Source organism: Manacus vitellinus, unplaced genomic scaffold, assembly GCF_001715985.3.
Source record: "Manacus vitellinus isolate BGI_N305 unplaced genomic scaffold, ASM171598v3 scaffold_6_pilon, whole genome shotgun sequence".
Taxonomy (NCBI): Eukaryota; Metazoa; Chordata; class Aves; order Passeriformes; family Pipridae; genus Manacus; species Manacus vitellinus.
The window spans coordinates 39,838,867-39,910,955 of NW_021940750.1; the positions used below are offsets into that span (position 1 = coordinate 39,838,867).

General features: G+C 44.3%; 1 protein-coding gene across 1 annotated transcript; it reads right to left on the reverse strand.

The window, feature by feature from the left end:
- Nucleotides 1–17,038: 17,038 nt before the first annotated feature.
- PELI2 (pellino E3 ubiquitin protein ligase family member 2) lies at nucleotides 17,039–59,160 on the reverse strand. The gene is made up of 6 exons (XM_018082174.3): nucleotides 59,141–59,160; nucleotides 58,546–58,675; nucleotides 27,991–28,092; nucleotides 22,620–22,817; nucleotides 22,136–22,324; nucleotides 17,039–19,535 (listed from the first exon to the last, which is right to left on the reverse strand). The coding sequence occupies exons 1-6, from the start codon at nucleotides 59,158–59,160 to the stop codon at nucleotides 18,969–18,971; spliced, it is 1,206 nt and encodes a 401-aa protein (XP_017937663.2). The 3' UTR covers nucleotides 17,039–18,968.
- Nucleotides 59,161–72,089: the final 12,929 nt, after the last annotated feature.

The window sequence follows — 72,089 nt, forward strand, 5'->3', positions numbered from 1 at the left end:
TTAATCCTGGGAGAGAACAGCCTCTGTCGAGCTCAGGATACGATCACCCTTTCTTCCCACCTGCAAAACCCCAGCTGGGCTCAAAAATGGGCTGCTGCTTTGGCTTAGGGTGATGGACCACAGCACCCAGAGCACTGCTGATGCCATTGAAGAGCCTGGGATGGCAAGAGGGAAATGCAGGCGCCCTCTGCTCCTGTCCTGCACCTTCTTCCAGCCTTACTCAGGGTTGGGATTCAGCTCTTGATTGCTGTGCATCAAATCCCACCCCCAAAACCCAGTTCATCTCTCACCTCCTTCCCTGTACAGCTGCCTGGCATTGGAAAATTGTGCTTTTCCCCTGGACATGCCCTCCCTGGTTCCCAGGACAGGATGGGCTGTCCAGCCATCCCTCATGGCATTCCCTGCACTCCCACATCAGCCCTGAAAGCCTTAGGTCCTGCAGGTTAAACTGCTTGATCTGGGAATATCCCCAGCTGGCTCGTGCCGTACATTTGTACTCCCTTTCCGATAAATCCAGAAATCCTTCACTGCTCAGAGCCCTGCCTGAATATTAACTGGCAGCAGTTGGAGTGCTATAAATTCCCACATCCCGCTCCGGCAGAGCCGTTCAGTGCTGTCAGAGCTCCATGTAAACCCTTCCCCCGTGATTTAGATGGATGTTGGGGGAGGATTAAACACAAATTGAGGGGCCCTGTGATGGAATCTTTCTCAACAGCTGCCCAAAAACTGCGGGGTCCAGGCGAGCCTCTGATCAGCATCAGTCAGGATGGGATATCAAGGACGTGCTGTGCCGAGCCACAGCACAGGGATGAAGCCCTGGAAAACCATACCTGAAGGGGGAAGGAGCAGATCAGAGCCCTGCCAGAGCCTGGCACTGAGCAGGTTTTATTGCCCTGCACAAGTAGATTGTCCTGTCCTCTGCAGCCACGGGAGTCCTTAGTATTCATCCGGTGTCCGAGCCCATGGTTCTCTCCCAGGCAGCCAAAGATCACAGCCAGGGCTTCCCGAGATGGTCACTGTGCCTTTTTTTCACAAGGAGAGTGCTGACAAAACCTACAGGCTTTTTGCAAAAGGTTTAAAAGGATTTTCCAGCCCTGGAGTGAAGATATGGATTGCTATTCCTGGTCATCCTGGAGCACAAACTGCAACCGGTGGCTCCCATCAGGCCACCAAACTCTTGGATTTCCCAAAATTTCCCTGCCTTGGCAACTGGTTTGAACAAAGAGGAGGCATTTGGCTGTGTCCTGCCCCAGTCTCTGGGACTTGGGCATCTCATACAAATCCCTACAGTGTGTTTGCTAAGGAAGCATTTCCCAGAATCACAGAATCATTGAGGTTGGAAAAGAACTCCAAGATCATCGAGTCCAGCCTTTGGCCAAACACATTTGGTGGGTGCATGGAGGTCCTGTCCCCTCAGTGCCAGGCAGATGGGTACACCTTCCCCACCCAGTTATCCCAGCCTGGTTCCTTGCATTCCCACCCCTGCCCAAATTTTAATTAAATGGGAGCACTGAGTACCTTGCATTGACCACAAAAATCCTCATTATGTTGGGTTTGGGTCTCTGCTGGAGAGGGACTTTGGACAAGGGCCTGGAAGGACAGGACAAGGAGGAATGGCTTCCCACTGCCAGAGGGTAGGGTTAGGTGGGATATTGGGAAGGAATTCTTGGTTGTGAGGGTGGTGAGGTCCTGGCACAGGTTGCCCAGAGAAGCTGTGCCTGCCCCATCCCTGGAAGTGTTCCAGGCCAGGGCTTGGAGTAACCTGGTGTGGTGGAAGGCGTCCCTGCCCATGGCAGGGGGTTGGAATGAGGTGGTATTTAAGGTCCCTTCCAACCCAAAGCACTCTATGACTCTGAGCTTGTGTGACTCTGTGACTGAGTTTGGAGAGGTGCAATCAGTGCAAGCACTTTTATTACCCCCTCCCACCTTTCCTCTGGCTGGCTGGAATCCAGGCCCACAGGCAAACGGATGGATCAACACCTGGGAAAAGAGATTACAGGCACAGGCTCCATCCCAGCCTCACACTTGTTTTACTGCCCTCGTGGCTATCATAACCCAAACATGCTAAAGGGTCAGCCTGGCCCTCCTTTTCCATCCTCCCCCGCCCATTTCCCTCAACATCATATTTTCCCTCCATCCCTTCCAGCTCTCTCCCCTTCTGCCACAAAACCAGGAGTGTTTCCAAAGTGATCAGCCCAGGAATTTGCCCTCAGTGGGTTTGATGTATCTCATTTCAACACATCCAACCCCTGCAAGTGCAAATCCACCCATGTCCAGGGCTCAGGGCACCCACCCCAATGTGACACAGGAGCAGTTATTGCCAGGACCCAAAGCCCACAGCCCTGGCAGGGTTAAATGTACCTGTGCCAACCCTCCCTGTCCTGTTGGTGCTGGGGGGGGTCTCTGAGTTACAAGATAACACAGACAGACCCACTTGGGTTTATGCTTCACTAAAGCATCTCTGAATACACCACTGAACAAGGGAATCACTCCCCAAAACCCAAAACAGGTGTGTACCAGCCCCAAATCTGGGTGTGGTTTGGAGCACTTTGAAAAATAAAACCATTTTCTGCCCATTTCCAGAGGACTGTTTTCAACCCAGCTTTGCAAGCTATCCAGGCTTTCCTCAGTGGATTGCAGCTGAGGGATGTAAATCTCAAAACTGCTCCCCCCTTAATTTTCTATAAGACGAGGGTTGAGCATAACTTTTAATTTCTCAGGGATCAAGTTACGTGTTGGAGTCATTTTGCTGCTTCAAGCGTTGCGTTTTGGAGGGTCCACACTCAAATCCCTGGCAGGGAAGGGAAAATTAAACGAATCCCCTGAAATTTTGACCACGAGCGCTCCAGGGCTCAGATTTTTCACCTCATCTGAGAGCCAGCCCCTGTCCAAACACATCAGGTTTTCCTGGGAAAGCTGCATCTTTCCACACACCGGCGAGCCAACGGCCCCTGGTCCATCACAGCAATCCCAAATCCCTGCAGAAAACAGAGATTTTTTGTCTGCCAGGTAGAATAAAGAGGGAAATTACACAATTAACAACTCTCCTGGTGAGAAGGAGCTGTGCTTATTTCAGGAACCAAACAGCACCCCTGGCTCCAGCTTGGGCGTGGGACACTGCTCGCCTGTGGCCAAAATCCCTGCCCTGATAAAGAGCATCCCCTTGCTCCACCACATCCCTTTTCCCCCCCAGCATCTCCCTCTCTGCCAAGTCCCATCTGCACAGAAGGTCACTCAGTCCATGTTTTTTGTTCTTTATTCCCTTATTCTATTTTCCTGTCCCCAAATCCCTCGGCGTTTTTAAGCCAAATCAAAGCCCTGTTTTAGGTCGGGTTATTTTTTTTTAATTACTCATAATTAAGTGATTCTTGGCAGGGAAGATCTTGGAAACAACGTTATCCCACAGACAGGAATCCAGCTAGGAATTTCCTCTTAGCCTCCTAGCCCTAAATACATCTGGAAAAACGTATAATCTCTTTATTTATTACAGCAAGTATTTCCTTGAGAATAGAGCTCTCACATAGCACCCCGGGACCTTTGTCACAAAACCTCCAGCAAGACCTTGAGCTGGGCCTTCAGCCTGTTATTTGTTGAGCTTCACTTTTCCTCCTGCCAAAGTCATGAGGGAAAAACCTTCAGATTTGTTTTTGGAGTGGGGTCTGAGCAATCTAGTCTGGTGGAAGGTGTCCCTGCCCATGGCAGTGGGTTGGAACGAGATGAGCTTTAAGGTCCCTTCCAACCCAAACTATTCTGTGATTCCATGATATTTTTCAGTGTGTTGGCCGGTGCCAGACAGCAAGAGCATCACCTGTGCCCACCCAGTGCTAAATATTGCAGGAGCTGAACATCTGAAAGCTCAGTGGGTTTGGCCACTGTCTCCATCGTGCTGATGCTCTCCCGTGAGTTACAGCAGGGCCGTGGCAAAGCCCTCCCTGTAAAAGCAAAGTGGCTTTGGAGAGGGGAGGAAAACACTGAATCCCTGATGGAAATAACTGGTGAGTCTCTCTGTGCCTGGGCTGGTGGGATCTGCAGAGTTGGGGATGCCCAAATGCTGGGGCTGAGTGTTGCTCACAGGTAGGGTGATGCCAAGCCACGGTGCTCTGATGGTCTGGCAGCACCTCATCCCATCCCCAGCCAGCTCTGGGATTCCCACCAGCAGCTTAAAGGTGATGGAGTTCACATGGCAAACATCATACCCATGGGTGACACCCACCACTCTATCCCACACCAGCCCCGGGACACGTGCCAGACCCTAAAGCTGGAGATAAACAAGGAGACAGGGAAATCCAGGTGGTTCATCAGCAGTCTCCCTCAGTCCTCCTTTTTTATTAAGACCTGCCTCCAGTTTTAGATTTTCAAAACACCAAACCCTTTGGAAGCAGCAGCAGCAGCATCCTTCTCCCCCTCAGGAGCTCTGAGGAACCTGGTCTAGTGGAAGGTGACCCTGCCCATGGCAGGGGGTTGGAATTAGTCTTTAAGGTCCCTTGTAACTCAAACCATTCAGGGATTCTCCCATGCTCTGAAAGGAAAATGAATCCCTAAATTACTCTTTCCTTACTTCTCACAGCATATTAGGAATACCATATGGGTTTCCTGGGGCAGATAGGGACGCAGGAGGTAAAACCACGCCCAACATTCCCTTTCCAAGCTCAGGAGCATCATCCAAAATGCTCAAAGGAGCAGGTTTCATAAAGTGGGTCCTTCCCAAAAGCCCAGTGCATCTGGTGGTGAGGCCCTGGCAAAGGCTGTGACTGCTCCATCCCTGGCAGTGTTCAAGGCCAGGCTGGACAGGTCTTGGAGCAACCTGGGACAGTGGAAGGTGCCCCTGCCCACGGCAGGGAGTTGGAATGAGATGATCTTTAAGGTTCCCTCTGACCCAAACCATTCCATGATTCTAAGGTTCTAACATCACCCTCCTGCTAAACCCCCAAAACTAAAGAAACTTCACTCACACAACTCTGACATGCTGAGTTGCTTTGAGCTCATCACACACTGGAGTTTAGCACCACTTTCCCAAATCAGCTCAAGGAAAAGCCTGTATCCAGGACTGTCAGCTCTAAATATTCATAAGTCATGAGACTGGCTTCAAAGTCAGCAGATTTTGTAAAAAATCTCACTCACACTTTGTTATTATTCAAAATTGTCTTAATTTTTTTTTTAATGTTCTATGTTTGGCTTTCTTTTGATGTGTCTTCTCTTTGGGTTTGTGTTTCCCCCTGCAACCATGTGGGCTTTAAGAAACAAAAAATAAAAGATAGCTGCATTCACACAGCTCTAGATATTAATCCTTAAAACAAAGCAGATAGTGGAGGGGAAAAAAAAAAACCAGGATGGTGCCTCAATAGCTGATGGGAAGCTCCAGGAATCTGTCTATGCATCTGAAATCCTGCCTGGAGCCCGGGTTGCTTTGGAGGTCCACGTCCTGTGCTCGGGAGCAGTGACAGGGACTGAAGTGGGGTGTGTGAGGTACCTCATTGTTCTGCTGGATCTGGATTTCCTGGAAAAGCAGGAGATGGCCATAAACCTGCAGGGAAAATCCTATTAAAACGTCCTTTGAGGTGACAGGGATGTCTGTGGAATGAGTCAGTGCCCAGTATCCCAGGAGCTGGATAAGGGGACAGGGCGAGTCCCCGTTTCCCACAGCTGCATCCCGCACCCAGGACGAGGCAGGGGGAAAACCACTCCACTTCCTGCTCCTGCTGAAGGAATTAAAGGAAAACCCCTGACGAGCATCCCCAGGGATCACACCAGTGCCTCCCCCCCCCGCCGCCAGCATCCAGCCCTGCCCACGGGCTTCTCCATCCCCAAATCCGAGCGCCGCCGCCGCCGGAGCTAATCCCAGCCGCCGTGCCAGGTGTCTGCCTCCTCCTGCCGCTGCACGGCACAAAACGCTTTGCATAATCCGATTAAATCAAATGGATGTGTTCCCTGGCACGGAGCGGGGCCGGTGGGAGCCCCCCAGCTAATCACCAGGGAATAAAAGCCACGGGGACTTTGATCGCTGCTGCCGGAATCCTCCGAGGAGCAGCTTTTACCTTGTAAATCCTGGAGTAGGGTTTGATGTTATCGCTGGGGGAAACAACCAAAAAAAAAATTAAAAAAAAAAAAAAAAAAGGAGAAGGGAAAAATAAGGAAGTGAAAAGCAAATGCCTGGGTGTGCAGAGTGAGAAACCTCCCAGAGCCAAGGGACAGCCAACACATTGCTGGTGTCTAATTAATCGTGGATAGCAAGGAAATGCCGGAAAAATGGAAAGATTGTTTAGTGTGGATCCAGGATCAAACAAGGCAAAGGGAGGTAAGCCAGGCTGCTTCCCACCAGATGTCTGTCCCAGGTGGAAAACCCCATGTATTTGTGCAGGATTCAGCTCAAAGAATAAAGAAATGCAAAAACAACTGTTTCCACTGGGTGTTTGTGCAGGAAACAAGCATCAAACACGGGTGTTCTCATTCCTAACGAGCTGATGCTCAGGTTTGCCAACAGCCCAGCACACTGCAGGGAATGCAGAGAGAATTCCAGGAGGATTTTGAGCAGGAAAACCCTGACTTCATAAAGCAGGACCAGAAAACTGGTTGAGCTCGATGACCTTAGAGGTCTTTTCCAGCCCTAATGATTCTATGAGGGAATGGGGCTGATGGCAGCAGGGGGGCTTTGGGATGTGGGATGAGCTTCCAGCCCCACACAGGGGGGCTGCAGCCAGGGGAGTCCCAATCCCACCCCATTCAGCTCAGGAAAACCAGCAATTCCCATGATTTACCAGCTGCCTGGAGCCTTGTGGGCATGAACAGGGCAGTTGCAAGGATAGGATGTGATCTCACATGCCAGTATCCCACTGAGGATCTCAGCAGGAAAGCCACATGCACAGGTCTAGTAAGGGGACCTGAAAAGGCACTGGAAAAGCACAAAAAGGGTCTTAAAGGCAGAAAGGACCATGAAGATCTCATCCTGCTTAAGCTCATAGGAAAGAAGATTGAGAGTGGCCCAACTATGTCCGTGCACCTGAATGGGAAGGAAAAGCTGGGAATTGAAGGGCTCGTGGCCTGTTTTGGAAGAGGATGGTTGAAAAGCCAGGACAGACTTAACCATTCACAGGGAGGGGGAGAAACAGCAGAATGGTCCCCTAGGGAGGTCAGGGATATTCTTCTCCAAATGGCTCAAAAATGAAGATGAGACACGATCTCAGCAGGGTTAGATGGAATATTGGGAAGGAATTCTTGGCTGTGAGGGTGGTGAGGCCCTGGCACAGGTTGCCCCGAGAAGCTGTGGCTGCCCCATCCCTGGAAGTGTTCCAGGCCAGGTTGGATGGGCCTTGGAGCAACTTGGGATAGTGGAAGGTGTCCCTACCCATGGCAGGGGGTTGGAATGAGATGGCCTTTAAGGTCCCTTTCAACTCAAACCATGCCCTGAACTTCTGATCCCTCATTTTCCTTCACCCTTCAGCACTAATTAATGCACTCAGTTACCCAGAGCAGCTTAATAAGACACACCAGCAAGACTCTGTCTATGTCCTCAGTCTCACAAGCCTCTAAAAACCCCCAGCAAAAGCCTGATGACAGTGGTTTATCCCACCTGAGTTCCCATCCATGTGTCCACCTCCCCTCATCCCCCTCTGCCTGCAGCATCCCACTGTGCCTGGCCACCCTCACTGGGACAGCCCCTCAACACAGCCCACAGGCTGGGGGTTTTTTTTGGGAAACCAGTAGATCACCAGAAACATGTACAGCAATTGTTTGAGGGTGTTTGGGGTTTTTGCCACGGGGAGGCTCAGGACAGCTCATGAAGAAGCAGAAGGCAACTCAACTTCAGTGGCACTTTTAAGTGCCAACAGGAGCAAAACCACAGTAGAAACTGCTGATTCTAGTAAAAAATAAATAAATAAAATCGAGAGACACAAGCTGCCCCTGTTACAGTCTGATAGAGCTTCACAAGCAGGTGAAGATGTGAGAGCTCAACCCTCATCCCTTCCCTCTTGAAAGAAGAATTTAAACAAGCCCCGGGGCTAGAAGCTGTTAGTTAGTGCTGCTGGATGCTCTGCAGCTCAGGGTCCAAAAGGAAACCTGTGCTTAGGGCAGGGCTCCAAAGTGAACCCTGGCCTACAGCATCATCAGATGCTTTGCCTTTCCCATTGTGAATTTATTTGCTTCAAGGCCAGGATGTTTGTTCTTTTCAAAGAAATCCATCAGGGTGAGTCTGTTGTCAGGTCAGACGGGCAGGACCTGCTGCTTTGATCCTTCCTTGCAGAGCACAGGAGCTCCTCGTAGTGACAGTGATGGTGCTTTGTCCTCCCAGGCTAAACACAGCCCTGCTGCACAGAACTGCCAAACCCCCCAGATCTGTTCCCAGAACCTTCCCTTAAAAAAAAAAAAAACACAAAAGGCAGAGCCAGGGCAGTGTAGGGTAGCAGCTCCATCCTCCCCTGCAGCAGGGGATGGGCTCACTGTGCTGAGGTGAAGGGCCAGGGCTTTCTCTCCTCCCAGGCTCCGTGTTTATTAATTGCACACCTCAAACATAAAATATGCCAAATCCTCCAAATCTGCAGAGTGTCTGGATTCTCCTCCCAGCCAGTCTGGCACCGTGAGTCACTTGAAAAGACTTTCGAGGAAATTCCTGGTGTGTTTGCTGGCACAACAAACGATGGCTCCAGCAATCAGAAGCACTGTGGAGTCACTGCCTGGAACCCCTGAATCTCTCTGGGAATGTCACCTTAAGGATGTTTTGGGTATTTTAATTGATTTCATTGCTGGAGATAAAGTTGAAAATGCCACAGGTTGCTGCAGAACAAACCCCTCCCAACACTTGTGTTTGGAAGCTGATGGAGGAGGGATGATGCTCATCATGGGGTTTACTTACACCAAACAGGTGGAAGTTTTCTGAGTGGGGAAAACTTGATCCAGATCAGTTTTTCTGTTTAGAGCAATCTGCAGCAGTGGAGCTTTGTGTTTGTAAGCAAAGACCAACAAAAAAATCACCTTCCCTGGAAGCTGGATGGGTTAATTCTCGGGATGAAGACAAGCAACTTGCTCCCGTGCCTTAAATACAACACTGTGGCACTGAGGCTACAGATCCTGCCCCTTGACTGGAGGGCCATGAATTATTTAAATTTAAATAGAACCATCCTCTTCCTCTGCCTGAAAACTCCATCCAAGTGAAGAAAACAAATCAAAAAAAAGGGGGTTGGATATTTGTGTGCTTCCATATGCTGGAAATCCCAGGCCTGCAGTGAGTCCACCCTTAGGTGGGACACACCAGACCGGAGCTGCCGAGCAGAGCCCACATGGAAGGAGCAAACCTGGAGTTCCTCAGGTTCAGGTCCCTGCTGCTCCACACATATCCAAGTCCTTTCTGCATTTGCTGGGCACACAACTATCCCTGCCTGAGGGATGTCACCGTGGGAAGGAGAGCAGGAGCCCACCTTTCCTGCTCGCTGCTCACGCAGCTCCGGGGTTTGTGGATCACCCCAGCAACGGTGAGGATGAACATCCGGCCCACACGTGTGCTGGGCAGGGAATATTTCCCCTTGCACACCAGGGAACACCTGGAAAACTCGCTGTTCTCTCCACTGGAGGCTCCTGGCTGTCTAGACACACTCAGTAACATGGAATCAAATCCCCAGTCGCTCCTGATCCAGCTCGGAGTGACCCTCTGGCTCTGCTCCCAAGGAGGGGCCGACTCTCCCCGCCAGCACAGCTCTCCCAGCCAAGGGAAAGGCAGGAGGATCTTGATATGGAGGGCCCAGCCAGAGGACTCCGGGGTTGGGGTGGTGTATCCTAATGGGAAGGGAGGGGAGGGAGAAAACAGACCTCACCAAAGCGACAACACTCCAGGGAGCCCACGGAGGGTGAAGGAAGAATAAACACCTCAGGGAAGACACTGGTTTCTGAAGGGAATGTTCTTATTGAAAAAAAAGGGAAATGTTTATTATCAGCTTGCAGGGAGGGGATAAAACCTTTAGTCAAAAGCCAGATTTCTTTCAGAAAAACCTCAAATTGCTGTTTCAGCCCTCCAAGCAGGGCTGGGTAGCCCTGGAGTTCCTACTCTTTAGATAGGAAAGGGAAAAGGAAAAACAAGACAACCCAAGGGCAGAGCAGGGAAAAGCCAGAAGCCAACCCTATCCTCCTCGTTGGCTTGTGCCTTCCCTTGGGAATTGTTTTTTTGGCTTTAAGTGCCCATGCAGCCCCCATGGTATGGGGTGGCTGAGGCAGCACTTAGTGCCTTCCTGCCACTGAGAGCTGGAGAGGGACTTTGGAGAAGGGTCTGGAGGCACAGGACAAGGGGGAATGGCTTCCCACTGCCAGAGGGCAGCATTAGATGGGATAATGGGAAGAAATTCTTCCTTGTGAGTGTGGTGAGGCCCTGGCACAGGTTGTCCAGAGAAGCTGTGGCTGCCCCATCCCTGGAAGTGTCCAAGGTCAGGTTGGACGGGGCTTGTGGAAACCTGGGATAGTGGAAGGTGTCCCTGCCCATGGCAGGGGGGTGGAATGAGGTGATATTTAATGTCCCTTCCAACCCAAACCATTCCATGATTCCTCCTGGCCCACACACAGGTAAGGTTTGCTGAATCACATCTAATGCCAGAGGAGACTCCACCTTGTACAGACACTGCTTGGACCAAGCTCAGCTTAATCCTCATCTGGACTCTCATGAGGGGAATTACTCTGGCCCATTCTCCCTTCCTCCACCCCTTCCCTGGCTCCTCACCTCCATTTAATCAGAGAGGAATAAAGATGGGAGGCTCCACAGCCCTGAGATTTGCCAGATGTTCCTCCCTGCTCTCCCCGGAGCTGAGCTGGATTTGCGGCCTTTGCTCAACAGGCACCTTGGCCCAAATCCTAAATCACCCTTGGGGCTGAGGCCAAGCCCTGACCCCTCTCCTTCCCAGCACACCTGGCTGTGCAGCTGCTCCGTGGAGCCACAGCTGGATTCCAGCAGCCTGGGAGCTGCCCCTGGCACACCTCCCTCCTGGAAGGGACACAGAGAAACCACCCCTGAGGAGACCCACAGCATCCCATTTCTGGTCCCCTTTCTGTCCTCGCAGAGGACAATTCCTACCAGGATTAGCTCAGCTCAAAGGCCAGGCCCCTGCAGTCTGATTCAGCTGGAGCTTTAAGAACGCAGCATTTAAGGCAACTTCTCCCCAAAATGTATTTCTTTACATATATAATTATTTACAGGCACGTCTATAATTTTAAGCACTGATGTAATTGAGGTTCTACTGAATTCCTTTCTGCTGTGAAGTATTTTCTCATCTCCAGCCTGTCTTCAGACACGAGTTTTCAGTGAGTTGAAAAGAACAGAACTATCAGGCTCAGACTCCTCTGTCAAACTTCTGTCTGCCTTAGTTTTACATGAAAGAGATTTCTTAAGTTCCTCCTAAAAATATGCATCCATACAGCCATACCTTGAAAGGGAAAGAAAAGCAGGAGTCACAAATGCTCTGGAAACCCCTCACAAAGATGATTTCCCAGCAGCACATGCTGCAGTAACTAAGGAGTGAAATTTTACAGCCAGGTAACAGAGAGGCAGGAGTGAAAAAAAGGCCACAGCATCTTTAATCAGGGAGCTGGAAGGATGAGGAGAAAAGCAGCAAGGGAATGGGATCATTAGGATGATGTGTGGTCCTGCTGTCTTGCATCAAATGAATGAAAAATAGGCTGAAAGCCGAAGGTTTAAATTAAAAAACAAATTTGTAACAGAATTGATACAAAAGCCACACAATTTGCATAACAAACTCACAGAAGGTTAATCCTGAGGGGTGCCCAGGGTTCTTTTAGGATACCAGTTGTGACAGTGCTGCTGCCCTCTGCTCCGGAGCCAGGCTGGGAGAGCTGGGGGTGTTCAGCCTGGAGAAGAGAAGGCTCCAGGGAGACCTCAGAGCCTCTTCCAGTGCCTAAAGGGGCTCCAGGGGAGCTGGAAGGGACTGTGGACACAGACATGGAATGACAGGACAAGGAGGAACTGCTTTAAGCTGCAAGGATGTCAATTTAAAAATCAGATATTGGAAGAAATTCTTGGCTGTGAGGGTGGGGAGGCCCTGGCACAGGTTGCCCAGAGAAGCTGGGGCTGCCCCATCCCTGGAAGTGTCCAAGGCCAGGTTGGACGGGGCTTGGAGCAACCTGGGATAGTGGAAGGTGCCCCTGCCCATGGTAGGGGGTTGGAATGACATGGTCTTTAAAGTGCCTTCCAACCCAAACCAGTCTGTGATTCCATGACTGCTCTCCCCAGGCTGTTGGGGTACAGCACCAACCTCAGCTCTGGATTCTCCTTCTTCCTCCCTCTCTGTCCTTACTCCTGCCTTGAGGTTCTCACCTCCTCTAAGGATTAGCAGAAACCTCTCCACCACCAGTGTTCCCAGCAGAACTACTACTCCAAGGCTGCCTTAGAATCCTAGAATGGTTTGGGTAGGAAAGGACCTCAAAGATCATCTCATTCCAACTCCAACCCCAACCAACAGCCTTCAACTATTTTTTTAAACCAGCCAGGTCCCTTCCTGTCTTTGCTCCAGTACAAACCTGTGCCCTGCATTTCTCCAACCACAGAATTCCTGTTCAGGAATCCACCAAGCAGAGCCTGCTCTGACCACATCCACATCACCCTGAGTGTCCCAAAGGAATCTGGTCCCTACAGAGGCAGTAATCCCAGAGGAAAGAGGGTTTACTCTCCTGTTGGGAGGTGGACACAGTTACACACAAACAACCCATTCGCCTGGGAGCATCTTCCCTGGAAAGAATTTAGCTCTCCTCAATTACATGGAAGCCTTGGAGCCAGCTGGCAGATGACCACACCTAGAAAACACTGCAGATATCCTTATTTCCCTTCCCTGTGCTCAAGCCAACATTTTTCTTTCCCTAAGTACCAAAAAAAGGCTGACAATTCATTTCAGCTCCTTTTAAAAAACGAAGCTCGTGTGCTCACAGGGGCCGCCCACAGAAAGGGATACAGAACACACAGGTGGAAACAAAACACTGGATTCCCACTACGGAAATTAATTTCTAAGAGTCACAAAGCATTATTATTCCTGGAAATTGCTTTTCTTTGGCAATTATGTTAACACCCCAAGAAGGCAGTTTGGCAGTGAAAACAAACAGTTCAACTGAAAAACCAGGGACGTGAATTAACTGGAATTTCAGGGCACTCACACCTGAAATACGCTCTACTACCTCAAATATTTAATAATCCTCAATCAAAGGCTTCTGGTTCTGTTTGCTGAGTAGAAACTGGATAAAAGAGTAAAGAACACTGTTTATTTTGGAAGCTATTTGTATGGAGTTTTTTTTGTTAAAACCTGACAACCAACCAGCAGGGAAAATAAACCGAAGGAGTCAGTGACAATACTGAGATAACATTTTAATTTTTTTTTGTTATAATTTTTTTTTTCCTGTAAAATGGCTTGTACTTCCACAGGTACAACAGCAAAGAAATTATTTCAGTCCATTTCACACGGTGTATAAAAAGACCGATTTTACAAATATACCCAGAAGTTTAATAGCTGCTAACACTGTTTGAAGGTAAACATTCCTCCTCCACCGCACAGGGCTCGCTGTGGGAGGGACTTTTCCAATAAGGAGCCTTCCAGGGGCTCTCCATCACATATCCAATCCAAGAGGACAGTGATACCCATCCCTAACACCAGCACAAGGGACTTCCAGGTGACTCAAAGGCTGGTTTGTCCACCAGGAAAGTGGAAATATGCCCCAACCAAGGGAATCTCGACAGACACTGGTTCCACCTGGAGTTTGGGTGTCCGAGCAATTCCTATTTTTGTTCTGCTGCCAATAAACTCTGATCAGCACAGAAAGCAAAGCTCCACCTCCACTGCCCTTCCAAGATCCAAGTGCCTGCTGCAGTCAGTGGGACGCAGTTTGCACGGGGCCCACAGAACCACTGCACCACCACATCCTAGAAACAGCCCCCTCTCCACCCCCCACCCCCCAAAAAACCAGCCTTACCTTCTAAGTTTGTCCTTTAAACTCACAACACCAAGTGTGCAGACCTGTGATAGGTGCTCAGAAAAACCAGAATGATGAAAGGGGAAAAAAAAAAAGACACTTGCAACTCCAGTTTGTGTTTTCCTCCAAGAGCAAAGCAAGCCTGAAGGGATCTGTGTAATTCTCTTCCTTGCTTGTTTTCCTTCCAAGCTGTATTTACTTGTTTACCTGCAGCTACATGGATAAATAGGAAATGAGGAGCCAAGAACTCACAAGAGGCCGAAAACTGAGGAAAAAAGGAGGAGGAATCCTTGGCATTGGGCTCAAGCACCTGACAGGCTTCAGTTCCCACCTCCTCCATCAACAGCTCTACCTATGGATTCACTTTGCATCCAACATGGCATGTTAACAACAGTCACAGGGAAAACAGGGAGTTCCTGTAGGAACACACAAGCCCAGCTCATTCCAGAGGTGCATTTGCAGCTCAGCTTTAAGCAGGAGGAGGAGTCCAGCTAGGTCAGTTCTCCTCACCACAGCCAGATCCCTACTAATGGTTCTCCAATGCCAGGGAAGTGCCAAGACTGTGAGATGGATGAACAGAATTGTGATGGTTTTAGAGAAGTTTCCTTCCAGAAGAATGAAAGGAGGGTGAGATGATCAGCTGCTGTGACAGCACTAAAGGGAGAGTTACCACAGCTGACCCCAAATCTCCTTTGAGTGCTGTGAGCATTTAAAAACCTAATTTCTGTTCAATCCTATTGCAGTTTCTCGCTATGATACACTCAGCACCTCCATTCTTTGCTCAGGCTCTGAAGCCAAACCCTTGAATTCCAGGAACTGCCATTAGAACACCAAAGTGTTTTGTTGGGAAGATTACACCCTTTCCATGGCATCCCAGAGCTTCCTGACAAACTGAGGAGAAACCCTTTCAGGGCAAGGATGGGGGCTGGACCACAATTCCCAGTAGGAACCAGGCTCACCACTCAGTTTGTCTGTTTAGACTTCAGTGCTTTACCAAAAAGCTGCCAGGAAAAGGGAAAGTGTTCCAGCTCCAGTGTGCACGGATATGACAGATGTATTTCTTTAGAAAAAAGATCAGACTAGAAAAATACTTTTGAGCTCTAAGTTATGCAGTCAAAGCTGGTTTTGAAGCATTCAAATCAAATCAACAGTAACAGGTGAAAAAAAAAAGATCTTTATGGAATACATTGCCAGCATTGGAAATGGGATGCAAGGAACACTGAAATCACGAAATAAACTTCTAAAACAAAGTTTGAGGGTGGTTCTCAAGTTTACTCGCTCCAGTCTTATTTATCCACAACTCCTTTTTCCTGTCATTACCAGAGCAGAGGAAGGAGGTGTTTATAGAGACGAGGGAAGGTGAGGGCCAACAGTCCATCATTTCCCTGGATCAGGACTTGTGGCAGCAGGTTTTGAGATAAATAATGCTACAAACTCTTCAGCCTCCCCAGTAAATCCAGCTCTGCAGGGCTCATCCTGGATTTGAACACTGGCTAATGGTGAAGTCCCTGGATTCTACATAAGCCATGGAAAATTGCACCCCACACAAGAATCCTGCCCCTCTACTCAGCCCTGGTCAGGCCACATCTAGAGTGACGTGTCCAGTTCTGGGCTCCTCAGGACCAGAATGACATGGAGCTCCCAGAGCGGGTCCAGTGCAGGGAACAAAGAGGATTAAGGGACTGGAGCCTCCCTTCCAAGGAAAGGCTGAGGGAGCTGGGCTTGTTCAGCCTCAAGACACTGAGAGGGGACCTCATCCATGTGTATAAATATCTAACTGGGGGGTGCCAAGAGGATGGACCAGGCTCTGCTTGGGGGTGCAGAGCAGTGGGACAAGAGGGAACAGGCAGAAACAGGGAGTTCCACCTGAACATGAGGAAGAACTTATTTCCTGAGCACTGGAACAGATTGCCCAGAGAGGGCCTGGAGTCTGCCCCACTGGAGATATTCCAGAACCATCTGGACACAACCCTGTGCCATGTGCTCTAGGACAGCCCTGCTTGAGCAGATAGGCAGGACCAGATGACCCACTGTGGTTCCTTCCAACCTGAAGCACTCTGGAATTCTGAAAGATTTCCTTCCTGCAGCATTCCCAGTGTTATACAGAACTGCCGACAGCGAAAGCAAAAACTCCTGTTTAAACAGTTCCAAAGGGACCTTTCCCGTGGATACAAACCATTATCCAGTGCTCTGCTCCACACAAGCCAAACACACTGATGGTGTGCCAGTGCTTCCAGGGAGGATCCCTCCAACACTGTACATTCATTTCCCACAGGGCACAGCTCCACGGAGCCCTGAAGCAGCAGTTAAACTGCAACAGCGAAGGAAAGGAGGAAAGCAGCTGGATAGCAGAGGTGGGATCCTGGGAGCCAGAGTGTTTACAATCCATTCAGGCTCAGAGACAAAACACGAGCACATCCTGCCCAGCTCAGGATGCCAGGCAGACCCGGGAAGTGCTGGAGCTCCAGACCTCTGGAGCACACAGCTCCCAGCCTTAATCCACCCAGGAACCATTGCTGAAAGCCTGTTTCCGAAGTGTCTCTTGTGAGGAACGAGGTGAAGCATTCCCGAGTCCAGCAGGAGGAGGTGGAGACGAGGCTGCCTCTCCCAGATGAGGTATCTGCTAAACAGGGACAATGTGGGACCTGAGGAACCTGGGCTGGAGAGAACAAGGAAGAGGCACCTTCACGTCTGGGACGGAGCCACCACCAGGAATGGGAGGCCAAAGGCGTTTCTTCCCAATGCTCCTGGTGAAGTTCAGCCACAAGGTTGTCCTGTGGGAGCAAGGACTCGGAATATACGGAATCACAAGAGGATCTCATTGAAAAGGCACTAGGAAGAAGCATATAGTTTTAGGTTAACAAGATTCATCCTATTTCCAGTGACTGAGTGGGACAAAAAAAAGCTGTACAGTTTGGGATTTCTAGGAAAAAAATGTTGCAGAATTGTTGTGGTGTTTTGTTTGTTTTTTTTAAACAGCAAAAGCGTAAAAAGAAAAGTAAAGCTCTTTTCAAATTATTAAAATGCTGAACAGGCATACAGCAAAATTATATTAAAAACAGCAGCAGACAAAGTCCATCCCATCACCACTGGCAAGGGACATGTAAAATGTTTATAAGGTTAACTATAAAACAATTTTACAACCAAAATATGAACAGGCCAATTCAAGTATATATATACAGAATATATTAAAATCATATAAATTATATATTTATACAAAGGGCACAAATATAGCAAAAAGCTATAGTTGATTAAACAGAAGTGAGCTTGAATGATCAATTTTCATCTAGAGATGTTATAAATTTCTCCCAAATTATCTTTTTTTTTTATTTAACCTGGATAGATTGATACCTCAGATACCAAGAATACAGAAAGCATAAGGGAAAAAAAAACCAGCCAAAAATCAAAGAATTGTTATGCTGCATGAAATGAACCTAACAGTGGGCAGGGTACATCTCATATGAAATTCTGATTTAATTATTTCCATAGTAAACATTTATCACCTCTCTTAAAGTCAGGAATTTCAAGTGATCCACTTCAGATGTACCACCCTGGTGCATATATTTGATTGCATTTGAATGTTGTTTGATTTGCAAACATTTGGGGGGGAAAAAAAAAGATACAAACACAACTCAATCTGCAAAACAAAAAAAAAAAAAAAGAAAAAAAAAGGTGACAGATGGCAGCAAGTTGAAAAGTGAACAAAAATTCTCAGCTGAACTGGAAATGATGCTCCCCTTCCAGCCAAAATGCTTTACAGTGAGCTTAAAAAATAACTTATTTTAAATTGTTTTTTTTTATTTTAAAGGTAACAACACACAGCCACGATGCACTGAAGCACTTGAGAAACTCAACACTCCCAGCCGTGGGTTTACATTTAAACCTGGACTAAGTGCTCTCCTGAAGTCAGGTTTCTGCAAATCAGTTCTGTGTAAGCTGTACCTAAACCTCGTTGTGCTGCAGCACCACCCCTTCCATCCCTGCAGTAAAGCCTGGCTGCATCCCTGGATACGTCAGAGAAGCTGTGGCTGCCCCATCCCTGGAATTGTTCCCAGTTGGATGAGGCTTGGAGCAACCTGGTGTAGTGGAAGGTGTCCCTGCCCACGGCAGGGGGTGGACGTGGATGATTTTAAGGTTCCTTCCAGCTCAAACCACTCTGTGATTCCATGACCTCCACACACCCAAGGGTCCTGGACGTGCCAAGCTAAGTTAAGCAGAAATAAAAAGGCCAGACTACACAGACACAGAAAACACTGGCTTAAAACTTAAGTGTTCAAAAGAGTAAAGTGGTTTTACCAGATGCAGAAAAAAAAAAAAAAGACGGAAAAAAAATCAGCCATCTCCCACACCTAATGGCCAGTGGATATCTATTACACTGAAAGGAAATCAATACAAACAGGATTTCCTCAGTTTCAAGTAATCTTTGATGCCTTTTTGGCCAGCTGCGTTATACCATAATAGATATTTTAATAGCTTTTATCCTCTACACTTTAGGCAGCTAATTTTTCTCTTACATACCCAATTATCTCTAGTGAACATTCACCTCTGGTTGTCCACACATTCTGTATTAGCTCCTTGAGAAACTATTCAAGTTAAATTATATTGCAAATTAAAGACAAGTTACATTCCGTATGTTCCTTCTAGATTTGAAAAATAGGTTTTAAAGGCTTGTCAAAGTTTAGAAGAGAAAACCTTTCCATTAAAAAATCTTAGCTTAAAAAAATCATTTTTAAGACACCTTTTTCTGATCCAGGGTACTAATAAAAAGATTACAAATATACTACAATTTGACCAAGAAGACTTCATGAATATGCTGCTTTTGAGCATGCAACAACCACTGATATCTGTCGAGTTCCAGGTATCAATGTATCCCAACTCCACCCCGGCCCCTCCAGCCCCACCCCGACCACCCCCCCTATTAATAACATTATAAAAAAAAGGGTAAAATCTAGAAGTTAGTGGCAAAAATCTTCACAGTAAATCATGAAAGGAAACTCTTTTATTGTGGTCGCCGCCGAGCGGCATCAGTCGATGGGGCCCTGGAAGATGAGCTTGACGCAGTTGTGCTCCCCGGAGAGCTGCGTGGCGCAGAACGGGCAGGCGGCGTGGAAGGCGTGGGTCCCGTGGGGCAGCGGGATCTGGGACCAGTACTTGGCGGACTTCTCCGAGCACACGTGTCCGCAGGGGGTGAAGGCGTGGGTGGGGGGCCCCGCGTCCACGTAAAAACCGGCCTCGCAGCCCAGCCAGAGCGGCACGTAGGGGCCCACGGTTCTGCACATGGGGCACTCGCGCTCGTTGGCCTCCGTGTCGCTGCGGTGCCCCCAGTTGTGGTAGCCGTGCACGTGGCCGCAGCTGAGGTAGGCCCAGGGCTGCTTCTCCTCCACCACATCCTTCCTGTTGATGCTGGGAAAGGCCAGAGTGTTCAAGCCCACGGGGCACTGCGGCCTGGCGGCGTTGATCTCCTGCCGCAGGGCCTCGATGTGCTTCTGCGTCGGGGTGTGCAACAGTCCGTCCGCCGTTCTCCACAGCAGGGTGGCCCCGCACAGGTCGATCAGGGAGCCGTCCTGGAGGATGTTGGTCTCATTTTCTACCTGGTGGTGGGACACAAGGGGAGGTGAAGTTCAGCCTGAGAGCTTTTACAGACAACCAAGTTAGTTCTGCAAATGCATCGTCTTGCTCACCAAAGCATCACCATCCCTACATGTCACTTCATTTGGTCTTATTGGTGCCTTGTGGCCCCTCCTCTGACTGAATCCACCTCAACTCTGTATTTAAAGACTATAAGAACAGGACCACAGAATCAGCTAGGTTGGAAAAGACCTCTGAGATCATCAAGTCCAACCTTTGGCCCAACATAACCTCGTCACCCAGACCACGGCACTGATGCCACATCCAGTCTTTTCTTAAACACCTCCAGGGACAGTGAATCCACCACCTCCCTGGGCAGCCCGTTCCAATGGCTGATCACTCCCTTTGTAAGAAATTTCTTACTGATGTCTAACCTAAACCTTCCTTGGCACAGCTTAAGACTGTGCCCTCTTGTCCTAATAAGCACTGGTTTCTTATTCTGTGCTCATACAGGAGGTTCAGCATTTCCAACAGCAATACTAATTATTATAAAGAGCCTTCCTGCCTGCAATTCCTTGGGAAAGGATATACCCCCCCACCCCTGAGCATGCACTTTCCCTCTCTAATATTGATTCTCTATGTGCCTTTGTCACAGTTCAGTAACTCATGACAGACTGAAGAGGAGACTTGCCATTCCCTAAGGGCTGCATTAGCAGGTTCTCTCCTGGAATTCTTTGCCCACAGAGACTGAGAGAGGCTGCTCACTCAGTAGAAAATCCTTTTTGGACTGAAAACTGCTATCCAGGACAGTTCAGGTATTCCATGCAAATACAGCCCCAGTGTGAACTGCCTAAAGGCTTTTCTTGTCTGATTAAAAGCAGTTATCTGAAACATTTTCAAGGGATTATGACAAAACCACATTGTACTTCACTGAAATATTCCTGATTTTAATGGCACAAACATATAAGCAATTTGTGCTTTTCCTATCAGTTCAGTAATGATGAATATGTATTTAAAAAGTTCTTTATGAAATTAAAGAGGAAAACAGACCCACTGCCTGGCTTTATACACGCAAAGGATGTAGAAAATACCACTAATGCAAAACAAACACCCAAATACAAACAAACACATTAAGTAGGTCACATGAAATCATCATGTCTGCCTCAGAATACTATGAATGACAACCAATTTGGCATTTACATTTTAATCCAGTTTAAATTCACAGCTTAACTGTGGATCATCCTTGCACAGAACACCTCGATGGCACAATGCAGACCACAGATAAGAGGTCACCAGTGCAAAATACTTCCAGCAGAAAAATTCAGTGGCTCAAGTAGAGATGAGAGAAGCCTGGATTTGATGCTCTTTTCAGATAATTCCTTCACAAACAGCAAAGCAAAAAGCTCCCTCATATGCAACGTGTTCAATTCATTACACAAGCCCGCATTTGGTTTTACGAACCCAATCAACGAATACTGATCACATCAATACCAGTGTGCCATGTAATTTTATTGAAATGAGAATTCGAGTCATTTTGGATGCAGGGAAGGGGAATTCATTTGTTTTGCTGTGCCTTTCTTCAGCAGCACTAAAAAGGTGTTTTGCTACCCACGTACAAAGGGTGCAATTGCCACATCATCTGTCCCAGTCCCCGGGCGACGTTCGCCTGCCACTGTTAAAAGTGACAAAGCAATTTATGTCCTGCAGGGTGTCTGCTGAAAGCAGAACAGTCCAACTCCATTTCCATAACTCCCTGAGCAGTCAGTTTTCTGCAAAGCCAAGGGCAGAGTTGGAAAGTCAGTTCAGTGTGAGTGTGTGGGATGCCTCCAACACCATCGAGCTGACGGGAGCTCAGGGTAGCAACACAAAAGTAACTTTGGCATGAAGAAGAGGAGGATATTCCCCCAGTCTACATGGTGGTGTTTGACTGCTATCATTTCTTGTCCCTTTTCCTTCTGCCCCCAAAGGAAAAAATAAAATGCATTCTCCTTTGTAGGCTCTACAGGTCTTGAGATGAGGAAAGAACAAAAGCTATGGGAATTCTCTCCCATCTTGTATTGAAAAGTGCACATGTGCTTTCATGGAACTTCTTGTTATGAATGTCACAGGACTTTGGTAGGTGAAATCTCTCACTTCTGGTAAAGGCAAAGCCCATCCTGCTTCACAGGATAAAACAGGAATATACTTTCAGGGCTTCTCTTATTTTCCTAGTGGTAGGTAAATCCAACAGAAGGTGTGTTGTCCAAACTGCTTCTGCATGCAAGTGGACCCTTCAGACAGCACTGCAAAAGACAGCTCCCTGTGCAGTAACCTCCAGACAGCCCCAGATCCCAGGAGAACATTGCAGAGATGGAGATTCAAGAGCAGAGTTTATTTAGCTTTTACACTCTGTGCTGTTTCACTTGGGAAAGTGGCTTCAGCAGCAAATTTAGAGTGTTCTGTATATCAGAAACAGAAGTGCAGTGCAGAACCTGCTGTAACACACAGATATTTAAATGCTTTCAGTGCCCACCACCCAGGGACAACACCATGACTCTGCAGTCACCCCACAACTGCCTCCACTCAGCGCCAGGAAAACAAGCATCCCTTGTTTTGTTTTAATCACCAGTCACTTCCCACTCACCAGTTTCCCCCTCTGCTGGGCAGACCTGGTTTCCCGGAGCGTGTAGACATCCCCACAGACCGAGATCTCCCGCCACACCCCGGGCTTGGACTCCTCCGTGAACCCTCCTTTGGGATGCATCACCAGCACCCCGTTGGTTGTCAATCCATCCATGTGGCCATCAGGATTTTTCCACTTTGCTGCTTTTTCCTGCGTGGGACAGTCACAGTGACCATCAGGACACATCAAACCAACCTGAGGAAAACCCACCAGCAGTTCCTAAAGTGGAGCTCCACCGTTAAAGACAATTATGACCACGAGTCTCTGCTGCTCATAACTCAGGCACATAAAACTGCAGTTCCTCCTTAACACTGCAGCTGGTACTTTGGGGTAATAAAAGCCTAATGACAGTGTAAGTTGTCAAGTAGTACAAGGAGATTTTGGGGCTTGAAAATAACAGAATAAAACCCAGAGCTTGCTCATAACAATTATTAGTAGTACTTACACCAAGAAATATGTTTTTAGATGAGTCAAAGCCAGCTGCAAAGATCCTTGCTGTGTAAGGTGGGCTCCTGTCACAAACTATCCTGCAGGCAAAGCGGGATATGGTGCTCTGGGTGATCTGGGTTTCATCATTATTTTGACTTCCAGAAATAGTATCTGTTACTACAAAGTCTATGGGGCTTTCTGTGGATCTCCCAACCTGCAAACAAAATTAAGATAAAAATATAAATAGAAATACTCATGCAAATGTGAAGCACTGTTCTGATAAGTTAATATTGATGGCATCAGTAAACTCCTGTCTCCTCAATTTTTGGATGGCAAGATGCAATCAGAGACTCACCTGCATTTGTTACAGGCAGAAACACTTCACTGACATGGAATGGCAAATTTTCACTTACCACAACCGATGTTCATGTTTGCTTGAAACAAATCAACAGAGCTGATTGCTTTGACAAAAGGATTGTCAACAAAAAAGTATTATCACCTTGTATTTCCTCATCCAACCACAGTAAATTACTTATATTCTGTCAGTGAAGGAAATACTGGCTTGGATTGACAAGTTTTATTCACATTTCCAGTTCCAAGGCAATTTGCCATGAAAATAAAGGACTTTTTTTAGACACATCATAACAAAAAGCTACCCACCTTCAGATTTGCAGAACTGGTGGTCCCAGAAAGAAGAGTTTTCAGGTAAAACCCACCACATGATTAACAGAATTAATAAACTTTCTCCAGCAGAAATGAAACACATTTGATCAGCAGACAAGAATATTTTTCTATTTTGCCATCTATGCCATTTAATTCTAAAACTGGGAACATCCAGGCATCTGGAACACTTCATGACACATGGATAGAGGGAATCTGACTGCCAACCAAACGTACAGTGAGGCTTTATCAATATTTCTACAGGCAAATTAGTGTTACACCAATTTTGAGCATAACTGGGAAGGGGAGCTGAGGAACAAGGAGTGGAACAGAATATTAATTTTAAAGACAACTTGTGATCAAACAGAATTAGGAATATTCCTCACATGAAACCACCTTCAGTATCAGGCATCTACATTTATATAAAATAGCCTCCTCACTGCACAGGATCTCACTGTCCCCCAGGAAGTTACATTTACTTAGTTCCTGCTCTTCAAAGCAATATGAGATGTGTGTGGTTCCATCACTAACAAACACCTCTGCAAACTAAATCTGCTGCAAAGACACGTTATTCAGGAGTCAAGGAAAGTAATATTATTAATACCTAAACTCTTGGCCTAACTGAACTGACAGAAATAGTACAGGGATCTCTCCTGTACTTCTCTTCTGCTTCAAGCTCTACTTTGCAGGGTTACACTCCAACACATGTCAAAATTCCCATCTGATGTGACACATCCAGTTATTTTCTCCATCTCCCAGGTCTCAGCCCAAGTAGAAAATGAGTTTGCTGCAGAGGAAACACTCAAAAAGGCCTAATCAAAAGTGTACATTTCAATTTTTCACTTCTAGAATACCCTAGAGATGGAGTTTAGAAACTGTTTAATATGGGACACTTCTGATTTATGGAACTTGACAACTTGAAGCTAAAATTCACAAAGCAATATTCTTCTTCTTTTTACAGTATTATTTCTAACAGGCTTCTATTTCCCATCCAATGCAATTCCTGTTAAGAGTCAGCACCGGGAATCTTATGAATAACTTTTGACTATTCTCTGTGTGGAGTTTCTTAAAGGATAATCAACAACAAACATGAAATTAGTTTGTTCATAACAAGTTTCTGCCTGTTGCAGGCTCTGAAACAGATCATTCCACCAAAGCTTTTAGATGCAATTAGAGAAAAACCTGCCTCATTTTTCCTTAAAGGATGACAAAACACACAAGTGCTTGCTCCCAGTCTTCCTCACATCACACTAATTGGTAACATGAAATACAAATATGTTTGGATGTAACCATTAAAATCTATAAACAAACCTTTTATGTGGTTTTTAAAATCTCTGAAATGGCAAGTAACATTTTATATAAATACAGTAAGTACTTTACTGATCTCATTCGTGTCACAAGTATGTCTATGCGACATCAAATAATTCAAATATTTGGTTTTCTTCCCTTTTTTTCCTTGGTGAGAAAGCCTTCTAGAGGATCAGTCATGTATTGTGCTACTTTTCAACATCAGAACTTAATTTTAAAAAGTGGCCTTCAAAATCTGGCAATTTCTTCATGCTCTGTATCAAATCAAGAATTTGGGTTTGAGATCATCTGACAAGAAGCTCTGAAGGGAATAAGTGAAGAACTTGATGTTATCAAAATTACCCATCAAAAACTTGAACTCATCTGCTGTTGCAGTCAGACCACAGTCACTACACAGCCAGTTCCATTATTCAGAGCTACCTTTTTACACACTTCATTACTCATTTTTCTTCTGCAGCACAGAAGACTTTCTTCTTTCTACCAATTTCAGGCTGTGTTTTGGGACTCTTCTTGTTAACTGTGTCATATTACATATTATTTCACAAAGCTGCTTCCAATAACAACCCATAAATCTTCCAAGTGATGCCTAAGACAGGGTCTGTTGTCTCCACTGCAGGTGATTGTTGAAGGCTGCGTAGGAGCCAGGCAGTCCATCAGTTTGCTCGTGTCTACTGTCAATCACAGCAGTTCTATTAAAAACACTCCCTCCTGAGACGAGGCAGAAGCAGAAAACCTGCCAGCAGATAATTTAACAGCTGCACATTCTTGGTCTTCAACAGAATTTCACTGTGAGGAGAGGGAGAATTGGGCCGTGCATCTTCTGAAGGGCTGTTCTTCAGCAAGAAACCCACGTTTCATATGGAATGTCCCTGCTCCTTGGGTAAGTTATTTAAGGTAGAAGCTACACATTTTGGTTCCTGGTGTAATCAACCCATTCTCATCCCATCAAAAAATATGGTCATTTTCCTTTTATTATGGAAAAATGTCAAGAAAAGTGGTATTTAGACAGCCTGAACACTGCTCTTCAGTGTCTGCTGAATTTCCTTCCTGTCCCTTGTATAGTGTCCCATATTTTCAATGTATGGCTCACTTTAGATAAGCACCTACTCTTGCTTCTTCCTGGTTTTAAGATTGGAAAGCATAAAACAAGCTGTTGTGAGTTTGCAATCTTCCAAGTTTTCCTGTTTGTTTCCGGTAAAACCGCAGACTACAAGTTACCAACACAACACTTCTCACATTTCCCTTCAAAGAAAAGGACTGATAACAGACCCTTAAAGTGGATGAAGGAAAAAAGGTGACAGCTTTTTTGTGAACTGTGAATCTCCCTCATTTTCACAGGAAATCAGCTTTAACTCTATGGATTCAGTCCACACAGGTTAGAAATGGTACCTGACTTTTGGCATTCCTTTTGCCCGTTTTGGATCTCCCTGACTAAAATGTTACAACCACCATTCCAAGCTTCTCACATTCCTTCCTGGGGTTACTCTGGGGAACTCCTGCAGTGCAACCATCCCATTGCACAGGGGGAAGCAGTGGAGATTTGAAAAAAGCCAAGTGATTTGCCCAAGATAATACATGTCAACAGCATCAAAGTGGGGCCTCCATGCTCAGGATAATCCTGTGGTCCAGGCATTATCCTTCCCTCTTCAACTTCTGCATCCTTAGTGTGCCACACAATCCAGGAAAACACACATTTGCAAAGAAAATGGTGAATTCCAAAGACTGACTATCCAAGTGATGCTTGATCAACAACAAAACTTCACTCTGTGGATCAACAGACACGTAACTTGTCATCACATCCCACAGGGCTGCACAAAACACTCCTCAAGTAACTTCTCTCCAACTGCCCACAATCAGATTACTGGGAATAATTAAAATCTAATGGTTTGTTTTTATAATGGAAACCTCTCCAAGCTGCTGTCTGGCATCACTTCAGCAGCCAGTCATTGCCACAGTCGACCAGAGAATTCCTGTTTCCCGTCTCACCAGCCCCTCCAGGCCAGTGCACGGAGTGCAATCCTCAGGGAACAGCTGCAGGGAGTGGAAATATGAACCAGGAAACAGCACTTGGAAGTTACAACATGACCATCTACACATCTCAAGACAGAAGAAACAGACTGCACTGAAAAGAGGACTTATAACAATGCAGAAGCCTTAACCCTTATCAATATCTGTGATTTAACCCCCTCAATAAAAGCTGGAACCACCACCAGGACAGTCTGCAATCAAGAGAAGAGCTGTCTATGTACAATACACCCAGAAAAGCAGCTGTCCTGCAACTCTTTATTAATTATTTTAGTGTAAAAAATTCCAGCTTTCAAAAATGGCTTTTTAAAATTTATACACAGGAAAAAATTTAATTGGAGCCACTCAAGAAATAAATGAGTATCACACAGTAACCCAAAGGGATGGGGGACATTTTTCTTTTACTAGAAAACATAGAAAAAAAAAAAGCTATTTCAGTTCACCCTGAGTGTGTGATCCTTCATCCTGCACCAAATGAACAAGAGGGGTTTTAATCAATTCCTATTTGGACCTAACAGTTCCAGTCACATTGGGAAAATTTAATATAGAGCAAAACACAGAAGCCACGAGAGGCAAAGACACCCCAAAAGAGCTATTTCTTCTTCTGTCAACAGCACTTGAGGGCTGACCCCCCTAAATATGAAAGGCTGGAGGAGAAGGGATAATGATTCCTGGGGAGATGCCCTAATTAGAAGTCACAGACAAGACAGATCTGATCAGTCCAGAATGGAGAAGGTTGTGTGTGTGTGTTTGGGTTTCCCCAAGCTTGAAGTCTAAGTTCGTACAGGATTTCTGCTCCCTTATTATATATAAAAATAATCATTGCCCAAGGAAATAACTCAGGTTACCAGGTGTTAAATGCTGCAGAAAACCCCAAATGCAAAAAGGGGAGAGTGAACACATGTTGGATAAGAGATGGTAGGTCAGAGAAATTCAGCACAGCCCCCTACACCACCTGAGACATTCGCACACCCCTCAAGAACAGTTTATCCTTCTATCACTGCTTTGTCTCCTTTAGGGCACAGCTCCCACATTCTTTTACCTTCCTACTTCCCATCCCATGTCCTTCTCCTATCCACCTCCTTTTCACTCCAGCTACTTGATTCATGGGAGGGTGGTGGGTGTATTTTTATGCTTATTCATGAATCCAAACAAGCACACATTTCTAGGCAGTGCTATTTGTCTTTGGAGGAAAAGCAGAGGACAGTGGGAGTAGTAAGTCAGTAAGGACATTAACAGATGCTGGTGTGGGTTTGAGAAGAGCAAAATAAAGCAAACTTTCAAAGTGCTCTCATATTAAAGCAGGTGGGTTAGACCATGGAAAACCCACAGATCACAGAGAATACCCAGAATTGTGCTTTTAAAACAACAATCCATGTATTGCAGAGTCTTACCTGGAACATGTCTGTGTCCTTATCATGAGTATATTCCACTATAACTGTCTGATTCCTGGACAATGTGAAAGAGATACTGTGCTGACCTTTAGAGCTGATTGCCTGGTGAATAAAACAACAACAACAAAAAAGAGATGTCCATTACACACAAAAATACTGTAATCAAATTCATTTTGCTGCATAAACACCTTTGCTGCGATCAGGAAGAGCAGTGTATCGTGACATGTTATTACAAGGCTGGGTAAACACACACAATGGGATCTTTCTGGTTTGTTTTTAATGGAAAAGCCCAAGCTGCACTTGTTTGTTTCTAGTTCAGAAGGACCCAATACTTACCATTTTTATAGTTTAGACTCCAAACACCTTCTCCCTCCAAAATTATATTCAGTTCCTAACCTTTATATCAATTTGTAACCTAGGACAGACTTGGGGTTTAGGGAGTTTTGGTTGGTTTGTTTTTAAGGTAAGTGAGCAACTCAACTGATTTCCAGTTAAAAGTGCCAGGATTTCTGGGATATCATTACCATTAAGTAAATTTCTGGTTATATGAGAAACAGCCTAACAATTTTATATAAATGGTGACAAAACCCAAGCACTTGCAAGGGGTTTTTTCCTCATTAAAGGAACATTACTTCTTACTACCTGTCAAAGTAAACTAGTTATAGATATGGATTTAGCATCAAAGACTAAATAGTATTTCAATATTTAAAAGAAGACTAGAACAGGACAACTCCTATTTTCTGCTGTATCTTACCAAGATTAAGGGAAAAGAGCTGAGAAACTAAAACTATTGGCTAACAGGGATACAGATGTAAATATAAGGTCCATAGAAGTGCACACAATTCTGAAAGGTAATGAGTGCTACTGCTCAGAAAACACTTTGCAGACACTTAAGCAGTGAATTAATAGGTTAATTAAGGCTTTCTGCAGCTTTCATCTGAGGGGATAATTTTCTCCAAGAGGTTCTCACTTGCTCCGTTCCTTCATACTGCTTTTCACCTAAGGAATTCACAGACAGGGATGATTAAACTAAACAACTAAATATATTCCACTCATCTGTCTGCCATCTCTCACAAAAGCCTAAATTATGCCAAAGCCACATCAATTATTGAACAAATCATTAAAAATCTTTCTGAATGCTGGAGGTATTAAAAACATCTATGTGCATACTAAAAGCCTACCAAGGGTTAGCAAGGGTAATTTGAGACAGAATTATTGAAAACACATAATGGAAGGATTGTTCTCTTGCAAACCTCCCGCATTTACAACACCAGAGGTGCTTTTACAACACAACTCCCTGCTGAAAGCTCTCAGCAGCTCCAACACTTGCTAAAGAGTTGGGCTTAGGTGATAACACCTGGAGGAAAAGGATTTAACATCTTTGTGGGAGACAGGGACAGTGGGGTTGATGGAGTCACCTGTGCGGTGAGGGAAGGGACGGCATCCAGAGGGACCTGGGACAGGCTAGAGAGGGGGAACCATGCAAACCTCATGAAGTTCAACAAGGCCAAGGGCACCTGAACCTGGATCAGGGCAATCCCAGGCACAAACACAGGCTAGGGGGAGAACAGATTGGGAGCAGCCCTGAGGAGAAGGATTGGAGGTGTCTGTTGAACAACAAGCTCAGTGTGACCCAGCAATGTGCACTGGCAGCTCAGAAAGTCAAATGTGTCCTGAGCTCATCCCACAGTGTGGGCAGCAGGAGAGGGAGGGGACTGTGCCCCTCTACTCCACTCTGGTCAGACCCCTCCTGCAGTGTCACCTCCAGCTCTGGGTCCCCAGCATAAGGAGGACATGGAGCTGCTGGAGCGAGTCCAGAGAGGCCACAAAGATGATCAGAGGGCTGGAGCAGCTCTGCTATGGAGACAGGATGAGTGTTCAAGGCCAGCTTGGGCAGGGCTTGGAGCAACCTGGTCTAGTGGAAGGTGTCCCTGCCCACGGCAGGACGTTGGAGCTGCACAATATTTAAGGTTCCTTCCCACCCAAACCATTCTGTGATTAGGCAAGACAACCTTTTCCAGTCCCTTCCCAGTATTTTCTTTTCTTAAAACTTTCAAGACATAGCTTCCCTGATTTTGTTCCAAGACTTGTAACAGCTGAAAAGTCATGCAAACATATTTGGCAATCGGTGATATGCAGATTCTGAATTTCCCAGCCTATTTATAGTGTTTTGCAATGACCATTATGCTGGCACACACAGTATGCTGCAAGAACAAACAGCATCAAGATGCAATTTGGATGGAGTCACAGTTGCTGTGACCTGCTGGGACACTCTGGAGTGTGTATGGAAAGTTTTTATTCTCTATGCACACTTGACAACTATCAAGGGGATCTCAAGCCCTCAGGTGTTCCTAGAATATAAAGGAAATAAAGTGATAAACAAGGAGACCCTTACACCTTGTGTTTTCAGCTTAACATGGCAATAATCAATTTATATTTGTATTACCAGATATCGCCATTTCAAACGTCAGAAAGGAAGAGCTTTCACGCACAAGATTTCCTTCGTTCCCACAGAAATGTGCTGCAGCTGGGATACAATGAAGGACAAAATTCCCAGGCAGGGATGTGTGCCCTAAGCTTGTCAGAGAAGCTCCTGCATCAAATGGAAGCTCTGGCAAGACCCAAAACTCAAAGTTTTAAGGTCTGATGGAAATAAACACAGAGGGAAATAGTGAGACAACCAGAATTCCTTAGTAAGGTCATGTCCTAAGGCTGCAGAGCTTAAAACTTAGGTATGTTAATAATACTGACCTGGGTCAGCATGTCCTCTGAAATTCCAGGGTAGGACAATCTTTTCTGTGTGTGCTCCTTTCCCCACTCGACTTTCTTCCCTCATCTACTTCCTCTCCTCTTTGTTTTCCACTATTTAAACCCAGTTAGTTTCAGTGAGAAATGCTACATTTAACTTCCTGGAATTGTGTAATCATTTTGAGGAAAAAAACCATCCCAAGAACATTATGAGAAATGTTTCAATTTGTGTGCTCTCACAGTCTGCTCAGCACCAATTCAAAAGACACTTTACTGGCAGTTTAAGTGCTGGTCTCAAAGCAATTGGCCACTTATAAGTAAAAAAAAAAAAAAAACACAAAAAAACCCAACAGTATTTCAGGAACTACACAAAGCAGTGAAAGTCTAGTATCCTAATAAAACAGTATTGAGTGGAATGCAGACACAGGCAAATCCTGAAGGATTTTTGACAGCTTGAGGTACAACAGAACCACACTACTGCAAGTCCCAAAAGAGCCTGGAGACTGATTGCACCAACCCCCTTAAAACTGGTTTGTAGCAACCAATAGTGAGTTTGCCTTTTTAACTGCTTTTAGCAGTCAAATTTCCAGACTCTTTTTTTTCCCTGGCAGCAGGATTTCCCTCCCCAAACCCCCTGATCTTGTCATGTAATTGCCCTGCTGTGGTCACTGAAGTAGTGAGAAGAGCCCTGACCCTTCAGGATCTAGAGCAGCATCACAGGTTTTAGGAGAAAACTTCAGAGGTCCAGGCTGGACAACACCACATCCAACTTTCTGGCAGGAATTAAGACACAAAAGAACCAACATCTGGCACTAAACTTTACCTCTGCCTTTTCACCTCCACCCCAAGGCTGCCAAAATCCACCGCAGCAACAGTGAGTATTTTTAAAGCTTGTAACTCTTGGGTGTGTGGAATTGTAAAATCATTTATGTTCTAAAAGACCTTTAAAAATCATCATATCCCACCATAAATCCCAGGGCTGTGGTTCCACTCAAGTGGCTGTGGAAGACAACACTTCCTTCAGACACACTTCCAGCATTTTGGGCTCCTTTACTCTGCCATGTGCTTAATTTGAGATCAGTTTGCTCCTGTCTTTTAGGTTCTTTAAGATTTCATGAAAATTATACATTAAATTCAGGAAGAAAAAAAACAAACAACTACCCTTAGTTCCCAAATTCTGGAAAAGCCTCACTAATATATATAGCCTGAGCCTGGCAAGCAAATCCAAAGCACATGTCACCTCTTGTGTTTTAGGAATGCTGGCGGGGAGATACAGGCTGGAATTATTCAGCTGCTGGATTAATTCAGCCATAAAACGACAGATTGTTTTATATGGTGAAGTGTCTCAAGCTGCTGAATTCAAGCAATTCCCTTTGGAGGAAACAGATAGGAAAGTGGAGATTAACTGACAAAAACCCTGTGCAGGAACAGAGGGAACAAATACAGAGATTCCTCCAGAATAATTCCACTGTTAGGGACTCCATGTCCACACTGGCACTGAGGGATCTAAAAAAGCCCAAACGCCAAAGAAAAGGAATGGGGAATCCTGAGGTGCCATACTTTGAAGGGACAGATCTCCCCAGCATCTTTCCAAGACAGAGCTGATGTTTGCACAGCAATCCATCCCTCTCCATGAGGTTTTCCAGCTGGGGGACAGTTAAGCCAAGCAGGAAGACTCCTCTCCTCCCCCCTGCCCAAGGCAAACCCCACACAGCTCCCCCACTGCCTCCAGATTCGTGTTCTGGTGATTTCGGGTCCAAACTGCCACATGTCACCAGAGACTGCAAGGAGAAGCCCCCCACCCCACCCCCCAACAACAACAACACGGTCTAAGCAAATATTACTCTTGATTTCTTTCGCTTTTCAAGTTCGCTAGTTTTCAAGTTTGCATTTATATCCCTCCTTGTTGGCTGGAAGTACACTCGGCCCTGGTTTTTCCCCTGCCTCCTTACACACACTTTTTCATTCTTGCCCTTTTCTCTGCGTTTTGAGAACAAAAACCTCGTGGCAGCCCTTTGCCCCGGCAATCAAAGCAGCAGCCAAAGGCTACGACTTACAAATCTGTCGGGTCTCGGAGGAGCCAAGATCAAACAGAGATCAAACACAACCTGCTTTCCCAGCAGCAACGCTGTGAAACCCTGGAATATCACAGCCCACCCCAAATCTGTGCTCTGCACTGGTGGGAAGGTGGGTGCCTTCATTCCAAGAAGGGAGAAAGAAGAATAACCTCACCCCAAGTATAAAAACACCCTGTAGACAGATAAAGGAAGTAAGAATTTACAATGGTTATATTTAAAAACGGCATTTCCTAGTGGTTGGGGTTTCTTTTTTTAGAGTAAGTATAAAAAAAGGAGGGAACAAAAATAAAAATAATAATAAAAGTAACAACAACAACAACAATAATAATAATAATAAATCTTCAGCAGATTGGCTGCGTGACCAACTGAGTGGCACCAGTGTCCCCTCTCTCCTAACCCTGACAGCAGAGGTGGCTGTTTTATCAGAATGTCCACCTTTAGCTCCTACACAGACTTCACCTCTGCCCTCAGCCAGATGTTCCCTATCCAAGAGCATCTCCCGGTGTATCCAGCAAACTCCTGCACGCTGACAACGTGGCTCATTTCCCTGAGTCATCCCCAGCCCCAGAGTTCAAGAGCAGGTCAGGAGCTCACAGCACGATTACATCAACTTAACACTATTAAGTCAAACCTCCCGTGGAAGGAGCGTGTCAAAGAACCAGAGAAGCACATCCCAAAATTCTCACAGCCTTCAGGCTGCTGCTTACAAGGCTTCCAGGGAACAAGTTTAATCCACTTCTAGAAATAGAGATTTTATTGCCTCCTTCTGGCTTGCAAACCATGTTTCCAAGGAAAGAAGAGGGGAGGGGAAAAAAAAAAAATCTATGCATTTGGAAATTTAAAATTAAACCATTCCCTTGTGCCAGGCAAACTCCCCAAAGATCAGGAGAGGGACTTAATGTTATTATGGCTCCCAACTCTCGTGCAGAAATAAAGGCTAAAATCCATTAAGAAAGAGGCAGATGTCTCACAGGAAGGGCCGCTCCGTCAGAATGGGAGTTTTAGTTTAGTTAATTAGGTTGGATTAGGACAATCAAGTGATTTATGGGAACACTTTAGTTCTCTTTGTTGGCAGTCGGGCTGACCCACACCACAGTGACGTGTCCAAAATTAATGACAGCAGAGCCTTCATGAGTTAAATGCTCTCGGACTTGGCTGCCGGCCTTCGATTTCTTTTACAAAGAGAGAACACAAGAAACACTCAGGGATGTCAGACAAAAGATCTTGCAACTTAAAAGGGAGCTTTAGCCAGCAAGGAAGGAAGCCTTTAAAAGCAAAGAACACATCACATTCCCACTGGATTTTTGGACAGACCGGCTGCCAGAATCAGCAGACATTGAGTTACCATAAAGAAAACACAACAGAAGCTCATGATCGTGAGACACTGATATTTTACCCACATCAGAAAAGTGCGCCCACTTGGGAAGCTTCCCAGCAAATCAAGACAAATGTCAATTCATGTAACATTAACTAAAAGACGTTTGCAGTTTTACTCTGTCTCAACTTGAACCCAACAGTAATTGTCCAGAATCACTGCTCCTCTAGCACTGCATTTCACTAAATTCACATTGACCTCTGGCTGCTGCTAATACAGTTATTACATGTCATTTTCCTCTAGCCTTTTGCAACGAAAATAAGAGACTATTACGGAAACCTTATGGGTTTCGTGTCCTCCAGGAGAGGCTGAAATATCTGCACCAACCAGAATCACAGCTCTTTAATTCTGCATTTGCCTCCTGCACAGCTCCATACAAGCCCATTCTTCCATGTTCTCCCTTCCTTCTCTTATAAAAACTGCCTACATTACAACTGGAACAACATTTTGGAATATCAGTTAACACCTTGTCTGTCTCTAATATTTCAGATATTATTCTCATTCTCATCAATTATTGTCAATATCCTCTTGACAATTAAATGAGTGTTGGGAAATGGTCAAAAGAGAGCAAGAGTCAGTAGCTGCAGGTGAGGAAAGAAATGTGCCGCCACAAAGAAATTAAATTTTGTCACTTTAAAACTATGCACTGTCTGCAATCCCTGTCACAATAAAGGAGTTGACACATGTGACTTGCAGGTCACCCACCTCTCTTCAACAATGCAGATCATCCCCCAAAATTCAAGGCTCAGTGCCTACACAGAAACAAATTCAACACAGTCTGGTTTATTTGCACTCCAAGTTTTTATGGCTTTCTGAGCATTCCCAAGCTTGCTCCATGTACCCTTTGCTGCCGAGCTGGGTGCCTGGAGGGGGCAGAAGGGACAGCACATTTGTCTGGAGCACATCAGAGCCATCTGCTCCGAGTGCACACGTGGGGCTGTGCCACCACTTGAGCAATTCACCATTTATCGACTCAACAGGCAGATGTCAAACCATTGTCTGCATTTGCTGAACCTGCCTGGGTGTGCAGTTTTAGACAACCAGCCAACACCACACGTGTATTCTCCAGAAGCAGCATCAAAAATGGGCCATTCTCTCTGGTTTGGGGACTGGAGCAAGTAAGGAGGCAAAACTCTCAGAAGCTTTTCTAGATAAGATCCTGTAAAGCCAGGTCAGGGCTGACAGACACTTTCCAGAGAAGAATGTGGAGCAGGCTACTCCTCAGACAAAAATGAACCTTCAAAACATCTTCAGAACACAAAGTGGGTGTTGGTTAAATTGCACAGATTGAAGTTTAGGGGGCCAAATCCTCACTGTTGCAGCCACAGTGCAGAGTCCTGTCTCATTCATACCTAGGACTGCTGGCCAGCTCCGGTAAAACAACCCAAGTTGTTCCTCTTAGTAAGTAAAAGCAGCTCAAAGCAGACACCAGTTCATACAACAGGCATCACTACGTGATCTTTCGCCCATCTTTGAAATCATCTGTATTCTTCCTCCTTCAGTCAGCTTGCTGAATTTTCTCCCTGAGCAGACCAGAGCTACAGACAGCTCAGAGGCACCAAGTGTCAGATACACCAACTACCCCAACCATAAACTATCTATCCCAAAATCCAGAATGCTCCTCTGAACAAAACACTTTGCTGCTACACTTTATCACAACTGCTCTGGATCCCCCCCACTGTGTTACAGGTTAGATTTCCATGTACTTGTCCACACAAATTGCAACCAAATGACATAAAAGATACTTCTTTGGAGACCAGTGAAACCTTCCCTTGACATGTGACCTTCTGGAAAACAAAACTTCTGACCCCAAAACTCCTGGTATTATTCACTAAGGGTAAGGATTTCTCCTGGAAGACCACAAACCTACAGATTTAAACATGAAGGCATAAACATGATTTTGTCACTGCAGCTGGATCACATCCCCCAAAACTCTTGACACACCCACAAAAATATCAGTAATTAGAGGAGGATGCAACAGTGTTTGTAACTGAACATTCTGGTGCCAACAGTCTACAATCCATTTATACACATCAGGAACAAAAGCAGCAGATGCCTGGCTACGCTTATGTATTTAGATATGCCAAGCACACAAAATACCCACAAATTAGAATCCTTAACTAAAAACCAGACAAAAAAAAATATAGTGATAAAAGTCCCCTCAAGGGCTTCTATCAATCCACAGCCTGAAAGATTTGTACACTCTGCTCATCAGCAGTGAATGCTCCTGTGAATCAAAGCACCCCTGAGCACCAATCTGGGCCTGCCTGCCAAAGGAGAGCACATAAAAACACCAGGAGAGGCTGCAGATCATCCTACAGCTCCCAGGAACCATAAACTGCGTCTGACACAAGTCAATTTTACATTAAGGCAGCCAGAGGCTCTCCAGACAGTTACCTTAACAGACCTGTTAAAGCAGCTGCACAAAACTCTCTCAGGAGGGGAAAAAAAAGGAAACTTCCTCTTGCCAAAAAGCCATTCAGTGCTTCTAGAAAGCAGTTGCATTTTATAAAACCCAGCAAGGGGCAGAAGCTCCTTTCTACACATCACACTATAATATTGTCCTGGTAGAAGGTACTCTTGGACAGAACAAACCCAGAAGCAACCAGGATCTTTTCTACTGGTCTGGGATTCCTACAGGAACTGCACCAAGCCACTGAAAACTGGACTTTGGAGCAAATCTCTTTCATGGGGACTTCCAACAAAAATAAATAAATAAACTGCAGAATAGTTCAACTGGTACTTGAACCAAGCTGGACAAACATGACTGACAGCAGCCCTGGGGAAAAGCAAGTTAAGTCCACGTTTCAAAGAGCATCCTCACTGCAAGAGATCCGAGGGGAGAAGGCAGAGCAGGGGATGTGTGTAGGATCTGTCTCCTACAAGGATGAAAAGGACAGATTTGACCTCTCAGTACCCTTAATACTCCAGTAAAAGAAATAGCATATGTTAATACCACACATCTCGCTGTGGAAAACGATCACTTTGGGTTTCTTTACAGTCCTGTGAGTATGCAGTAAACAAAATATTTCTAACTTCCCAGTTCTTATTGATACAGGTCACCAAGAATCTTCCCGTGTAAAGCTCGGGGCTTACTCACATTCCTTACACACAACTTAGTACATTTAAAAATACACACACACTCTGTTTGAACTGTGTTTAACTGAGGTACTTAAGTGATTTAAGTCAACAAGATAATACCCTAAACAGCAGTCAAAATGCAATCCTGATTTACACTGCTGCACAGGAGCTGAAAAATCAACTTGCTAACAAGTGGGAGCTTCTCTACAAGTGCACTTGCCAAGCTCATTTCAAAACATAAGGACTGTAAACTCTGAATCTGTGTAGAACTGAAAACAAGGTTGGTCCCAATTCCCAACTCTTTTTTTATCCCAATTATCCAAGCTAAAAAATAATAAAAAAACCCCCATCTCTTCCCTCAGGAGAAGGCATGGCTCTGGGAACAGGTGGTAACCAGTACTGCAATTCCACCTTGAAAATTAAGAAGGACAGTGAGAAAGCAACAAGTACAAATGCCACTCTCAGTCACTCACCTGAGTAAACAAAGTGTTTACAACCAAATTTAGGACTTATTTATCACAATGTTTTGTCCCTGGGTGTCGCTCCAAAACTTCTGCCATGCAGGTTCACAAAACACATTCGACACTAGAACAGGGAGGTTCAGCTGAAAGCCACCTATTTGACTTCTGCATCTCTGTTTATTCACCAGCTTCGGCGTGGAATAAGGGACTGGGGGAAATTCCAGTATCAACAGCGCATTACAGAGCAAAGCAAGTACAAAAGAACTGTCTGAGCACACTTGAGCCAAAATACAGGTCATGTCTGCCACTAAACTGGGATCAGAGCGGAGCCAAACAGGACTTTTAGAGCTCAGTCCAACCCAAACAGTCGCTGTTGTAAATGTGCCACATCCTCAGCCCCCGTGCCCGGAGCGCTTCACCTCCTCATTCACAGACCCGGGGAACCCTTCAGCGACATTTCAAAGCCCAGGGTGTGAAAAGGGTGAGCTCGGGGCAATTAAGGCCCAGGAAAATCCGAGCCTGGAGACGGGCATCCGACAAGAGCAGCCACATCTGCTTCCCTCCCATCAGATAAAGCCCACCAGAGCCCATTACTATTCCGAGCTGGTAGCAAATTCCCTCCCCTTTATAGCTTTGGAATGGAATAAATTTAGCTTACTCCAGATTGTACTGAGGGATAGTCTGCAGCCCAATTCCCAGTGTTCAGAGAAAGTAATTAGAGGATTAGTCGCCTCTACTGGTCCCCGCTCCTGTTATTTTCATTGTGTTCTCAAATTCAAATCTTCTGTCGTTTTTCAGTCAGATTGATTCGGACGGAGGAGAGGAAGAGAAAAATTTATTTCCCTGAAATTTAAATCTCTCGTGCCAGCTTAAAAATTCAAGCCACAAAGAACCCGTTTTAAAAAATGTATAATCCTGGAGTTTGGTCCTGGCAGGCCTGCGCTGGTGCACCCACACCCAGGAGTTACCACTTATCTTTTCTGCAGTTTATTAAAATTTAAAGGCAAGCTTTACAGGCAACTTGCTTTCCATTCATATGTAATGGCAGATAAGAGAACGGGCTCACCAGAAGCTCTGCACTTCACACATGATTTTACCACTGACAGGACCTGCTGCCCTCCCTCCCCCAAACAGGCTCTCTCACAACTCCATCCCATACTAACGCATTTTCTCCACATGTCCCTTTAGTAATAAGACCCGAACTGCCTGAACACACAGTCAAAAAGATTCTTTTTAAAAATAAAAATATACAGCACAAGACTAGAGTTGTAACAGCAAAATTACAACTGGGATATGTCACTATTTCTACGACAAACGCAGACCAGTTCCCAGCGACGGATGGGATTTGAGGTTTTATACTGAATGAAACAAACTGAGAAACAGCATTAAACGGGGACACAATGCACGTAGCAGGCCCACAGTGTAAATAAGGCACAGTTTTAATTAGGGTTATAGAGTACCCAGTGCTTCCCAGAACAAAGCAGCCCACATTTATGTGGAGAATACAGAAGCCTTATGAAATTACACACAGCAAAAAAGCACTTCAAGGTCCTTTTTTTACCCCTCGGCAGGCCTGGGTGGAAGCTCCTTACATCAAAATTACTTGTGTTTCCCAGTATTAAATCATGTTTTTAATTTGGTGCCTTAAACTACTTGACTTCTTAAATCAGTTGATTAAATCGGGTTTTTAACAAGTAGGAAAATCTTTGCTGTGTTGATTCTTCTCCTGGCAGAGCTTCGAGTGTTGAACACACAGCACTGTCAGGCTGCCCATAACAGAGATGATGAATAAAGATGATAAGTGTGCTCAGTATTATTGCTTATATTTAAGACAAAATTCATTAATTTAAATATATGTTTCTGAGAGCTTTAAAAGCAACATTTGACAGGTTTCAGAGTCAGAGAGCAAAAGTTTCCCCTCTGCAACCCCTCTGCTGAAAAGCCCCATTTCAACTTTCAAAATATATATATATATATATATATACACACACACACACACATAAATATCTATCTATCTATATGTAACTAAAAATATGGAAATCACACGGCTCTGGGTTGAATGTTAGTCAAATTCCTGCACACTTTTGGAATATCTGGATGGTATCCAAAGGAATCCCCAAGACACTGGATGTGCAAATGGCAAGTGAAGTCAACCACGGGTGAGTGAATTAAGAAGCAGCTCCAGTGACTCCTTGGAGCAAACACTGTCTACAAGTAAATTTTCAGATCATCTCATGCAGGCAGGAAAAAAAATCATGAATAGGCTTTTTTTAAAAAAAATAAATAAACAGCAGTGACTGTGAAGATGAAATTGCAGAAGCTCTGCCACCACTCTGCTGAGCTCAGAAAATAATTTAAGAATAGTTAATGTGGGAACCTGCACTGACACCAATTGATTCTTTCACAAGGTATGAAAAGTAAAGCTACAAAACCCAGTAGGAAGCCTAATTAATGACAACAGATGAAAATGGCAATCCAGATCAAATGCCAGATAAAAAAAAATAATTAAGAGCTTAGATATTTTTAGAGCAAATATAATAAATGGAAATCCAAAAAGATAATCTCCTCAAAGTCAATATAACTGAAGAGTGTATTCAAATTCACATTTAATATAATTATAACTTAAAAAACTTACCAGTTCTTGCCACAACCACCCAAGAAGCTGGTTCAGATACACTGATTAAAAACAAGAACTAAATAACAGAGCAATGCTGAAGAAATGCAGAGCACAGAGCCAACATAAACGCTCTTTTTACTTACAGATTGTACACAAATAGTTGGCTTTACTTAGAGAATTACTTTCAGAAAATTGCAGAGGAACCTCTATTCAGTTCCACAAACACATAAGGAAGGGTCTGAGTGTCTCAATAACTGATTGCACTCCCACCTCCAACATCACTTCCAACAACTCTCTTAGTATGTCTTGTCCTATCAAAACATTCATTTTTGCCTTGACCCTCCAATGCTTTATTAAATCTCTGGGATAATGGCATTTACTCATTAACAAGTGAGGTAATATGTAGAAAATACCTCACAACCAAAAGGGTATTTTCAGCTACATTAACCTACCCTGCTCTATCACCCTCTACCATTATTACTAATGTGGCTCTGGCACATAACATGTAATTTAGAACCCCTTTTATCACAGCCATCTCATCCTGACCTTTTCATTTCTGTAGGTGGCAACTGATGTAAAATTATTTCTACTCAAGAGATTTGCCCTCTGATTGTTAAGTTGGGTCAGGGAACGTGGATAACAAGGATTTAAAATTATGGCAGGAGCTGTAAACCAGAATTTTTGGTTGATTACAAGCTACACTTTACACTTCACACAGTATCAATCCAAATTTACAATTCCCCAGATGAAACACAAACTTCAGTTTGAGGGGTGGTTTTTTTGATGTTGGATTTTGTTGCTGAGCCTCTGTAAGAACAGCAAATAATCCCTTAAATCTCTGCTCTGTTGCAGGTGGATCCCCAGCACCTGCTTTGTCTAATGAGGCACCAGGAACACAAAGCCCTGACAGCTGAGAGAGTTTTTCCCTGCATCCAGGAAGGAAAAGGCTTCCACCTCCTTCCCTGCAACCTGAGGGCTCTGCAGGTAGAGCTGGAGCTACAAATCACACACGGGCTATAAAAGATGTTATCTTCCTTTAATCTTCCCAGACTGATGCTTCCCAGGCTTTCTACCCACATACATACACAGATATTATCCTCTCACTATAAGCACTGTCATTTTCTACACCTAAAAGAAAAAAAAAAAAAAGAGAGACTCCATTTTGGCATTTACTCCCAAACAGCCCTAATTTGTTTTTGTAACATCCACTAACCTCCACATCCCTTTTCACTGCATTGAGTGGCTACTGCAACACACAAAAATGTTCCATCCTTCTCCAAACAGGGATTTGAAAGACAACAGTCAGCACCTGTTTCAGAATAACCACCTACTTTTGCATACTTCATTATAATATTTTCTCCAAAAGAAGCACTTAAAGAAATAATGAACATTTTTGAACTCTCAATTACTTCATCGGGTCAAATTTTCCCCATCCCAGAGATCTCTCAAAATCATCCCATTGTCTCCTACATGGATTTAAGTGCATCACCCTTGGCTAGGACACTTCAATCTGCTTCATGCTGATTTGATACCATTAATATATTAAGTGTAAATATATTAAATTAAAAGCAAACCGGGCTTCTTCAAAGAGCTTCAGCTTTCATACGGCAACAAATGAGAATTTCTAGGCACTTGCTGCAGTTCAGAAGCAAATTCCTGAGCCACTTTCTGCCACATAAGTGGCAGTTTTTGACTATCTGTGGTGAGTAACTCGTGGAATAGCTCATTTAAGCTGCCAGTTTTCATTTGCTGCTCTACGAGGCAGAGTCTCTCCATTCCCTCCTTCAAATCAGTTTTGTGACTCCTGTTTGAATCCTCTCCAGCTTTTCAAACTCCTCTTGGACGCTCGACAGCAGAGCTGCAGAGTGTTGTATAATGCAGCTCATCAACACAGACTGTGCAATTCCACCATTCCCTTCTCATCCAAGCCAGGAAATCTGTAACTCTCTTACTGATTGCAGAAAACTTTGATTTCCAAAACACAGTCCCTGCTGCAGTAGCTACAGACCCTACTGAATCTCTCCAACTATTTAGTTTTGCTGGTATTTTGGTTATAGTTAATTATAAATAACGTGCCTCTTTTAAAAACCCCTTATCGCCAAGACAACCCCAGGCAGCTGTTGCATTTTATTTACCCTTCTGACAGTTGAACTGCTACCAATTTTCTCAAATGGAGTTTGTGGGGTTTGTTATTTGGGGTTTTCTTTGTTGTCTTTTAAAAATTTTCTTTCACTTGATGCATTTAATGCTGGAAAATTGCTTACCACTATGGAATCCCATTAGTAATCAGCTCAGGAATTCAGATTTCACAAATAATTTACTGGGATTTAAATTAATTAATAGCCAGCTGACAATGGTTAAGATAACATCACACAAAGCTCCTTTCCATTTCTCTCTTTTTGACTTCTCATACCAGGATATAATTAACTAAAAAATAAATAGTAAGGAAAATACAGTGCACAAGTTATTATCCATCAGCTCAGCATCCTCATTGACTTCCCAGCATCCCACAATACTGTGGGACACCAGCAGTTATTTGATCCCTCTCAGCTAAAACCAGGAAGATGCCTCACATTCACCATAGTAACAGCCCAGCCAGACTTATCACCGGGCAGATGAACCAGGATAAGGTGTTTAGGATTAACTGTATCCATACCCACTGCACATAATCAGACAAATTCCACGCTGAGACCCTGCATAAATCAGCGGATTATTGACAAAAGGACATTATCCACAGAATTGTGTTCACCAGCACCGTATTCCCACCCTGCACAGGAGACACAGAAACTCAGCTCCGGTCCCTCATCATCCAGTTTGCCCCTCCAGGCTCTTGGAACTCTTCAGGAATTCCCCACTGCTCTCTCTCCAGCCATCAATTCCCAAGCCAGCGTGTGCTCTCCTCCCTCTCTCTTCAGCCACTCAGGATTCTTGGAAACACTCATTTAGAAAACATTCCTCCTAGTTAGTACTCAATAAACCAGGACTCACCTTCTAACCCTGCAGTGAACAGACACGCACACTGCTCTGCTTTTCCCCCAGATCCCTGTGGAGAGGGATGAAAAGGTTCTGGAGAGGTGCTGTGCAGGCTTTACTGTGCCCACCTCCCTTTGGGAAGGGAACAGCCAGGCTGCACTGCATTCCCAGCAAACACAAGGATGCCTCACCACTTTAACTGCAGGAAAGGGGCCCAATCCAACCCAAATGGAAGAGGAACTCATGGCATTCAGCTCCCAAACGGGAGGGTGAGTAGTTCAGAATTCCACATTCCTCCTCACTGCTGCCCCACGTGCTTGCTCAAAGTGTCTTCTACAAACCAACATCTCATTTACACTCAGCAAGTCACAGAAGTGTCAAAGAACATTTCTTCTCAAGTGATGACTTGGAGATTCCTTACGTTATTACCCAGCCAAGCAAGGAATTGCTTTGGACTAGAACCTGCTAAATGAGTTTCTCTCAACACGCTCACCACAGACTGTTCCCTTCAACCCAGATGATAATCCCACATGCAAAATGTTAGGGTCATCCTTCATATATAATCCCATCTTCCACTGAAATGGAACCCAACCATGCACAACACCAGAACATTTAATTCTCACTGGTACATTTTTTTTTCCCCTTCCTCCTTTCTGGGAGGAGATGAAAAAGTCAGGATTTACGAGGCGCCAAATCTATATATTGGCGTACTCTCTTTGAAGTAAAACATTCTGAATGGACCTCTCCATATCACCTCATTTCTAAAAATAAATATTGAACAATGGTTAAGGCTCACTTTCCGGGCACAGAGCACCGTGAATTGCAGGCAGCTACTTAAGTACGTTCTTCTCAAAATATTACAGAAATTCCCTTAACAAGGAGATCCAAATGCATTCAGCTCCCCTGACTTGAACTCAGTACTCAAATGCTGGCAAACATATCACTATACACACTGTGGAAAAAGAACTATGCCCTACTAAAATACACAAGCAAAAGAAAGAGCATGTATTTGTTTAAAAAAAAAAATCATTTAAAGGGTCGTGAATTATCAGGTGCTCGACTGAGATAATCTTATGAAGGGAAAGTATGAACATAAGTTTTTGTGTCTGTAACCAAACGTGTCTTCAGCTCAAACTTCAGATTTGAGAGCTAAAATCGCCAAATGAAACAGGGTTTAAGTGTTAGGAAAAGACAAAGCACTACCTTGAAGAGGAAAATGTTACTACAAAGTATAACAGTCCGGAGGGTCTGAAGCACTGCTTACTTGCCCTCAGGGTTGGATCAGCAAACCTAAAACTTGAGGAAAGCCCCGTTTAAATCCATCATGGAATTGTTAGAGCAGAAGGCTTTAAGAGTTAAAGTATTAGGTGCCTGTCAAATGACATTAAGCAATATTAGAAACAGAGCAGTTTAAAGCCGTTTCAGAGCTGGAAGTGTCCCTGCCTTTGGCTGATAGTGGAGGAACGAGCTGATGCAGCACAAAGTCAATGCTTTTGCCACATCACTATCAAACAAGTTGGTTTGAACACCAGAAGGTCTGTCAGAACCTCACGGATTCTCCTGTTGCTACAACAACAGCAAAAAAAAATTTAAAAAAAAAGAAAAAAAAAGAGGGGGCGGTTAAATGTTCCATCAGCAGGGATGAAACAGCACACACAGAGAAAATAATAATTTGTTGTGTCTGTTGAATCCTGAACTTCACCTTGCTGGGACACGGCAGCGGGGAGAGAGGAGCGGCTGTAATGAAGCCCCTTGGGAGGACAAAGCTGGAGATAATTGCAGCTTTGTCTCTCCCCACATCAACCCCGGCAACTTCTGTGAGGAAGTTCAAACGCCGCCTCACAAATTAATTCGAGATTTTTGTTTTGGGTTCAAAACAAACAAAAAACCCCACACGGGCGCTTGGGGGGGGAAGGCATTGAGGGAAGAACAACCAGCTCGAGTTGTAAGAACAAAAGGCAGACATTCCTCCTGCAGGAAAAAAAAAGAGGAAAAAAAAGGCTGAGCTGTTACTATGAAGCTTCTCCAGTGCAAACACTACGGGGAAAAACGAGTTGAAATTCTGGAAAAGATTCATTTCATCACAAATCAGTGTTCAGATGCATGACTGACACCTTCAGCCCAGACAAGCTTCCAAGGAAAGTATTAATAGTTTCAAGGAAACCACAGCTCTGAAAGAACAGCATGTATCCTACATTTTTCCTTTCAGTACCAAAAGGCCTCAGTACCAAGGAAAATAGAAAGACAGCAGAAGAGTTTGAAGCGAACTGTAACGTGTAATTTTTAGTGCTTGTCTCTGTGCATCTCACTTGGCAAGGCAGATAAAGCACTGATTTTCACTAAAACGCAGGGCTAATCTACTGTAACTAATATTCTAATTACAGAATCATGTTTATTACTCCAGGATTCCCCTTTCACAGAAACGTGAACAAACAGCAGTGCAACAAAACACTACAATTTCCTGCTTTACAAAGTTAAGATCTACTTATTCACTAAGATTCACAACTAGGAGTTGGTGAAGACTTTAGGATTTAAGCCAGAACCATCAGGGCTCTGAACTACCTCCATGAACACGGGCATTCAAAACAAACGATCAAGAGAACAATTTGTAGTTCTACATTTTAGATTATTAAAAACCTTTTCCAGATCTAAAGTTATATGGAATCTTCTGCCAACACAACCCCTCCTCTTCTGTTGCTGCACTGTCACAATTGGTGTTCTGAGACTAAAGAAACTTGCTGTGGCAAAAACAAGTTTCTCATTTTGCCAGCTCAGGAGAGAAGGAAAAAAAATAATCAAATTTACCAACATGGAACAGTGGATCAACACCAGTGCAAGTGTTATTGTTACAAGTGAAAACCAGGACACAAAACCCCTTACAATTCCTGTGCATCCTCGACTATTTTTACTTTATATATTCCAGCAGGAGCAAGGCTCTACACCAGCACTGAGTGCTGAGCACAGGGCATACATGGTTTATATATTAAATGCAAAATGAGAAGGAAAATTCTCTTTTAAAACCCCATGAGTACAAGTTTTAACATTTTTCTTTCCAAAAAGAAAATGTTCAGCAACGTTTTCTTGAAAAGCTCAAAGGCATCTCACTGATAGGCCAATTGGAAGAAGAAAAATCAACTCAAGACTCCTGGTGTCCCTCACTTCCCAGTGACAAAAACGGTGGGTGGAGGAGCAGCACAAGGTGGGTCAGTGGTAGGGGATGGGAGGGGGGAGGTGTGATGGGAAGGAAAATAACAGCAAAAATACTTTAATCCATCATTTCAAACCAACTCATTACATCAAATTCCCCCTTCTTTATGCTCTGTATTACGTCTGCACTCATAAGATCCACAGGAGATGATGCACAAGGGGAGGAAGACAAAGCACAAGCTTTCGTATCAGTTTATTTCCACATTATGTATCATTTTCTCATAAAAGGTTTATACAACACATTCTTCCACAACTATATCACAGCCTCATCCTGTATGACAATTATTTAAGAGTTCAGTGCAACTCCTTCAGCCCAAATCTTTGATGCTTTAAAATCTTGGGGAAATTGGATCTTTTGCAGCAATTCACCCAAACACCAAACCAAAGAGCAAATCTTCCCTCTGTTTACACACACAACTGACCAACCTGCACCTGACAAGGAGACAACCTGCCCCACACAGGTATCAATCTTAGTTTCTGCCAAAAGCACTTTAATATAACCACAGTCATTACTTTAAAGGCAAAGTGTTTTCCCTCAATATCAAGCAAAATATAGTCAGTACAAGAAACTATGAACAGAGAACTAGTACAGCAAGTCAATCATAAATTAGATTAACACAATGCCAAAACATTTAGCACATTTTTGGCCTTTCCACTTTGCACACAATTTCTTGCTGCTGACAAAGTCATCTTAGCAAATTCCATCAAAGGTGAATCTTATCCCACTCCAAGACTTCCAGTGGTCTGTATGAAAAAGCATTCCATCATCATACTAGCTATAGTCAGCAGGCACTAAACAAACAGAGTGAAAAGCAGTGAGATGGTTCGTGAGGAAGGGTTGCAACTGTAACAAGAAGAACGTGGTATCTGGATCAATGCATTAAAAAAAAATCAAAAACAAAAGAAAAAGAAAGCACAGAAGCAGCAAACCATCCTGGCAAATTAATGTGCAGACTTTGCCCAGGCTGATAAGACTGAGGACATAATATTCGAATAAGAAAGATTTCCATTTTAGAGGAAACCTACTTTTTATCTTCACTGTCCTTCAAATACACACTGATACACAACAGGAAAAGAAAAATCACACAAGTGATAAAGAAGAGACATTATGTACCTGTAACAAGTGTCCTAAGTGCTCTCTCCTTCCTGTTAATCAAGCCTGAGAAACGGGAGGCTGAAACAATCCTGGAACACTGAACAGGCTGATTAGATACAGTTGAGGTATCTGTGATTTATGGACTTTTACTGGTGTTAACAACACAATTCACCAGTTGGCAACTGAAAGCCAAGTAAGTATTGCTTTAAAGACAGCCTATGCACAATTAACAAACGATTCTGGGCATGACATTTCCTTGAACACAACTTCCTTGACTTCAAAACAAGAAGTATCCCAATCTTGGCAAGAGCACAGAAAAAAAATGACTCTGCAGACACTCTAGGTTTTGGCAGAAAAATTACTGAAGGACAACAGATTCCATGAGGCTCTCAAGATGTCAAACATCCTCTGTACACAAACTTGTTAAAGGTCCTTCTGGAGCAACCTTCAGCCAGGGCTAAATCAGCAATTAAGATACCAAAGTGGGAATGACCTCCTGGACACAGCCCTTGCTCTAAAACCAGCACGTGCTGCTCAGCTGGGGTTGAGACTCCACTGGCTCTGCAGAGCCCAAGCCTGCACAGCCAAGGCTTCAGCATCTTCCCACGTGGAGCAAATGTGCCAACAGAGGTACCACTCAGCCTCAAACCCAGCCTTTCATGGCCCTGACACTCCTTTCTCCACAAGGAGCTGCTGGAAGAGCCAGGCTGCCCAAGGGATGGGCTGCCTCTACCTTATCAGTGCTTCTGAGCACCTTTTGGGGGGTTCATCCTGTACAAAGTGCCTTATTCAGAGCAATTCTAGGCAGGACTGTTACACTTAGAGCTGGGAGCAGGACTGTTTGGGTATCAGAGATCATCCAACTCCCATTTTTGCTGCACCATCAACGTGGCAAACACTCGAACACAAATGACAACAAACAGCTTCCATGGAGCAGCAGAGGCAGAACCACCCCCTCCCAGCACTTGCAGAGCCTGCAATCCTACCTGAGGCAGAAATACCCCTTGTCACATTCCAAAATCTTTTTTCTATAGATGCCTCTGAAGCCATCCAAGCCTCTGACCTAGGAGGGTGCCTCCACACTCCTGTTTTAAAGTGGTTTAGTGTTTTTAAGACTAAATGGGGTAACTTTCACTGCCACCAAGCGAAAATCAATTATTACATCAGCCTGGAAAAGCCTCAGTGCATCCACACAGTCACACTGTATGGTGGTGTTCCCTCTTGTCACCTCTCCTTGCTATGCATACGTAGATTTTTATTTATCATTCTGGCTAAATTTTAATCAGAGGGTTTTCTGCACAGAATTCCTGAGCAGTCAAGAGAAAAAAAAAAAATCAGGGCCCTCCCCTTACATCTGAGCAAGTACATTTTTATCTGGAGAGAGGAAGAGATTGCAGGAAAGGGAATCCCTCCTGAAGGTGATGGAATCAAGCAGTGCAATGCCAGTGCTTCCCTGTCACACAAACAGTGACTTTCCAAAGCACTAGGCTGTGTTCCATATAAAGAATTTATAAAATGAGAAAAACTGGAACTAAATCAACAGCAGAGAGGACAGCAGGAATGCTGCAGGTACCGGTGTAAGTGGATTAATCCTACAGCACTGAGGACTCTGCCAAAGGGTATAAAAAATGGACTATAGAGAACTAGTGGTTGTCCAACACCCAATACTGGAACAAAGGTATAGAATATATATCCCTGAATGAACTCTGCTTATTGTAACAAGTTTCACATCTAAAGCTACAAATTCTCTCAAAAAATTTCAATATTCTTAAATAAAGACTGGAACACTTGCTTTTGTCCATTTCCCCCCCTCAGTTCCTAAAGTACTTCCATGCAAAACCCATAAAACCAGTTAAGAAAAGTATCTGTAAAACCTACACTGCATCATCTAAATTTGTACATTTACATAGGCATCTGACAAAAACACTTCTGGCAAAGTTTTGAATTAAAGCAATGAATGGGGCTACCTGAACTCAATGTCCTGATTGTTTCAGTCTGTGTGAGACCCTGAGTAAATTCATACACAACCCAAAGGAATTTAATAGATATGCAACTTTTTTCCTTTATAAAATCCTTTTCTATTATTTCCAGGGGAAAAAAATACTTCCTCAGAAAGAGCCCTGTTTTTATACACATCGCAGTGACACAGCAACACTCTCAACCCCAGCAGTGTCTGGGTACAGGACAAAGATACTAAGAGGCAACATTAAATAACCAAGATATTTTTAACCAAGCAAAACAGAGTTAAACCTTCCCAGTAACAGTCAAGAGCATAGCAGAGTGATATTTTAAGATATTTAGCAAGGGCTGTCTCCTGCACAGAATTGCAAACACTTTGTTTTGACTTGCACAGTTTATTTATTACACTCAGGCAGCAACAGAGTCAATCTCTGTGACAAAACACCAAACAGGAAGATTTGAGAAAGCTTGGAGGGGGAGGGCTGAGCTGGGAAGAGCACTTTCTGTGCTATTACAAGTTTCACAATCCAGCTTTCCAAGGCCAGCTTCTCCTTTGCAGCAGAGGAGGAGCAGCTGAGGCGAGGTCAGCTTTGTTCCTGCCTCCCACCTGGACCACCAAGGCACTGCCTCATCCCTGACCTTCGGCAGTGGCAGATTCTTTGGTGGGCTGAGGGAGAGACACAGCCCTGTGGAAAACCAAATGCTGACAGAGGGGAAGAAAAATTTCTTTCTGTAAGGAAACAGGGAGGAGGAAAAATTTCTGCTTTCCACAGTAGCCCATTGTCTGAAGTTTATGATGGTAAATGTCATTACATGAAGGTCAGAAGTCAAAATGAATCCAAAGCCTCCCCGAAGTTCCTTTCAGGCCTCCTTCCAGTTTTTGTGGGTTTGCTATCACTGTCCTATTCAGCATTTCCTCCAAACCTTTGTAGAAAATTCAAAGCTTGTAAGGTTTGTCTCTATAAAGTACAGTGTCTCAAGTGTGCAAACCAGAGAAATCAGCCCACTACTGAAGCTTTATTTGATCAATCCCACAATTTTTTTGCATTCATGAAGCACATAATAAGTTTTGCTTTAATAACACTCACCAAACACTCTAAAACCTTAAGCATAAAAAAGCATCTCTCCCTCACCTGCTCTCAACCACATGATCTCTTTAATTACCTCTTCTGGAATTCTGGATTATGTTAAACAGATGCAGAGCCAAAATACTGTGAAGGCAAGAGCTTCAAAGAGAGAAGGTGGCTGTTATCTGTGTGACCAGCTCAGGTCCACCCAAACAGAGGCACATCTTCAGGTGGCTGAACCACAGCTGAGAGAAGTTCACCAAACCTTTGGCCACTTTTTGGTAGAAATGGAGAGTTACTGGTCCTACAAATTTAGTTGTGTCAATATGAGAAGACAACAACTCATCCAAGAATGAACACACCTTATAAAGACAGGGAGAGAAAAGGTGGAATAACCTCATTCAGCTGAAATGAAGCTTCACAACAGCAGCTGCTGAGGAAAGCACTGCCTGGGGAAAGGAACAAGCTCTAATCCTTGGAGGCTGTAACCTCCTACATAAAGAAAACTTTCCACACATCACTTCCTAAAGAGCTGGAGAACAAACAAGCTGCTACAGGTTCAGAAATTCCCTGATCATCCAGAGCGTCAATGTGGATGCTCTGATCCCAGAAAGTCCTGGCTCTCAGAAGTCTGATCCTAGAAAAGAAAGCATCTCTGCAGTTAAACTTGACTGGGATTTGAGATTAGCAATAAACCCCAGAAGTCTGCCTTGCTGCAGAGCAAGTATAAAATGTCCTTGATCTCACCAGGAAAGTTCCAGGTTCTCTTCAGGTTCCTCTGCTCAAGAACAACATCCCTCAGCAAGCTGAGCAGTGCTGTTTTAGACACAAGAGCTGTCCAAGCTGCAAACAGGGGGTGCTTCGTCATCTAAGCCTTCAATCACTGCAAAATCTGGGAGGAGAAAACCTTGTGCAGCTACAGGGACTGGAACCAAAGTTTCTTTGGTCACATGTGACCCATGAGCAAAAACCAAACACACAGAAATCAGACCTGTACTTGCTTCCCCCCCTTTTCTTACCCTGGGTTAGGGCAAAAGAAAGAAAAGTATCAGTGTCTTAAACTTAGAAAACAGGAGAGGTTCTCAGGAAAATCTCTGGAACCACAGGAGTGGTAGCTGTCAACATCCACAACACTTCTGGATGATCCCAGTGTGAGACAGATCACTGGAAGACACTGGTCTTTTCTCAGTGCAAATGCCAGGCCAGCAGTCCCCAGAGGGAGAGTTCCAGGGAATGTGCAAACCTGACCTCAGTGCACCAAGTCCCACAGTTTTTCAGCTTGACTGGGAGTGCTCCCCCTGGTACCAAAAAGCAGAGGAGATCCATCATTCCCTGGCTGTGGTCAGAGCTCACAGTGAGATGGAGCTGGAAGAGGACAGAGAACTGAACAAGTTGGTGGTGCTGGGCCTGTAATGAGCTTCCTGAAGTCCCAGTGATTGCATCTGCTGCTCCTGAAATTAAAAGGCCAAAGCATATATTACCACACACATTACCTCGCTTCAGGTATCTGCAGAGCCCAGAACTTCCTGAAGGACTGGCAGAATCACTGTGGACAAGAGACAGGCAGAATTTAAAGGCAAGTCTGTACAGAACACACACAGCCTCACGTGGGAGGTCACCTAAGTACAAGCTCTGATGAAAGCCCAGTGGCCAAACTCCTTTGTTTTCATGGAAGGACAGCTCAGGAGATGATAAAAAAAAAAAATCATCTTGTAGGAGCAAACCCATAGTGCTGAAGAACTCTGAACTGCTTTGTGACTGCCAGAGTATCTCTACATGAGCAGAAGTTGGAGCATTCAGCACATGAAGCCTCACCACAAGCACTTTGCTGGGGATACACCCCTTCAGAAGGGATTATCAGGATAAAGTTCTCCCTGTTTTCTTCCAAAATGTTTGTGGGGTGTTTGGTGTTGAGTAGGAGCAAACCAGCAGGATCCCAAAACAAAGTAATCCTGCATCTAAAAGAAAGCATAAACATGTCTCAGACAAGAGACCCACAGACAGTGGGAAAAGGAATCTCCTGGTGTCACAAGAGTCACCCCTCGAGTCTGTCACTTGGAGAACAGATAACATTACTCATTTTATATATTTAGATTTTCTTCTTTCCATCAACAAAATCTCAAGGCACTCTGGAAAACAAGCACTTTCCAATTTGTAAAACAGGAGTAGCAGCTGTTTGTTTCTTCGAAAAGTTACTGTTGGCCCGTGAAACTGGAATTGCTTTCTGTGTTTTCAAAATAACTGCTCCTCTCAACAAAGCCTTGGAGCAGAGGAGTCTCATCTCCTCTTTGATTCAGTTCCAGCTCCTCTGTTCCAGCAGAGCTGCTATGACTGAGCATATGCTGCTTGATTTTTCCAAAACACAACATTCCATCCATTTAAGACCATTTCATTTGGACACGAGTTTGAGAGAACAGGAAAAGTATATCCATCATCAGCTGCATGTTCCTCTTGCTACATTTTCTTCTGAGCATGGAACAACCCATACACAGAAGAGGAATTCCTGTATTATAGATGCTGACAGCCCCAGACTCCAATAGTTGCATAAAAGCCCTCGTAGTCATCAGGCTGTTCCTAACTTTGCTCCAGCACAAAACCCCTGGAACACCACAGCAGATCACTTTTTAATGTTCTAGAGAGAATCTCCCTTGGTAAAATCCCAACTTGCAGGGATGAGTTATCCCCAACAGCAAGTTCAAAAGGCAGTACCACCACACAGGCAGAAACAGTGTGTTCAACTCATGTGGCTTCATTTGATCCAAAACCAGTTTTGGGTGTTTTCATCACTTCTAGGAAGCCAAGAGCAGCCCAGCTCTCAGGAGAAATGCACTTCTAAGACCAGATCCATTCTAGCCAATTAACAGCCCAATTAGAATAAATATGAGACAGGACAGAGCTTCACCACTGCAATGGTGGTCCAAAATTTCCACCCCAAATTGCTGGGAACAGCAAGGAAGATGCAGAAACCAGTCAAACTGGTACAAGAGAGCTTTAAACAAGTCATGCTACCTCTTAAGCTCAAGCTGTGAAAATTTTATGTTCCAGTGAAACCATCTCCAGTACAAATCCTACTTGTTGCTTTTCCAGTGGCACAAACAACTGAAGACACTCCACGATGGGCAACAAGGTTTGCACTGCCTGACCTCACACTACAGCACTTAAAGCTCAGCTGACATCCAGCCCCTCCTTTCCACAGCTCTCCATTATCACGAGCCCAAACCCCCCAGGTTATTCCTGACACAGTCAAGGAAGCTGCAAACTGAGACACTGCACAGCCTGGATCCCTGTGGGAAGCCAAGTGGAAGCACACAGGGAAATGCAACATTCCCAAGTTTAACAGTAGTCCTGGTGATCCCTGTACTTTCCTCTGCTTTCAGAGGGCACCCACGTTCAAGCAGAACCAGCTCTAAAATATTGATTTAGAGCAGATGTAGTTTAAAGAGAGCTTACAAGGAAAGCATTTTTTGATCCTTTTTCTTTTGACCCTCTGCAGGGAGAGCGTGAAAACAAAAAGCAACATTAAGTCATAAAAAAATAATTGTTGTAGTCCTCAGCAATTTTTTAATTCCCCTTCCTTCACTAAACATCTGGGTTTTGTTAGAAAACACTATAAAATGATTTTCCAAAACCTTTGACATGCATTCTGCTCAATAGGTCCCAAAAGCTCAGGGAGGAGAGCTTCAAACCAAGTAAGGGCTGTTATTTATGAAGCCTTACTGGTGAAATTGGTCTAATCCTTCTGTCTGACCATTCCCTGCTACTGAAGGGCACAGGGATAGAGAGTCAGCATGTTAAGGTGATGCTCATTTAATAGAGAAAAGGACAATACACCCAGGAAACTATTATTCAAGCAGACTCAGTGTGATGAGCCAAGAAAAAGCTGTTCCTGCACAGCCCAGGACTCTGGAGATACCTGTGCCATTAAGTTACTTCAGAACAAATTAGTGCTCCACGAACTGATTAGACCATAAATAAGCCCAGTAGGAAAGAGGGAAGCCACTGACAGGCACAGCAGCTGAGCTCTACAGCTCTCACTCAATGAACACCACAAAGTTGTCAGTGCCAAAGGGATCTCTGGTCCTTTTACTCCCCCATTCAAAGGATGTCAAAGCAGATGCAGTATCTGATCACAAGAATCCTGTACTTTCATTTTCTCTCGTCACTCAAAGCACAAATTGCAGCTCTGTCCCCGACCTAATAATTATTGGTATGGCTGCATTTTGTTCTCTTCCAGCAGCAGCAGGAAACTTGATTGGAGCTGCAGGAACCCAGGCAGTGACTGCACAAGCTGCTGTTGTGATAGCAAAAAGCAGAAGCCAACTCGGCAGGTAATTGGACTTGAAGTCGGAAAGATCTTCCCCAGGCAGCTTGAAATAGTAATTTCATAGGGGAGAAAATAGGTTGGCTTTATCCACCACAGGTTACCAAAGGAAAACTTTGATCCTAAGACAGACAGACATAATAAATACCAAGACACACCACCATAAAAAGGTAATAAAGGTGGGGGTTTTTGTAGTCTGCAGCAATTCAAAAGGCATTTGCAACCTTCTGTGGGGTCAGTATTAAGAATGGAATCACTCAGGCACCAAAGCAAAACATTCCTTGTTAGAAAGGAGTACTTCCAGTGCTTGATTCCCTTGCCCACTGACTTAATACTTTGGAAGGTCTCAAATCCCATATACACTGTTGCAGTCGTGCTTCCAGAGTAATCCTAGGGAATTCTGGAGGGCTACTGTCAACAGTTCATGCTTCCTAATGCCATACTTCAAGTAATTCAGACGCACACAAAGCTCCTTCTTCATTTCTCTAAACTCTACACCTATGGAAGTAATTCCAAAGCATTAGAAACCAATAAGGAAATCTAAATGCACACAGACCTGAAGTCATGGGGGATTACATGATTAGAGTATCCAGTAAAACCAGTAACCTCAGTGTTAGTGCCAGCTGCCAGCACCCCCCTCATATGGGAGTGGGGAGGGGGGGGCTTTCTCCCACTGTTCCACAAAAAGAACTCCAACTAAACAACATCCAACAAGGAGTTAGTGATGGCTGAGAAGAAAGAAAGAGGAGTGAAGATCCACCTGTGTAAACCTAATGGTCCACTGAATCAAAAAGACTGGGTGTGTACTGGAACATGAACACCTCTGCTCAGCAGAAATTGGAATCATACACTTTTCTTTAGATGGCATATTATTCACCTACTTAAGATCTGTAAGAAAGATATACTGTCCTTAAATATTATTCCACAGTGATATTAAGTTGGCTTTCACTCACAGACATGTTTCCCTGTCAGACATGTACCCCCAACCAAAAAAAAAAAACCCCACCACAAACCCCCAAAATATAAAAATCCCTTAAGCAAACCTCTCATACCCCTCCCAAAACCTAGTAAACTTCAGTTCAGCATCCCAGCACTCCCAGGTGACCCTGTGACGTGATGATTTTGAAACAAACTCTCTAGTTCAGCGAAGGAGATTATTAAAATCTTGGATTCATACACAGTTAATGAAGACTCACAGTCCCTCACTCCCCACCCCTGACATGTACATAAAGAAACTCGAGACAGCATAAAGAGTTTTAAGCTTCCTTTCTTACCTTCCTTTCTTACAGCAAACCCAAATCTGAGAATGTTGGAAAAAGTCTGTCTTAAACAGTGTGACTTCTGTGAAAAAGGGGATACCAGAAAATTTCCTGACCGCTGCCTAAGCACAGAGTTAATAAAACAGGTTTTAAAGTGAAGTGAATAATGTTGAAGAGGTGCATCCATATTTTAACAGTACTCTGAAAAAACTTGAGACTCATTACCCCATGCAGTGCTTTCCCCCCAAACACACCCATATACCCAAACAATCCTAAGTTTTCTCCAGCACCTCGGAAGGCAGAGTGGCAAAAAACCGAGCTTTCAGTGGAAGAAACAAAAGGCCCTGATTCATATGCAATTAGCTCAGCTAAATTTACTACTGAAGCCATTGCTACCCCAGCTGTCCTTGACACCTGCACAGCAGGGACAATGGGACGTGACAAGCAGCCTCCTGCCATTTATTGCAGTTTTCAGGCTTAGAATTGGTGACAAATACAGTTCCTGAGCTGCTGCATTAACACAATTAGCACAAAACCAGCCCTGCACCTTATTCCAGTGTCCACATCAGAGACAAAACCAATAGAGACAGTCAGTGCCTCACCCACCTCTGCTAAATCCACCACCCAAGAAGCACCAGTGCTCTAAACATAACATGTGTCTTCCCACTCCAGGTTCAGCTTGCAGTGACAGACAAGCAGAGCAAAACAGAAAATTGGTATCTGAAAAGTTAGAAGGAAGGATATAAAGGGAGAAAACTTGTTAATATCCTGTGCAGCACAACTTCCCACCATTTTACCTTCCTTAAAGACGAGTTAGACTGAAAGACTGAGAGCAGAACTAAACTTTTGAGATCAAGTTGTTATTTTCTAAGAACCAAGCAGCTCACTCTTTATCAGCCTGTGTTTCTGCAATCATTGACACAAGTTGTGTGCAGAAACCATTCCCAGTAAAATTATTTAGGCTCTGGTGCCTAAGATGTGAGAAAAGCCTATGACAGCATCTTAAAAATAGAAGAGTCCTCTCTGTGCATGGAAAGAGCTCTCACTGAGGTTCCTCTGCACCCCTGTTCTGGCACACACCCACCAGCCTTGCCCCAGACAGCAGTATAAACACATAAAAGCTCTTTTATAAGGGTTCAGAGAAAGTGCAGAAGAATCCATTCAAGTTGACATATCCACCTGAATCCAAATCCTGGGAGGAAGGGCTTTCACGTCCCAGCCCCTGTGCTATCTTTATAAGGGCACTAATTTGTACAGCACACATATTTTATCTGCACTGCAAAAACACCACAGATGAACATTAACCAGATTCCTTGTGCTGTCTGCCAGGTGTTTAAATATTTGGCAACTCAAATACTGCAGTCTAAATGCTTCAGATTATCCAGTGAGAACATGGGTATGTTTCCAGCCACTATGTAAAACACATTTTTTCCCCATTTGTTACATTTTAAGCAGCAGACTGGAGTTACCAACACATAAACATCACACTACAGGTCTATTTTGAAGGTTGAGCTTATTAACTCACAAAAGCTTTCACTGAAAAATATGCACAGAAAAACTTTTAATCCAAAAGACTCCCCATTTATCTGCACTAGGCAGGCGCTACACAAAGGATTCTGCAAAGAAAACAAGCTCTGATATTGTATATTTTGATAAGTTTAGGTGTATACCAAGCATTCAAAAACATAATCCCACACTATGTATTAAACAACATTCTTCTCTTGGTCCAAGTTAGACAACACATTTCTGAGCAGTGTGAAGATCCATGACTTTCTGAAGCTTGAAATATATTCCACCACCAGAACTTTGACCTGGACACCTCTATACATTAATATATTACTGTGTTAATATATTTACTGCTTTTCCTCCTTCACCCACACTAAGCTTCAGGTAAAAACTTCCACAGTATCATTATTAGCAACAAAAATGAAAGGCCCCGAGGGATCATGACATTTTTTTATAGCATGTCAGTTATCTTCCTGAGGAGGAAAGAGATATCACTCCAGTGAGAAAGAAATTAAAATACTTTTTCTGGTTTTTATCACAAAAGCAGTGACAGCTTTCTGAACAGGGGCAGGAAGGTCAGATTATCTCACACCTGAGCTTACAGGCTATTTTAAACCGGTAACTGGATTAAAATTAAAGCCATATACCCTCAGAAAGAAAACCCACTGCAGCCTCTTCACCAAAACAAATGTATCCTACTACCACAGAACAAACTGGCAGCAAGGCAAATCAGCAGTAACACATGAGGAATTCTCCACTCAGGATCATCAGAAAGACAGGATTTGTCCCCCCCCCCTTGTGCCATACCTTTGATGCTTGAGGAGTAGAGATGACATGAACAGTGCTGGGTTTAACTCCATTGGCCTTGGGTCGCTTATAAAGGGCAAATCTGCTTTTCCTGCGTCCTCTGTCACCGTTCGGGAGGGATCCATTGTACCTGGAAATAAACCACAGCAGCTGAGCACAAACCACCACCAGTCTGGAACAGGGAAAAGGAGGGACTGGACGTGTGGCCACAGAGAAGGAGAGAGTGGTAATTCTGGTATCATCAAATGCACAGGCAAAACAAAACAAGTCCCAGCCCTGCTAAGTTTTGTTTCCTGAATTATGAGCGTTCGAACATCCTTTACCCACCAACGGCTGAAATTTTGTTCTCATTAAAAAGGTAATTAACTACAAATGAACTACTGAGCTGTTCAGCCACAGAAATACTTCTTTGCCTCTAGAATCAAAGGAATTTGGAATAACACCCTACATCTTCAGTAATTCAGAACAAGGGGAGTTTTACAATGTTTTTACCCTATCAGCCCGCTTCAGACATCTCATACAGGAACGGGGCCAATCCAGAAAAATAAAGTAATTTAGGGGCAAGTAAAACTGTGTGAAAAGGAATTTTACTCACACAAAAAAGCTTTTCGTCATTGTTTCTCCCTCCTCCTTTTTTTTTTTTAAACTCTAATCCTAAAGGCTTCATCTATTATTAAGGGTAGAGGATGCAAGTGTTTTTAATTTATGTGACTATCTGAAGCCTCACTAATGACTTCCTTTATCAGGTGTAACACAGTAGCCTTCCACAGTTCTTTCATCTCTCCCTGAGGACACAAGACCCAGAGGATTAATTATTCAGAGAAGTCTTAAGCCTCAAGGGGACACAGCTCCTTCCCCAGGGAAGGGATCAACTGGAAACTTCTTTGCAATGCATAAGGACAGAATTCACCTCCACCTCACCCCAAGATTTAGGTCAGGTTGGTGCTTCCCCCCACAGCACTGTCACCTGTGACATTCCTGCCAACTCCCAGCTGGTCTGGGAACAGCTCTCAGGGCGGAATATGGAAAGGAGAAGCAAAAGGCAGCAAGGCAGAAACACAGAATCTTTTATTTTCTTATCGTAACATCCTGAATGTGTAACTAAGCAGTTTGTGTAACAGGAGAATGCACTTGGAGAGCTTCTATCCTTCTGCAAACAAACGGGGAACAGGGAGTGGATGAAAGCAAGGGGTGTCATTGCTGAGGCTCTGCAGAAGGCTCAGTGCTCACTCCAGGCAAGGATCACCTGCTGGCACACAGGGAAACAGCTCCCAACTTCACATGCGGGGATCCCAAATGCAGGATAGCTGAATGTTTGAGCACAAGCAAGAACAGATGTAAGATCAAAAAATAATCTCAAATCTAAGCAGTCCAGAACATAAAACCCGGACCTTTTAAAAATATGCATTTATTACATGATGCTAAAGCCACACAGAAAGTTGAGAGACTTTCAGCTGGGCTGAAATTGGACTTGTCCTCTCATTCCCACTTTCATAGGGAGACTACGGAATCTTTCTGGAATATTAAAGGGGATTCCCTGACACAGCAGGAAAACAACAGGAGTAAATCACTATTATTTCACCCCAGACCTACGTGTACCTTGGAAACTTGTTATCAACCCTACACCAGACGAGAGTGGCACAGCAGATCCTCATCACAAGAGCCCAACCCCTACAAAGATACATCAATATGATCCACAGGCAGCTTAAATACCAGCACTTAAAATAGGAGTTATTTGATTCTCCAACTTCAATCTCCCCGGATATACACACATGTTTTCTTTCAAAGGCACTGTATTACCAGGAATATGCCAGCAAGTTTTAACTTGCCTGAAGACAACATTCCTTCTACAAGTATTTTTATCTGAAAACCTAAGAAAGCAATAATTCCCTCAGAAATAATGTGTAGTGACTATATATTACCACTGCTAGCTTTACATTCTGTAATTATTATTTTTTTTAATATTTGTGTAACTGTTAAGTGACACTGAATTGAAGTAGTTCCAGTTAAAACCAGGCAAGCGGGGTTTTATTCTCATGTTCACAAAACAATTTCAACTGGGAAAGGCTACTCCATTTCATTTCAGTCTCTGTGGGATTTAGTTACTTTTTGGAGAGAGAAAGAAGCTGCTCAAGGTTAAAAGATCTTTTGGAAACTTGAAATAGGAAAGAAATCCAAGCAAAGCGAAAGTTGAATTCATTCATCCTGATTAGCACTGACAAATTTTCAGGAGGGTTCTCTCCTCCTGCCAATTTCTGAATTTCCTTTCCACAAAAGGGCAAGAGGAACCGAGTGGTGGTTTTATGATTTGTTATGCTTTAATTATAGACCTGCAGGTTTTATTTTGATCTGACAGTGGCAGAAAGAGCTGGGACAATTAGTAGGCACACTAATTGTTTTAGAGGAGGGGGGAAAAAAAAAAAAAAAGGGTGTCAGAGAACTTGCCTCTTTCCACAGCTGGCACATTCCTGCATTTTTCCTAGGCCAGGACTCTCAGCTTGTTCTCCACAAACCAACCCTCCCCGTGGCACTGGGGCCACACCTTTGCTTCCCACTTCTTCAACCACCTACATGCCCAGTGACCCAGCAGTAATGCCACGGGATCTTCCCAGCCAGGGTAGGACCTGCCCCACTCCTGAGGCACAGCCCCATCCTCTCGGCCCATCCCTTTGCTTTTCCAAAAGGAGCTGTCCCACTGGATTCTGCAGGAATACAAGCATGGCTGTCCACACCTTTGCTGAGTCAGCTTTCCTAAGCACAGGCACAAGGAACTGCAGCCAAAGCAGCCTCCAGCCCCCTCCTCTCCTTCACTTCCCTCAGCTCTTCTGAGCAGCAACAACTTCCTCCTTCGGAGCACCAACAGGATGGAATGGCACAGGGAGAGAAGGGACAAGCACTGAGGCCACAAATTCCCCAGACACTGGGAGACTCCAAGCTTCCCCACAGCCAACAGGAGCTTCCTCTCACAACTCCTCTCAACAAGCATGAGCCCATTTCCCTTCCCCCTGCACCCTTCCAATAATTCCAGAAGCAGCTTAGGGACCAGCACATGAGCACACCAACTTTTTGTTTCACAAGGAGGCCAGTGCTGCCCCTCTTGTTCCAGAAAATCTGCAGGTGGAACTCTCCTCTGGCCCACCAAAAAGCCCAGAACAAATGTTGTTTCCAACTAATAAACCAGGGGAAAAAAAAAAAAATCAAATTTCACAGAGACAGAACAACCATTCCTGAGACCATCCCGCTCTCACGTGGGCACTGCTGAAGTTCTCCAGGAGTTCATCTGACCAACACATGTGGAAGGAACAGTCCTGTACTTCTTTCAAATACCTCTCAGTGACAGCAATTCCAGGACAATTTGCATTATGAAACCTCCTGGGATATTCATCTCCGTTGATAGCACCATTCCTTGCAAATAAGGGAGTGGTGCTGGCAGAGGCCATGGGCACCCTCATTACCAAAGCCAGTTTCCTACAGATTTACATCAAGCACTTGAGGACTTTGGTACATAATGAACTGCAAACTCCAGTTAAGCTTTTCCCATGGTTGGGATATGTAAGGAAAGCCTCTCCTCCACACGGATTCATGGCTGTCTGGAAAGCAAGACCACACATGTTCTCTCCCACGGTCCACTGTGGCAAGTTCCTGTTTTCCACAAGTCTTGTACTACTTGTACTACTACTGGAAGTACTTGACTACTTCAGAGACCGAGCTTTGAACTGTTTGTCAGATGGCTTGTTACACAAGCTTTTTTGGTTTATGTTTATTTTGGGGTTGCTTTTAAAAAAAGAATCTGGCCTAGACAGCGATAAAGAGTAAACAAGACCTCTGTTATTTGGGACAAGAGCTCTAAATCTTGACCTGCACCTTGAAAAGTTCAACTTCAACTTAGAGAAGTTACCCTAAAAATTAAGGTGAATATCCACCACCTGACAGAGAAAGTGCTGAATGAAGCCTATCTTTTTAACAATGCTATCAAAATACAAACTATCATAAAACTTAAATACTTTCCATCTATCTCCTGAAAGACTACAAGCTGAACAATGCCTAATTTTCACAGGTAATAAAGCCCTTGGACAAAAAGGAGTGATTTTACTTTGTTTTCCTTGTCCACCACTAGCAGATCTACTGCATACCTTGACATTTTTAGATGAAAACCATCCTGTCTCAGACTTCACTGTAAAGAGGTGACGTGCCACAGTTCAGTTGTTACCACAGCTCTGATGAGTCAAACAGCACATCTTTGCTTACTAAACAATAAAACTGCAGAAGTGAATTCAGACTTGAGGGAATTTTCCCTTTTAAGTACATTTTGATCCCATATTTGGTATAATGCTGCAGTACACACTCCACACACACCAGATTTCAGTTTGTGTGTTTTTACCATCCCTGACCCAGCCTGGTCCAACCCCACTGCCCAAAGCAGCAGTCTCACCTTTCATCTGTTTGTTCCTGCTACATCTCTGCCTGGTTCACATGAAGGGGAAGCAAAACTAGATTTGTGCTTTAAATTTAGTTTTAAGCCATATAAAGCCAAAGAACCATTTATATCAGCAACATGGGAAAACAGTACAGAGGGCAGGGGAGATTCCTTTGGAAGAACTGAGAGTCTCCAGCTCTCAAGGCATCTACAACATCAGAAGGTTAAAGACATTAATCACCTTTGCAATCCCCAGCTCCAGAGCTTTTCAAGGCTGTACACTCAGGTCCTGACTAACTGGGAAACCCTTTTGTGCTGAAGCATCCAGCCCTTCCTTCTTTGGACACACATTAAAGGGGAAAAAAAGCCACATGTTTACAGTTTACAGCAAAACACAGAAAGCTTCAACATATGCAACACTGACAACCAAGTGAGTGACCTTGTGTTTCCTTCTGTGCAGTATCACTGCCAGTACTTCAGGCTCTTCACACACACCCTCTCCCCTTGTATCACACTGAACAATTCATTTGGTATCCAGAACTGATGGACTGTTTCAGCACAACAACTTGAATGGTTATGGATTTTCTTACTTTTTCAGAAAAAAACCAAGAATTATTTCAAATACATTTTTCTGCACCAGAGCTTCAGAAAACAAGCAGGTGCTGCCTGCCAGTTATCTGAGAATTCCAGTGAGACAGAACAGTGAAGTCATTCTCAAACTTAATCTCAGGGGGAAGAGCTGCCAAATAGGAAAAGCAAAGCTAAGTAGTAGTTTTGTACCACCAGGATACTACTGGTTCATTGCTTCCTTTGAACTCTATTCCCTGTTCCTGTGGATCAGTGTCAGAGGCATTAACTCAGTATGAATTTCAGTCTAAGCTTGTCTCCAGCTGATTACAGGCATCAGTGTCTGTCTCAGAGGCACCTCCACCACCACCAGAGGTATTGCTAGTCCTGTTCCTGTCAGGAGTTTTTGGCAGTGAACATAAGGCTGCTCCTTGAAAAATGGAGTGCTACAGATGACTACAACAGGTTACAACAAACACTTTCAACGCTGAATTTTTTTGGAGGTTGGAAGGAGGATTCTGTTATCCTTCTTGTCATTCCTTGGTACTCAAAAAGCCTGGATTGCCCAAAGATTCCTTTCTCTTTTCTCAAGGTGCCCTTTCCCCACTGAATCACATGGACCTCTGGCAAAACAGAGTTGCTTCCTGACCACAGAGTAACACAAAGCAGAGCTGGGCAGAACTTGGAGTTACCTTGTCCATCCCCAACTCAAAGGCTTGATCCAGTCCATCCATGACACTTGTGTCTTAGTCAGTCTGGAAGATCCAGGCCTCCCCATCACCTTTAGAGTAAAAACTTTCCCCCTGCACACAGCAAGGGAGACTCAGGTCAAAGCAAGTCTCCTCCAGTTCCTGCCAAATCCACCTAAGAGCTTAAACAACCTGTTCCCTCCTCTTTTTCACAGCAGGCTCATGTGCTACAAGATTTAATTCCTGCCTGATTTTTCTTTCCTTCTGAAGGAAAACATTTTAAGTAGCTAGAGCAGCAAACTAAAGTAGTATTAAGTAGAGTTTTTGTTACTACAATTACTACAGCAATGAGCAACTCATGGGTAAGCAAAGGGCTTCCATCCTTTGATCAGCAAAAGCCACTGAACCAAGACCTTTGGTTTCTGCAACCTTGGAGGAAGTCCTGGATGAAAGACAGTCCCACCTCAGACTCTGCTGGCTCAGACATCTCCAGAGGTACAAACACTTCCTAATCACTACCAGTTGTACAGCTTAACAAAGCCAGTCTTCCTGCAGAGCAAGAAAATCCAAACCAGCAAGTTCCAAAGTCCCAAATAATCTCATCTCTTTCCCCAATTAAGAGCAATGTTTTTGCATCTGTGAACTTGATTATCCCCGAGAAAGGTACGTTGGAGTCATTAATTGTGGCTATAGTCAGTTTGGTGGGGTTTCTTTTTGCTTTTGAGGCAAGTGTTTGTTCTTAGAACTTGCATCTCTTATGTCATTTTACTATCATAAAGCACTTCAGGAAGCATTCCCTCCTCCAGTACTTTTGGAATACTAAGGGGCATAGTGATCAGTGCAGCGTGTTCACCACAAGCCTTCTCTTCCCAAATTGTAGCACTGCCTGCCTAGTTTACTGCTACCTGTGCAGTCCAAGAACCTTCAAAGAGGCTGCAGGGGTTCAGTAAAATGCAGTCTGACCCCATAACCCCAGATTTCCCAGAGAAGGCTGATTTCCATCACTGGCTCATGATTATGGGTTATTTTTAATTTTTATTTTTTTTTAGCTACCCTTCAAAAGTTGCTCTGCTCCCATCAGGAAACCAGCAGTCAGTTTGCCCAGAACCTGTTTTCTGTTCACATGCAGGTGGTGCTTTCCTGATTGGAATCACAAGTGGGATTCTAAAAGGTTATGCACACCCCGACAAAAACCAACATACAAATCCTTCAGAGGCACCTACAGCGGATCAGATAAGCTGGAACCTACTTTAGACAGGGTGTATAAATTAAGGAGAACCTTATCTACTGACAACACCACAAGCAGTCACATGTGCAGGAGCTGGGCTTCTCCAGGGTGACCTTAATTTCTCCCTGGTGTTCTGGGACAGAAGTGGTTGCCCTTCTGGTTTGTGGGGAAAAAGCCTGTTTCTGGCTGCTGTGCCCTCCTCCTGTTTCCTCCACCTCCACCTGCCAAGTGATGAAAGGATCTGGTACAGATCAGGGTAATTCCCTGTGAACTGTTCCACCTCCCACATTCCCTCCACCACCAGCAGCACTACACTGCTATTGAAACAACTGTAACATAAGAGTAATAAAAAAATCAAGTTTGTTTCAGGGTCAATATTTCTAGAAGATACAGCTGACTGATCCTCATGCATGTTTAGCTTATGCAGTACAAGCACTTCAAGAAATTATGCACCTGATGTATGTTAACTTCACCCTACACAAAAAGCTAAAGGATGCTATTTGGCTTGTAAATACCGAAAGGATTGTGCAATAACTGCTTTTAATCAGCTTTATGTTACGCTACACATCCAGTTTCTGTCCAAATTCCCAAATCTCTCTGCTGTCTTGATATTCTCCCCCTCGCTGACGTGAGGGAAAAGAAAATACAGAGTAAGAAAACAGAGAAGTAGAAGGGAACAGTTTCCAAGTGAGGGGCACAGGAGTCAGGATTTTATTACTCCAACTACCTGTAACATAAGACAGAGATCCAGCCAGGAGTATAAAGTAGCTGCTATTCCTTCTGGGATGGGAGGAACTTTCTGTAGAAGCTTCATATAAATCCCTTTGATTTTTTCTTAGCAAGTGGTTTGTTACTTGCCCTAGATTATTTTGTTTAAATAGTTTGTTGCTTCTGCTTTTGTGAAACCAAAGGCTGCTGCATAAGCAGCACAAGAGTTTGATTAAAAGCCAGTGTTCCAGAAGAACCTAAGGAAGAGCTGGTATTCCAGAAGAACCTACAGGACCATGCTGATGCAGACTCCTAGAGCATCAGGATAAAGCTTCCATTAAAGCAGTCAAATAACATGACAGTTCCAAACAACTTAATAGCTGCAAACTATCTGTAGGTAGCCCAGTTAAGCACTACAGCCAGAGGAAGGGGTGGCTACAGTCTCACAACATAGATTTCTTAGAAGTCATCCATAACCATGGTATTAGCAAGGAAAAAGAAAGGTAGGAACTTGAACAGGAAAAAAACCCCCCACATTTAAGATACTATTATACCAATTCCAATATAAGTAATATGTCAGCAGAGCACTAGAATGCAAGAGGTTTTCCTTTAAGAAAGCAAAGGGTAAGGGAACCTGCTCTTTCACATAATGACTTCCTTAACAATCCTTATTTCCAACATTTTACTGCTCCCCCCAGCATTCATTTAACAAGGAGGCAATTTTATTCAGTGCTTTAAGCCCATCTCTAAAGCTGTCAGCTAAAACCATTCACCACTGCATAAAACCAGCAATGTTAGTGCACAGCAAAATACAGGGTATAAACTAATCAAGTTCATTTCAAAAACCTGGTTTTTATTCCAGCTGAAAGAGCACAAGAGGTGGGCAAAGCACCATGTTTAGAGAATCCTCTTTCCAGCCCTAAACCTCTCATAGTAGAGAGGAAATGCTACTCATCTGAGAAGGATCTATAATCCAGCCAAATGCCACTGGAATTGTTTGATACAGCATTTGGTTAAATTAAATACAGACAGTAGAAAGTGAGATCCTGCTTTTACTGCATTCAAAACAAGTCAGACAAACACAAAATCCCTTTCAAAGGGAAGTACTGTGCACAGCTGGGTTTCCATGCACAGGAGAAAGAAGTGAAGGAGGAAGAGTGTTGATCCCAAACACCAGAGGCTCAGGAACCACACAGCTTTGTTTGGAAACAATTTACAACCTGCTCCTTAATGTCAGATCAAAAAAAGGCTGCAAGTTTCAAAATTAAGATAAATTACACGCCAGGGGACAGGAGACCTCAAAACCACCTTTCCTGATATATTAAATGTGCTCCCAACCTATTTGTGCTCCGTACGTGCTGGAAGGTGCAAAAGGAAGCTGTTCCAAGTTTTAGCCTGAGGAATGAATAGCAATAACACCATATCACATCTGAAACTTCACTACATTAAACATTATGGGAGAAACTACATTTCACTCACAGGGCCATTGAAAATAAAAGCACAATCCCAACAAGTCATTTCCTAAGACATCAAATGCTTTCCCTAAAACCCTATCAAGGACTATTTGACAGTTCACATTTTCATAAGAAAAAGTGATGGCTTTCTTATAACTTCAGTTCTCCTTCAAATACAAGCAGTTGCAATGTCATTTTTGTGATTCCACAGACAAGAAGTTCCAGGATGTCTGTTACTTACAGCTTGTTCAAACACTCAAGCATGACAAGAATCTTCTTAGCTTGGTTTCTGTATCATTTAGCACAGAGGAAGACCTAAAATTTGCATCCATTTTGTGAATATGGGTGATCTCACCAGCAGTGTTGCTGCATAGAGAGTGAGGCACAACTACTGCATCCTGACCTGCAACATCTGAGTCAACCCCTATCAATTTAAACATTCCTTTGAGTTTCCCAGGGAAAAGACACCCTTAGAAATTGCCCAGCTCCCAGTTCAACCCCAAGGGTTCAACAGCATCTCAAATGTTTGCCCCAGAAAGAAAAAATAAAGAATTAGGTTTCCTTCTTTGTAGCACTTGCAAGAATTGCTGCCTCTCAAACACAGCAGCTTCCTCAATACCACTGGTGCTGCATTATCATCCACTGCTCTGTGGTACCAGCAGTCCAAGGGAAGAGAATTTCCAGCATTCCTTGCTCCAAGCACAGTCAGAGGGGGTAAGCAAAGAGAAAACACAAAGAATTACCTTCCTGTCTTCTGCACTCAGCAAGATCCAGAGGTTAAAGCTCCCACGTGCAGGTTATTTTAGAGGGCTCCTGCACTACCACCCTGCTGGACCAGATGTCCCAGCCTGGCTGAGAATCCTTCTGTGGTTACATTCAGCAGGAATTACTGAGGGTGAGTTACTGTCAGAGGTTCCTGCTTTTAGCTCTTATTCTCCAAACAATATAAAGAAAAAAAGAGAAGAATGGGCATTGTCTGAGGTAGCTGCAGAAATCAAAGCAGTGAGACAAAGAGCACACACCAGCCTGGAAGAACTGCACAAGCACCACGAGGCAATGCAGAATTACACCTACAACAGCCTGCAAGGGAGCCAAGCAACACCTGCTCTTGGGTAACAAGAGTGTTCTGTGCCCTAAAACCCACCCAGGATAAATTATTCTTCATACCCCGTTTCAAAGAGCTACCTGAAACCTCCTGGATCACTGCATGTACCATAAGCACAGAGTCATCACAGCACTGCTGAAGCTTTGGGGTTTTTTTAAAAAGTCTTAATAACCCAGAAATTAACAGTGCAGCAGTGCAGAGAACTAGACTTCAATGTATCTTCTTCAGACTAAAAACACTCTGACAGCTCCCTAATTCACAGCAACCTTGGGTGTTTGCTTTTATCATAATCCATAACAAAGTTAATCAGACATCTCTAGCCAGGAAAAGATTTTTTTGCAAGGCTGTGAAGTGTTTACTGCTGATCAGCAAAATGAATTCTGATCTACACAGCTTTGTGACAGAAAGTCTTTCAGCTTCACCCTTTAACACACAGAATTCTGAGGTTTTTCTTCCCTTAAGAGGGCTTCCCAAAATGTTACATCAAACGTCGATCCTTCAGAGGCCTCCGAACACCACCACAGATATTTAAGAATTGTGAGGTATCTGCATGCACATACTAAGAATGAATCAAAGTCACAGAGGTGCTGAATTCCTGATGTTTGGGGTTTTTTAATTTCTAAAAGCTCAGAGATGTTGATCTCCAGCAGAATCTCCCTACACAACTTCTTGCAGTGGCTGCTGGGACAGGAGACCTTGCACTGCTGCTGTCTGCACGTCCTCAGTGATGCAGCAAGATGTGGTTTTGTGCAAGACAACAACACAGGGCTCGTGTTGACACACAGATGCCACCACTGAAGTCACACTGAAGGCTCTCCAGCAGCTGAGTTTCTTGGAAGACCAAAATTTTCACTTATTTGCAGGGCTACTCCAGCCTGCCCACCCCTGGTTACGCTCTGCAAACTGGAGCTTCATTCCAACAGATGTTAAGTAACGTGCCCAAGTGGGACAATGCTTTGGAGAACAGAAAACAAGTTTAAAACCACGGTTAGTTCTCCCTCAATTTTTCTTTTTTCCTTTGGAAATACAGCTCTTTTTCTTTGCCAACACCCACAAAGACTGTCAGCATACTATTACTATTTTTGTTCACTAACTTTCAAAAAAAACAAACCACTCCATATGTTTCCCTCTATTTGACTGTATTCCTCTGATTTTAAAGGCAAGGATGCCCTATGGGGCAAAGCAGACCAAGAAAACAGAGGATCTGTTTAAAGCAATGTTTCCCAAAGTACAGGCTGTAATTTCAAACAGCATTGCAGGACTTAGAAGTAGCATTTGCAAGCCAAATGGAAATTCAGCTGTAGAAATAAAGCTCATGAGCCTGAGACTGAAATTGGAAGTGCACTGCCCAGCAACCCATAACTGGAGGAGCCAGTTCAGAGGCGCAGAAATCAAGTAATTGATTGCAGCTGCCTGGCTCCAGAGATTCCCTTCTGCCCTCAAGTTTTTATATCTGACATCACTCTCCATAAGGGCACCTTGGCCATGCTGCACTGTTTTCAGCAGTAGTAGGATGCTAAGGAATTTTGCATCTCACTGCAGTGCAGGAGGATGTGCAAGTACAGATATAATGTCTCCTTTTTCTGTGGGTTTTGCAGATACCCAAATTCTTACCTGTCTTCCCTCTCCCAGCTAAAGGTTCTGGACACGCATTTCAGAATATGAACAGCACATTCCCTTGCTATTCTGTCAATACTTTGGCATTATATCCACAGGAATGTCTCTAAGGGTCTCCCACAAGTGTTTTACCTTCCTCCTACAGCCCTATCAAAAGCAGAGGAAAGAGCTGCAGCATTTGCTTCTGGTATGTAGAAATCTCTCAGGCTCTACCACCTTGAGGGGGAGCAGAAGATAAGAATGAAGTCCAGAAACACTCACACCCCATCAGTTTGTTTCAGTACCTTTGCCTGTAAAACTCAGACTAAGTCTTCTGGAACTGTCCTTTATAAAGGAACAAGCCTGAAGTCCATGGGAGAGAGGCATTCACGTCTGGACAAACCCCAAACTTCTCCTTTTGGCCAAGGACAAAAAAATCCTCCACCAGGCTGTTTTACAACCACTTGGAAAGGGAGACTTTCCACATCCAGAAAGTTTAATTTTGAGTAACACAGAATACTAGCCCTAGTTCTGCAGCAAGCTCATTCATGAGGCAAAAGTATGAGGCTGCTGAACTACACAGGACATTGTTTGCAACTCCCAATAAAAAGTTTCAGGTTGTGTCCAGAATGACTCCAAAAAGCCGGTTTTCCAAGAAAAGCAGACACTTGGAGCTATTCTTCAGGGACATCTTTTTCCACTGAAAAGGCAGAGAAGAACTGATCCAAAGCAAAAGTACAGACCACCACCAGACTCTTGCCCTGTAGCTCATGAAGGCCACTTAGGGCTTCTCCAGGACCCCAGTCCCAAGCACAGCAGTTCTCATCTCGAGGCACTGCACTGACTTGCACACACAACACAAGGAACATTTGCTGTATTGAAGTTTTCAGCTTCACAAACACCTGTGACAGACCTTATGGTGTGGCCCAGGCTGCTGCTGGGCATTACAACACTCTTCTACATCCACCCCCCGAGTTATTTGGGGTGGCAGAATGGTTGTGTCTGTTCCCACTCACTCAAAGCTGACATCTCACCGTTGTTATTACTCCTGTAGGCAGTGGAGGGGAAGTAACAGCAGTGACAAGGAGAACAATCAAAAAACAAGGAGTTTCATAAGCCAGAGAACCAGCAAAGCATGATATCCTCTGGGTACATGTCTTACAGTTGGATTCCTTCTTTGTCTACTACGGTGACAGCTCCAAGTGAAGTTTTTTCTCCGAGGTGAGAATCACAGTCACAGGGATTCCCCCATGCCTAAGGAGGTGGGGGCTCATTCATCTTACAGCCTTCTCCTCAGCTGAGCTCAAGCAGCATTGGGGAGGCTCTGGAATAAAATCAGCTCAGTGACACTTCATTCCCAGTTACAGAGAACAACCTCACCCGTCACCACATCTCCCAGGAAATCATCAGAGGCAGATGGAAAATGCCTGGGATAGGGAGCCAGTAGTGCCAGGAGGGGTGAGGATGTGGTGTCCTCCTGCAGGACAACTGCCCAGACAGCCAGGAGGAGCAACTACCTCACACCTGTCTCCACTCCAGCCATTTGGGTCCTCACCCCAAAACTGACCATCATGTTCTGCCCCAACATCTGCTCTTTGCAGCCTCAAAGAGGCACTGGATCCTTAAACAGATTATCCCACACCAGTTAATCCCAGCAGTCCCACAGGCTACCAGCAGTTGCCATGACCAGTTTGAAACAGGCACTTGTTTAGACCTTCTCTAGATTTTAATTCTCTAATTTTTTTTTTTGTTATTTATGCCAAGAAAAACTGCCCATCTG

Bases quoted from the DNA above. Each gene is read 5' to 3' on its own strand.
- PELI2 (XM_018082174.3), bottom strand. From the start codon at position 59,160: ATGACGAAAAGCTTTTTTGT. The intron at 22,818-27,990 runs GTAAGACTCTGC...TTTTGTTTGCAG, and splicing joins AGGACACAGACATGTTCCAG to GTTGGGAGATCCACAGAAAG. The intron at 19,536-22,135 runs GTGAGTGGGAAG...TCCCACCACCAG, and splicing joins CCCAGCAGAGGGGGAAACTG to GTAGAAAATGAGACCAACAT.